General features: G+C 47.0%; 1 protein-coding gene across 2 annotated transcripts; it reads right to left on the reverse strand.

Moving 5' to 3' along the window:
• Nucleotides 1-27,366: 27,366 nt before the first annotated feature.
• LOC137525483 (NACHT, LRR and PYD domains-containing protein 4-like) lies at nucleotides 27,367-46,076 on the reverse strand. Of its 2 annotated transcripts, none has more exons than XM_068246595.1 (3): nucleotides 45,686-46,076; nucleotides 35,993-36,039; nucleotides 27,367-27,573 (listed from the first exon to the last, which is right to left on the reverse strand). In XM_068246595.1, exons 1-2 carry the CDS (start codon nucleotides 45,991-45,993, stop codon nucleotides 35,994-35,996), a joined length of 354 nt encoding a protein of 117 aa, XP_068102696.1. In that variant the 5' UTR covers nucleotides 45,994-46,076; the 3' UTR covers nucleotides 27,367-27,573; nucleotide 35,993. The 2 variants fall into 2 exon arrangements, with proteins under 2 accessions (XP_068102696.1, XP_068102695.1); XM_068246594.1 differs by lacking the exon at nucleotides 27,367-27,573 and adding an exon at nucleotides 34,812-35,515.
• Between the last annotated feature and the right edge of the window lie 26,013 nt (nucleotides 46,077-72,089).

Consider the following 72,089-nt stretch of genomic DNA (forward strand, 5'->3'; position numbering starts at 1 on the left):
TTTTGGTTTATGTAACGCTCCAGCAGTCTTTCAGCACTTTGTTAATGATGTATTTCGTGAGTTCCTAGGTAAATTTATGGTGGTATATCTCAATGATATTTTGATTTTTTTCTTCCTCTTTGTCTGAGCATCGTGACCATGTTAAAAAGTATTAATAAAATTGCAAGAAAACCGATTATATGCCAAGTTGGAAAAATGTTTATTTGAGGTGAATCAAGTCACATTCCTTAGTTATCTAATCTCTGATACAGGTTTGACCATGGACCAAGAAAAGGTCAAAGCTGTATTAGATTGGCCTCAACTGAACAGCCTTAGAGCCTTGCAAAGATTCCTGGGTTTTGCCAATTTCTATAGGAAATCAATAATTTCTCCAGTAAAGTGGCTCCACTTACAGATCTCACTAAAAAAGGGGCTGACTCAGCAAATTGGAATCCTAAGGCCGTTGCGGCTGTTAAAGAACTAAAACAGGCCTTCTGGTCTGCTCCCATTTTGATCCATCCAGATATAGAGAAATCTTTCATTGTGGAAGTTGCTGCATCTGAAGTAGGAGTTGGAGCAGTATTATCTCAGTTTTCTGGTAGTCCGGAGAGACTACATCCATGTGCTTTTTTTTCTCGAAAGTTCTCTCCTGCTGAGAGAAATGATGACATTGGGAACCGAAAATTATTAGCTATAAAACTGGCTCTAGAAGAATGGAGACATTGGTTGGAAGGTGCAGAAAATCCTGTAACAATTTACACAGATCATAAGAATTTTGAGTATATTGAAAACGCCAAGCGGTTGAATTCACGGCAAGCCTGTTGGGCATTGTTTTTCTCTAGGTTTAATTTCCACTATACCTATAAACCTGGGTATAAAAAACATTTAGGCCAGATGTTTTTTGAAAGAAAGTAACAATATGGATCCTTAATCCATAATACCCAAGAAGTGTATTATTTCTGCTTGTAAATTGTCTCCTGACCTTTCCAACCAGTTGCTCAGTGTCCAAGATCAGGCACCCAAGAAGAAACCTCCTGAGAAACTGTTTGTTCCTGATAAATTGCGTGAGCAAGTATTCAAACAATTTCATGCACATAAGTCCATGGGTCATCCTGGGGTTAAAAAAAACTATTGAGCTCCTCAGAAGAGATTTTTGGTGGCCTTCTCTTAGTAAAGATTTGTACATTTTTGTGAAATAATGTTCTGTCTGTGCCTGAAGTAAAGTGGCACGTACGGCACCTCAGGGTATACTACCGTCTTTGCCTGTTCCTGAAAAGCTGTGGTCTCCTATATCCATGGATTTTGTGGTTGATCTTCCTGTTTCCCAGGGTAAAACAGTTATTTGGGTAGTGGTGGACAGATTTAGCAAAATGTCCCATTTTGTGCCTCTTCCTAAGCTACCCTCAGCTAAGGAATTGGCTCAGAATGCATGGTGTTTCTGAAAACATTGTCTCTGACAGAGGAGTACAATTTGTCTCTCAGTTTTGGCGTGCTTTTTGTGATAAATTGGGGGTCTCCATGTCATTTTCTTCTGGGTTTCATCCTGAATCTAATGGACACACTGAGAGAATGAATCAGTCATTGGCACAGTATTTGAGAGGTTTTGTTTCAGATTGTCAGGAAGAATGGGTTCAGTTTTTACCATTTGCTGAATTCACTATGAACAATCAGGTTAACAGTTCCATCAAAATGTCTCCTTTTCAGGTTATCTATGGGTATAATCCTAAATGCAATGCACTTTCTGGTATTTCCAATCTTCCTGAGTTGGAAGAGTGGTCCACGAGATGTGACTAAATTTGGAAACAAGTACAGGAAAATATCAGGAATGCTGTAAATACCCAGAAATTGTTCTCTGATATGCATCGAACTGTTGAACAGGAGTTTAGGCCTGGAGATTTAGTTTGGGTTTCTACCCGTCATATTCCGTTACGCCAGCCTTCTGCCAAGTTGGAACCCAGGTTCATTGGTCCATATCCAGTCATAGAAAAAATTAACCGGGTAACTTACAGAGTCAAATTGCCCAGATCCATTCGAGGGGTTAACGCTTTTCATATATCACTCTTGAAGTCTGGTGCTAATTACAAGACTTCAGAACCACCCCCTCCACCCGTGGAAGTTGATGGTGAGCAAGAATTTGAGGTTGAGAAAATTCTTGATTCTTGCATTGTAAGAAAATCTTTGCAATATTTAATTGATTGGAAAGGATAGGGACCAGAAGAGAGATCTTGGGTTCCTGCTAAGCAGGTTTATGCTGATTTGGCTATAAGGGAGTTTTATGAGAAAATAGTCCATGCCTAAGGGAGGGGGGTACTGTCAAACCGCGCCGCATATGGCGGTGGAACGGTGCGCCTCAGCGTGGGTCTTGGCGAAATGAGATTGCGCTCACACCAAGTGCCTTGTCTTGCTGCAGATTTCTGTCTGTCTCTTGACCTTGAGCTTCTTGCAGATCTGATACCTTGTTGCCGACCTGGATTGTACCTGACTATGTTTCTTCTGATCACCTGTTATTGACCCGGCTTGTACCTGACCTTGCATCTTACTGCATATCCTGTTGCCAACCTCGGATTGTTAAATGACCTTGCATGAACGCTGCCTGCCCTGATCCCGGCCTGATTTGACTACGCATCTATACTGTGATTACACGTTCGTCTGGATTGCCTCAGCCCATAGGCCTCAGGTGACTATTCAAGTATACTGTGTCTGCATTCCCTTGCTGTGCTTGGTGAATGCTATGTGCCAGGTTGTATGCTACATCTACCTGCATGGTTGTGTAGTTTGTTGTTAGGCAGGAGTGTACGCAGGTGTTACGGCTGGGTTATAGGTCAGTTATATGAGCATACAGTCTGACCTATAGCAAGTAGTCAGACAAGACTGACACTATCTAACCTATACTGTGTGCACTTACCTATCTAACCTATACTGGGGGCATGCATCTACCTAACCTATACTGAGGGGTATCTATCTATCTAACCTATACTGCGTGCACCTACCTATCTAACCTATATTGAGTGCACCTACCTATCTAATCTATACTGGGGGCATCTGCCTATCTAACCTATACTGCGTCCGCCTACCTATCTAACCTATATTGCATGCACCTACCTATCTAATCTATACTGGGGGCATCTAACTATCTAACCTATAATGAGGGGTACCTATCTATCTAACCTATACTGCGTGCACCTACCTATCTAACCTATACTGGGGGCATCTATCTATGTAACCTATACTGTGGGCACTTACCTTTCTAGCCTGTACGTGGGGCACTTTCCTATCTAGCCTATACTGCTGGCACCTACCTATCTAACCTATACTGGGGTATATACCTATCTAACATATACTGTGGGCACTTACCTACCTAGCCTATACTGTGGGCACCGACCTATCTAACCTATACTATGGGCACTTTCCTATCTAGCCTATATTGCAGGCATTTACCTATCTAACCTATACTGGGGGCAACTATACGGGCTACCTATACTGGGGGCTCCTATACCTGCCTCCACATGGGGGGGGGGCATTTTACGCCCTCGCCCTAAGCGCAATGTAGCCTAGAAACGGCTAGTATCTGGCTCCTACCACATCATGTTTTGGCCACGCCCATTTTTCGCCTGTGTTTTTTGGTGGGTGCCCATTTTATCAGATGGGGACCTCAAGGTATGGACTGCTTGGGGCCACCAAAACCTTAGCTGCCAATTGGCGTGACACAGTCGTTTAGTGGTTAATACTGGCAGGAGATCCCTGGGGAATGTTTATTTATCGAGAGTTCTAAAGCCAGGAGGAAAGATCTCTGGTCTCCAAGAATACTTGGAGGAGGGGGGGGGGTTATAATTCCACATAATAAACAGCCTAGGCTAAGCCTCATTGGGAGGGAGGTGCTACATACCAATATACAGCAATATATAGCTATAGGAAGTGTTTCTGATGCAGACACCAGGATATTTACTGTAAAAGTGGGAAACCCTAATAATTTACCACATTCCATTATATGTCATTACAGGGCCTCTTTTGTCCCCTAAGAACCCCTGACCTACTGTATATAACACCTGAAAACTTTGATATTTACCTACTGACACAGCAGAGACCGCAAATGCATACCTCCAAACTTTGTGAGAGGAGAAAAAGAGACACTTTAAGACACGCCCCTTTCACACCTCTAGCCACGCCTCCAACACAACTCTCGCCATCACAAAGAATTTAGAATCAAAATATGTAGTTTTAACATTCAAACCACACATTCTTTATTTTAACATATGAAAATTAAAAATATATCAATTTAATTGAGGGAATAAAGTTTAGCATCAATTAAACACGTCAGTAAAAAAATACATATATGTACACAGATCTGTACATCAGTCCTGAAAGAGGGACAATTGAGGAAGAAATAGAGACAGAGGGATTTGGTTCCCAAAGAGGGACTGTCAGTGGCGTAGCTGAGGAGCTTGAGGCCTCAGTGCGAGTGTTACACGGGGCCCCAAGCACTCTATAGATATGAAGACCAAAAACCTACCAAGGACAGCTGCAGTGTCAGAGAGGTGTAATCAGGGTAAGGAAACCGTTAGTTAAAGGTAATCTAAAGCCTGAATTAATAAGCTCCTATAGAGCCTTCCCGTTCCTCTCCTCATCCCGTCGTTCTTGCGTTGGCTCCACCATTAGGAGTCCACGACCCATTGGTTAGAGACCGCTCTCTTCCGCTGTGGGTGGGCTTTGGAAGTCTTCGGGAACACTCGTGCTCCTGATCACTTGCCGCTGGTCTCCTCTGCATAGCCGCTACCTATACTGGGGGCAATTATACCGGCTACCTATACTGGGGCCAATTATACCGGCTACCTATACTGGGGAAACCTATACCTGGCTACCTATACTGAGGGCACCTTTACCAGGCTACCTATACCGGGGGCACCTATACCTGACTACCTATACTGAGGGCACCTTTACCAGGCTACCTATACTGGGGAAACCTATACATGGCTACCTATACTGGGGAAATCTATACCTGGCTACCTATACTGGGGGCACCTATACTGGGGCACCTATACCTAGCTACCTATACTGGGGAAACCTATACCTGGCTACCTATACTGAGGGCACCTTTACCAGGCTACCTATACTGGGGAAACCTATACCTGGCTACCTATACTGGGGGTACCTATACCTGGCTACCTATACTGGGGGCACCTATACCTGGCTACCTATACTGGGGAAACCTATACCTGGCTACCTATACTGGGGGAACCTATACTGGGGCACCTATACCTGGCTACCTATACTGGGGAAACCTATACCTGGCTACCTATACTGGGGAAACCTATACCTGGCTACCTATACTGGGGGCACCTATACTGGGGCACCTATACCTGGCTACCTATACTGGGGAAACCTATACCTGGCTACCTATACTGGGGCACCTATACCTGGCTACCTATACTGGGGAAACCTATACCTGGCTACCTATACTGGGGAAACCTATACCTGGCTACCTATACTGGGAAAACCTATACCTGGATACCTATACTGGGCGCACCTATATCTGGCTACCTATACTGGGGCACCTATACCTGGCTAGCTATACTGGGGGTAACTAGACCTGGCTCCACGGGTGGTGCCCTGCAGCAATGAAATGCTAATAAAATGGATTAAGGAATGCCCGTAATGGGCTACGCCACTGAGGACTGTCTCTCCAGGGACAGATGAGAGCTATGCCAATGTTTATAGTATACTGACACTGAGATGAACTCGTGGGAAGTCTGCTGTGTGTGTAAAGGGACCAGACACACATACCGCCGATTACTGAAGCTGAATCTGTACCGTAAGCTTGATGAACGCTGATGGGTGCTGAATACGGGCAGCACTGTAGATGACCCCGGCTCTGTGTCATTTCCCGCACACAGTGTAATCCCCAGAGCTAAATACCTCTGGCCTGGCCCTCTGCCCACTACACATAGTGTGATGATCTTATAAGGACGCGAGTGTGCCTGGAACACATAACACCGTCCACCAGGGGGAAGCTGCTCTCATAATACCGTCTGCAAACGTAATTTTAATGGTGCAGTGTCACAGTGTCCACTGAATGCTGTCTAACACCATAGCTTTCCTCATATAAAGAGCGCCTGTACAAGGGCGTAGCTAGAAATCACTGGGCCCCCTGCGAAACATTGGATGGGGCCTCCACTCCCCCCCCCCCCCCCCCCCCCCCAAAGGAAAAAAAATAACAATAAAATAAAATCAGAAATTGGAAAGGCAAGGCAGGCAGGATATTAAAAAAAGAAAAACAGTCAGGTACAGGCGCCCCCAGTATAGGTTAGCCAAGTATAGATGTCCCCAGTATTGGTAACCAGGTATAGGTGACCCCAGTATAGGTGCCCCCCAGTATAGCTAACCCCAAGTATAGGTAGCCAGGTATAGGTGTTCCCAGTATAGGTAACCAGGTATAGGTGTCTCCAGTATAGGTGCCTCCAGTATAGGTAGCCAGGTACTGGTGGAGTGGTCCTTTAGGATGGATTAAACAGCCTTGACTCCACCCCCTAGTCCCTGAGTTTTGTTGCCATGGAAATGTGGAATTGTATGCTGTATGGAATTGGACAATAAAAGGTGTTGCCAGTTTATTTTGATTAGCCGAATTTGAGCTTACGTACAATTTGTATTGAATATCCATGCCACCCTGCATTATTAGCTCCTGATTGATCATCTCTAGTGGTGATAATAGAGAAATACATGGGAGGATTCTCAAAAATGCAAATATAATCATATCAGTCATATTTCTCCTCTCTTATATATACTTTTTACTAGGGATGCTAAACTCCGAATTCAGAAAAAATCCGGATAGTTGTTATCCGGATTTCATCCTGTTAAATGAAATCACCTGTGCGGGGTGGGCGGGGGGTCAATCTTACCTATCTGACGTCTTCTTAGGTCCATCCCTCGGCGCCTCCCACGATGTGGTCCACGTGTGTCACGTGACTATACACTTCCTCCTTCAACCCGGAAGGAGGAAGTGTTTGTACTCACGTGACGCAAGTGGACCGCATCATGGGAGGCGCCGAGGGATGGACCTAAGAAGACGTCAGATAGGTAAGATTGACCCCCCCGCCCACCCCGCACAGGTGATTTCATTTAACAGGAATAAATCCGGATAACAATTATCCGGATTTCATCCGAATTCGGAGTTGAGCATCCCTACTTTTTACTTCATCTCCACCTCTAAAGGCTCGTACACATGTCTGACTAAAGTTGGCTGAGGAGGCAGATAATGACCACCTCAGCTGATAATCAGGTGTGTGTACAGTGACGCCCAACCTTTAAGCAATCCACCTAGCAGATCAACTCACCCCCAGTGATGGCTGATCGCAGGGCCGGCCTTAGGTTTCACTGCACCCTACGAAACCGGATTTTGGTGCCCCCCATCCTCTTTGCGTACGTACACACATACGCACGCACACACACAGGCCCAAATATAGCACCAACAATTTGCAACGCTCGTTATAGCTGTGGTGCGTCCCTCCCCAAAAAATGCCCTCAGACTCGGTATAGGTAGGTAGGTAGCCAGGTATAGGTGCCCTCAGTATAGGATGTCATGTGTAGGTGCCCTCAGTGTAGGTAGCCAAGCATAGGTAGTATAGTTGCCACTGTAAAGGTAGCTAGTATAGTTACCCCCAGTGTAAGTAGCATAGTTGCCCCCAGTGTAGGTAGTATAGTTGCCCCATATACAGTAGGTATCATAGCTGCCCCCAGTGTAGCTAGTGCAGTTGCCCTCAGTGTAGTACCATAGTTGCCCCCAGGGTAGGTAGTATGCCCCCAGTGTAGTAGCATAGCTGCCCCCAGTGTAGTAGCATAGCTGCCCCCAGTGTAGGTAGTATGCCCCCAGTGTAGGTAGTATGGCCCCAGTGTAGGTAGTGTGCCCCAGTGTAGGTAGTATGCCCCCAGTATGCCCCCAGTGTAGGTAGTATGCCCCCAGTGTAGGTAGTATGCCCCCAGTGTAAGTAGTATGCCCCCAGTGTAGGTAGTTTGCCCTAGTATGCCCCCAGTGTAGGTAGTATGCACCCAGTGTAGGTAGTTTGCCACAGTATGCCCCCAGTGTAGGTAATATGTCCCCAGTGTAGGTAGTTTTCCCTAGTATGCCCCCAGTGTAGGTAGTTTGCCCCTGCATGCCCCCAGTGTAGGTAGTATGCCCCCAGTGTAGGTAGTACACCCCCAGTATGCCTCCAGTGTAGGTAGTTTGCCCCAGTATACCCCCAGTGTAGGTAGTGTGCCCCAGTATGCCCCCAGTGTAGGTAGTTTGCCCCAGTAGGCCCCCAATGTAGGTAGTTTGCCCCAGGCAATCCCCCCCTCCTCCTTCTGCGGCAGCGGGCAGAGCAGAGACTGACTCATCTGACATCTAACTCCAGCGCCGACGTCACTCTTCTCTCCCCGCCTCCGCTCCATCTGTAGTTAGAGCTTGGCTACAAGAACATGGCCGCCGATTGTCCGCATTTGTGGACATCGGCGACCATGTTCTTGTAGTCCTGCTCTAATTACAGACGGAGAGGACGCAGGGAGAGACAGCGGGGCGGCAAGGGGCGACAGGACACATGCACCCCTGAGAGCTGCCGCCCTGAGCGACCACTCAGGTCGCTCATAGCAAAGGCCGCCCTTGCCAATCGCATTGTTCACGCTGCTCCCGCACTCCCTCCACTGCCCTGTAGTGCATCATCAGCTACACAGCTGACACGCCTCTCTGCAGACCGGCCCAGCGATGTTGCCCAAGGAGTTCGGGTCCCAATCCCCAACGGGTTAGATCCATCAAAGGGTTGTATGCACCTTAACTCTTCATTTCAGCCACGTTTGTACAAATAAACTTGACAAGATTAAAAACAACTTTTCTGTGCAGCCTAGTCCTTTTATACATACCCCATACCACACCCTCTATGCCCCTTGACCCTGGCCTTTGCGGCCTTTGCTGGAGTCCAGGTTGGCACAAAGATAAACTTTGCCTCCAGATGTAATAAAGCTTTGAAATTCTTCATCCCTACTCAAAAGGCTTCTTAATGTCCATTGAAAAAATAAAATGGAACTGTAAATGGGAGCTCTGCTTTCTGCTGGTTGTATTAGGTTGGAGTGCCCCCTCCTCTACAATCTAACATGTCAACAATAACAAGCCACACAATAGCATCCTTGTCTGACTCTGCATGTACCTTATTGTACTGACCTCACTAGCAGTCATTCCTTAGGTGACAGCGCCACCTATAGGCAACTTCCCTACAGGACAACATGACATTCCGTTGCTATATACTCTAGTATTTAGGGTACTTTCACACTATGAACTTTGTGCATCCTGAAAGACAGGACTACAAAGCAACCGGGAAGGGGGTGGGGGGCAAATCTGTGCATTATGAGTGTGATACAATGCATGTAGTATATAGAGCTCTGCTTCACCTCAGCTGTAAACACACTTCATGCTGTGCGTCATTCTGATGGAATCTGCCACACCGCACCACCAGTGATGCTCATCTGAGCTAGGATATCCGAGTTACTCGGATATCCTAGCTCTTTTTTCACTATTCGAGCTCGAATACCGAGCTCGAATAGTATTAGCTATCCGGGCTGTGCTATCCGAGCGCACTTGGATAGCAAGCAGCTATCCGGAGATATCCTAGCTATCTGAGCTCGGATAGCGTCACGAGCTCGGATAGCGTCACGCCAGACGTCACCTCGAGTCCTCACAAGCGAATCAGAGGGCTCCCAGCCCTCTGACTGCAGCCAATCACAGAGGGGGAGCCTGGCCAAGCCCCCTCTCTATAAATAGCGGACGCCATCTTGCCTCACTCGTCCTGCTTGCGACTTACTGACTGATAGTACTGAGAGAACTGCTCCAGTGCTTTTTGTCTGTGCAAGTAGTGCATTTCCATTGCTCTAAACTTAGCGTTTTTACACTCCAACACTTGATCTTCAACTGTATTGCTTTGTATTGTAGATAGATTGTATTTCAGGCAGTTTAGTTTGGGTGATTACTAGGGGGACTAGGAAGGGAGAGAGACTGTCACTGGTGCTGCTGCAGGCCTGCAGCCAGCAGTTAGGCCCTGTGCCTAGCCTAGGCAAGGCAGCCTGCCCTGCTCTGTGCTCTAGTCTCTAGTTACCTTACCTGTGCTATCACCTGTCCTACTCTACTCCTGTACTACTACTACTTCTGTGTTAGATAGATTTGTACTATTTTGTAGTTAGCAAGGCCCAGCTTTACTGCTATACCTGTCCTGCTGTATCTGCTCTCTGTAATCTAGTCACACCTGTTGTATTATTTAGCTAGATTCTTCTATTGTTTAGTTAGTAGTACTGTATAGTGTACTGTACTCTAGTCTGTGTATAGGTTCCGTCCGTCATCGCGTTACCTAGGGTCTTTGTGTGCGCAGTGCACGTCTGCACTGTCCGCACCCTCTCGTTAGTGCTACACCCGTCCTATTGTTTATTTATTACTTCTATTGTGTATTCGCTGACTTGTACTGTAGTCTGTGTATAGGGACACCGTCAGTCAGCGTCAGCTAGGGTCTTTGTGTGCGCACTGCGCACTCTCTCGTTAGCGCTACATCGATCTCTGCTGTAGAGTACACCTGTCCGTCACCTCACACACCCACCACCACCAGTCCCACCCCATTAAAGAACCCCACTTGTCCCACCCGCCTTTACATACATAAGTTTTATTTTTCATGTGAATAATATTAAAAACATACAATGTCTGGCACTGGCAGCCGCGGTTTGGGCAGGGGCAGCAAGGGCAGCAAGGGCATCGCCAAGAGAGGAGGTCGTGGGCGTGGCAGCCACGCCACCACCACCATGCGCAGTTCTGCGTCTGCACCAGTGGCTATTCCGCCATTAGCCACTGGCCGTGGACGCCTTGGCCGCCCAACAGCTGGGAGTCACGCTGCAGAGACACAGCAGCAGCAGCAGCAGCGTGTGGCGCAGATGTTCCTCCCACCGCCAGGTCGTAGCCGTCCTATTGAGGAGAAGGACGCAGACGCTGTGGTGGAACTGATGGTGAATGAGCAGGCCACCATTAGCTCTGGAATCGAGTCCTCCACCCCCGCCACCACTCCTGTTCGCAAGAGCAGCAGCAGCCGACCAGCACTGCCTGGGGAGCAGGAGGAGGAGTGCAGTTCTCCAGCCCCAGCGGGCGACATCAGCACCCTGTCACTCAGCACCTTCTTATCCCCAAGCACAGCAGGGTTATGGAATGCTGTTGCGGAAGAATTGGCAGAGGAAGGAATGCTCATGGGCACTTTGGGGGATGATGCTTTGGACAGTCAGACAGTGGTGACTGTCCATCCGCCCATACATGCAGAAGGGAAGTTTGGGGGATCCCAGCAGGACATGTTTGCGGAGGGGGAGGATGATGATGACAGGGTGCAGGACAAAGACTGGTTGCCAGGTCCTGGGAGTGGGGATGTCATCAGCTCTGAGGAGGAGGAGGAGGATGCGTCTGCGGGCCTTGCTAGAAGGATCAGCATCGCAAGCATGGGCAGGATCACAAGTGGGCGTGGTATGCAGGCCACACAGCGTGCTGATCAGGAGACGAGTTCTGCCAGTGCCACCACCAGCCGCACCAAGAAACCCCGCCACCCCCCCCCCCCCCCCCCCCCCCCAACCACCACAGGGATACCAGCGGCAGCAGCACCTTCCAGCCGAAGGGGCAACTTCACCTCCCCAATATGGAATTTTTTCACCCTTCCATATTTGGAGTGCAAGTATGCCACCTGCAACCAGTGCCGCAAGCAGCTCAGCAGAGGGAAGGAGCCCTCTGCGTTTGGCAGAGCCCTCTGGTCAACCACCTTGCAGGGAAACACTTTCACGAGCATGAGGAGTTCGTGAAGTTGAAGGAAGCTGGCAGTAGCAGTGGCAGACCCGCCACCACTGCGAAGCCGCCGGCAGCAGCCACCCGCCCTCCTCCACCTCCTCCAGCAGCACCAGCAGGAGTGCGTCAGCAACGCACTGCTCCTCCTCCCTCTGCAACTCCTGCCGCCGACACTGAGGCCTGTTCTGGCAGCCAGTCCTCAGTAGCCTCCTCTGCTCCCTCCACTGCTTCCCGTGCCAGCAAAAGGCCTCGCCAGACCCTGCTCAGCGACACCTTCCAGGGGGTGGTCAGGGTTCTGCCTCCCAGCAGCCGTCGCGTGCGTCAGCTGAACGGCTTGCTGGCACAGGCCATGTGCTCCCAACTCCTGCCTTATTCCCTTGTGCAGGAGGGGAGCGACATGCGTGCGCTCCTGATGTGTGCAGCCCCCGATTGGCCAATCCCCAGCCGACATTATTTTGCACGCATGGCCATCCCTGCACTTCACCGCTCTGTGATGGCCAATGTCGGGAGAGGGCTGGAGCACGCGGTGGGTCAACGGGTCCACGTCACCATGGACTCGTGGAGCAGCCGGTTTGGGACAGGCCGCTATCTGTCCTTCACCGCGCATTGGGTCAGCTTGGTGGAAGGGAGTGAGGAGGGGGGAGCAGCATCGGCCGGCACTGTCAGAGCAGCAGCAGCACCAACAACGCAGTGGGTGGTGCCACCATGCAGGGTCAGCGGAACAGCAGCAGGTTCCTCTGATCCGCTTCCATCCTCCGGCACACCAGCCCAAACCCCCCGCCTCAGCAGCAGCGTGAAGCCCCGCCACTGCCAAGCGCTGCTGGAATTGGTCAGCCTGGGGAAGACCAAACTGACGGCGAACCACGTCCTGGCCAAACTCCGAGAGCAGGAGAGGAATTGGCTGACCCCCAGAGGCCTCAGTCGGAGAGGTGGTTTCCGACAATGGGGCAAACCTGGTTGCAGCCATCAGCAGGGGAGACCTGACCCACATCCCCTGACTGGCGCACGTCCTGAACCTGGTAGTCCAAAAGTTCCTGCGGACCTACCAGGGGATGGACCGACTCCTTGAGGCGGCAAGGAAGGTTGTGCGTCACTTCCGGCACTCACCTGCAGCCGTGGCGAGCCTGGAAGAGGTGCAGAAGGAGCTGCACCTGCCACAGCACCGGCTCATGCTCGATGTTCCAACTCGCTGGAACTCCACCCTGGCGATGTTGGAACGTCTGGTTGAACAGAGGCAGGCTGTCAGCCAGTACGTTGCACGAGCAACAGTTGCCTCTCTCACTGCAACTGGGTGTGCCGCCACCAACCTCCCGTCCATCATCTCCACGGAGGACTGGGGGCACATGCAGCAGGTGTGCTCAGTCCTGGCACCCTTCCTGCAGGGCACCAACATGGTGAGCAGGGACCATGCAATAGTGTGCGAGTGGGTGCCCATGGTGTGTGTGCTGGACAGGGCCCTGTATGCACTGCTGGAAGAGGGAGCGGCAGCCTTGGACCAGCAGGAGCTGCAGGCAGCTTCACAGGCCACCTCTGAGGAGGAGGGCTCGGAGTTGGTGGAGGTCCCTGACCTTGCTGCTGATGAGGGGGAGCAGCAGAGCGCAGCTGGACTGGTGCGGGGGTGGAGAGAGGATGAGGTGGAGGGGGCAGAGGAAGAGGAGGACAGCACTCTCGGCTCTGGGGAAAGCCGATGATGTGCCAACAGACGTGGCCAGAGGGGGAGGATGATGATGACAGGGTGCAGGACAAAGACTGGTTGCCAGGTCCTGGGAGTGGGGATGTCATCAGCTCTGAGGAGGAGGAGGAGGATGCGTCTGCGGGCCTTGCTAGAAGGATCAGCATCGCAAGCATGGGCAGGATCACAAGTGGGCGTGGTATGCAGGCCACACAGCGTGCTGATCAGGAGACGAGTTCTCCCCAATGGCAGCGCACATGCTGAGGTGCCCAATGGCAGCGCACATGCTGAGGTGCCTGCGCAAGGACCCAAGGGTGATCCAGTTGAAGCAGAGGGAGGACATCTGGATCTGCATGATGCTGGACCCACGTCTGAAGGGGAAGCTCAGCCAGGTCCTGCCTGCAGGAGGAGACCGTGCGCAACAAATGAGGGATTTGCAGCTGTCCCTTGTTGAGCGCTTGGAGGAAGCCTTCCCTCAGACATCCACCCCCACTGTCCAGCCAGCACAGAGGCAGCAGCAGGTGCCTGCATCCACCAGCAGCAAGTGCACATGCACCACAGACCTGCTGTCTTTGACCCAAGAGCTCTACATGAGTGTAGAGCTGCCAAGGACTAGAGAGGAGGTGCCTGCAGCAGCATCCTTCTCCAGTCACAGGCAGCGTGTGACCCGCATGGTGGCTGACTACATGGGGTCCTTCAGCGGGCTTGACAGCGTGGCCCCTGTTGATCCCATGGAGTATTGGGTCAAGCACCTGCCGATCTGGAGCGAGCTTGCGCAGTACGCCCTGGAAGTGCTCTCCTGCCCCCCTTCCAGCGTACTGTCAGAGCATTGCTTCAGTGCAGCCGGTGGAGTCGTCACTGAGAAGCGGTCTCGTCTGTCTCACAAGTCTTTGGACAGACTGACGTTTCTCAAAATAAACCAGGCTTGGGTGGAAGGCGAATTCATGGCCCCTGTTGTCGGCGAGAGGGGGACATGAAGTGACGACTGGCACACACACATACACCTGCTGCTGCTGCTTCTGCTGCTGTATTGCCTCCTGCTGTCTGTGTGTTTCCACTGCCAGGGAACACATTACAAGGTGCTGCTGCCCATGCGCCACCAGCTATTACGCTCAACAATAGCTGCATTAATTTGAAAAAAAAAAATTGTAATTATTTTAGAGGTGTCCGGGTTAAAAACTGTGCTGTCCCAATTGTGTATTGGACACAATGTGGGCTTCACGACCGCTGTCTGGAACCTCATGCTGTGTATTTATGGCCCTGGAACCACCGCTAGGACCCAGGGCCTACTATGTCTCGCTGCCTGCCCTCCTGCCTGCTGCCAAATGCCAGTCTGCCACACACTTATACTCCTCACGCTGCCTGCTGTTATATTTCCTCCTGCTGTCTGTGTCTCCTCTCCACTGCCAGGGAACACATTACAAGGTGCTGCTGCCCATGCGCCACCAGCTATTACGCTCAACAATAGCTGCAATAATTTAAAAACAAACATTTTTTTTTAATTATTTTAGAGGTGTCCGGGTTGAAAACTGTGCTGTCCCAATTGTGTATTGGACACAATGTGGGCTTCACGACCGCTGTCTGGAACCTCATGATGTTCATTTACGGCCCTGGAACCACCGCTAGGAACCAGGGCTTACTATGTCTCGCTGCCTGCACTCCTGCCTGCTGCCAAATGCCAGTCTGCCACACACTTATCCTCCTCACGCTGCCTGCTGTTATATTTCCTCCTGCTGTCTGTGTCTCCTCTCCACTGCCAGGGAACACATTACAAGGTGCTGCTGCCCATGCACCACCAGCTATTACGCTCCACAATAGCTGCAATAATTTAAAAAAAAAATTGTAATTATTTTAGAGGTGTCCGGGTTGAAAACTGTGCTGTCCCAATTGTGTATTGGACACAATGTGGGCTTCACGACCGCTGTCTGGAACCTCATGATGTTCATTTACGGCCCTGGAACCACCGCTAGGACCCAGGGCCTACTATGTCTCGCTGCCTGCCCTCCTGCCTGCTGCCAAATGCCAGTCTGCCACACACTTATCCTCCTCACGCTGCCTGCTGTTATATTTCCTCCTGCTGTCTGTGTCTCCTCTCCACTGCCAGGGAACACATTACAAGGTGCTGCTGCCCATGCGCCACCAGCTATTACGCTCAACAATAGCTGCAATAATTATAAAAAAAATTGTAATTATTTTAGAGGTGTCCGGGTTGAAAACTGTGCTGTCCCAATTGTGTATTGGACACAATGTGGGCTTCACGACCGCTGTCTGGAACCTCATGATGTTCATTTACGGCCCTGGAACCACCGCTAGGAACCAGAGCCTATTATGTCAGTCACATCACACTGCCTGACACACATTACTCCTCCTCCTGTAGCTGCATTGAGCTTCTGCTGTCTGTGTGCTGCTACCACTGCCAGGGAGAACAGAAGAAGAACTATTTTCTGCTGCCACCTGCCCACCCACTCTCCTACCGAGTAACGACCGACTATTACCACACACTACAAATAGCTGCAAGCCTGCAACTACTTCCTCCTCCTGCTGATGTCTGTGTTTTACCACCGCCAGGGTACACAGAAAAAGGCGCTGTGGCTTGCAATGTGCCACTACCTACCTATTATGCCATCAACACAAATATAACTATGGTGTTATTAAAATAAAATATTTCCACAAATGAAGTAAAAAAAATATTACAAAAGAAAGGAAAACAAAGACACATAATATAATGATAGAGAAGAAGAGGAAGAAGAAGAAGATGAAGAAGAAGAAGATATAGAAGAAGAAGATATAGAAGAAGATGAATAAGATATTGAAGAAGACGATATAGAAGATGAAGAAGATGAAGAAGATATAGAAGAAGAAGATATAGAAGAAGAATAAGAAGATGAAGAGGAAGAAGATATAGAAGAAGAAGATATAGAAGAAGATGAAGAAGATATAGAAGAAGAAGATATAGAAGAAGAAGAAGAAGATATAGAAGAAGAAGATATAGAAGAAGAAGAAGAAGAAGATATAGAAGAAGAAGAAGAAGAAGATATAGAGGAAGAAGATATAGAAGATGAAGATATAGAAGATGAAGAAGATGAAGAAGAAGAAGATGAAGAAGAAGAAGATATAGAAGAAGAAGATATAGAAGAAGATGAAGAAGATATAGAAGAAGAAGATATAGAAGAAGAAGATGAAGAAGAAGATATAGAAGAAGAAGATATAGAAGAAGAAGAAGATAGAGAAGAAGAAGATAGAGAAGAAGAAGATAGAGAAGAAGAAGAAAGAGAAGAAGAAGATAGAGAAGAAGAAGATAGAGAAGAAGAAGAAGAAGATATAGAAGAAGAAGATATAGAAGAAGAAGAGGAAGAAGAAGATATAGAAGAAGAAGAAGATATAGAAGAAGAAGAAGATATAGAAGAAGAAGATATAGAAGAAGAAGATATAGAAGAAGAAGATATAGAAGAAGAAGAAGATATAGAAGAAGAAGATATAGAAGAAGAAGATATAGAAGAAGAAGAGGAAGACGACGTAAATGAAGACTTCCAACTTACAACCATTTTGGACACACCTTCTCATGCAAACACTTTTCATGAAGTTAATTTACTATTTTTGATACATTTTTTATAACTACTACATCACCATCTACTCACTTGATGTTTTTCTTCATAAAAAAAGTTGGTTTCATGCATCATTGACCTCCAATACAAGTTTTACAAGCTATTTAAGGCCAGCTCGAATATTTTACTCGAATACAGACTCGGATAGTGACGTCGGATATCCGAGGTCGAATCGGATATTCGATTACATCGGATATTGAACTTCGAGTGAATTCGGATAGTTTACTATCCGAATTCGACCAAACTCGAATAGGATAATGAGGTATCCGAGCAACACTACGAACCACTAACGCACGGGTGTAAACATACCGTTACAATATAATACACTGACCACGTGGGGGACACAGGAACAGACATTGGTTGTCCCTGCCCCCCCCCCCCCCATGTGGTCAGTGTAATGATTGGCTATTCCCATGTCACCTGCTTGTGTTCCCCTGTGTGGTCAGTGTAATGATTGGCTATTCCCATGTCACCTGCTTGTGTTCCCCTGTGTGGTCAGTGTAATGATTGGCTGTTTCTGTGTCCCCCTACATGTCTGGTGTAATAATTGGCTGTTCCTTTTCCCCCGAGCGGCCGTTATGTCACACCGCAAAGCACCACTGTGAACGGGGCCTTAAAGTGACCCAGAGACATTGTAAATGAAAGATTTTTACTTACCCAGGGCTTCCTCCAGCCCCATAAGCACGGATGTGTCCTTCGCCATCCTCCCGTGTGCCTCCATTAAGCTGCAGTCAGCTCCGGTATTCCAGGCAGTCGGGCCCAGTCTGACTCAGTGACGTCAGCCTGGGTCTTCTGCACTTGCGCAGAAGGTCCGCGCATGCGCAGAAGGCCCCCTGCTGACATCGCTGGGCCGAATACCGGAACTGATTGCAGCTTAACGGAGGCACTCAGGAAGATGGCAAGGGATGCATCCATGCTTATGGGGCTGGAGGAAGCCCCGGGTAAGTAAAAAATCTTTAATAACCATAAACTCTGGAACACTTTAAAGTGAACCCAAGGAGAGAGTTATATGGAGCCCTCATATTTATTGTGGAAAGGAGACCTTACTCAGGTCTCTGAAGGGAACTGTAGTGTTTGTCCTTTGTACAATGCTGCCATCTGGTGGTCTTTTGAATTAGTATTTTGGTATTCTCTGAAATACAGTACATTGAATTGTTTCATTTTTAATCAAATACAGAGTACTGGATTGATTGGCCCATATGCAATTCACTTATTCACCTGAGTTATCTCCTAGGAGATCATTTTTATTTCCTCTTTAAACATTTTACAACTAAAAAAGAACCAAAACGTTGGTGAAAAAGTTCTATTACATTTATTTTGAGCACTTTGTTGCTTGCTGGTGGCTTAAAAGACATTTTATGAAAAGTTGTGAAAAAAATCATCTAGGAGAAAACTCAGGAGAAAAAGTGGTACAATTTTCCCAGCGATTGACCGTCCTTTCGCTCAGGCCCCAATTAGATTGGATGAATCATTGATCATTCAGGAAATTGTACTGTTACCCCCCTCCTCAGGTCTCCCCCTGCTTCAGTATGTCCTCCCCGAGCCTCCTGTGAAGTTTTGCCATCTTACCTCTCCCATCACATGGTCCCTCTGCGCTGCCATCTTCCTGTCTTCATCCATTCATCCTCGCTGGTTAGGATGGATGGATAAAGACAGGAGCAGGGAGGGACCATGCGCTGGGACAGGTGATATGACCTTACTGGAAAAACATCACAGGGACCCCAGGCAGGACATATTGAAGCAGGGGAAGACCTGGGGGGGCCAGCAGCACTTGGCAGCCCTGGGTTAACTGTCTCCTTTGCCTCAATGGGATCGGCGTCCCTGATTATGCGAGTTAAAGGGAACCAGAGACGAAGCACCCTTGTGTATTTTACCATATATATCAGTAAGAACATTAGAGAAAACACCTACCCTTCTCTCCGTTTCATCCTCACTGCTAAAAGTGTCTGTTAACAGCTGTGATAAGAATCCCGGACTGAGCATTCAGTCTGGCTTTGCCGGGAATAATTATAGCTGAGTCATTATAGCAGAGCCACAAGGGGGCAGGCTTGGGCTTGAAAAGACACCAGAGAAGACAGACTCAGCTGTAATCTTTCCGTAGCAAAGCTAGACTGAGTGCTCAGTCGGGGATTCTTATCAGAGGTGATAACAGTCAGATTAAACAGAGAACAATGAAACAAAGAGCAGATTAGGTGAATTATAAGGTAAAATACATGAGGGTGCTTCATCTCTGGTTCTCTTTAAGCCCCTCTGCTGGCTTCAAGGCCAATCTCCTAGAGGGGTCCCAACCCTGCCACCCTTTAGAGTGATAATTCCAATAGTGCACATGCACTAACCTTCACGAATCGGACTGCACATGCGCAGCAGCAGCATACTGTATATTGATGGGCATTGGGAAGCACTTATTGTCATTGCACTACTAGCCTTGCTGCTCAGATTAAACACTGCCCAATGTTCAGGGAAATAAGATGCTTCATGATTCTCATCTGAGCTGAGATTCTGTATAAGGTTGTCATTTAAAGTATACCTAAAGTGACAAGTGACGTGATGAGATAAACATATACACACATGGAACCAGCCCTACTAAGAAATGATGTGCCGTCCCTTTTTTGTTTTCCAGTATAGGAAGAGTTAAAATACCAGTACTTGAGTTGTTATCTATGCATAAGAGCTTCTCTGAGCTTGTGGACTAAATTAGTCAGTCAGTCCAGTTTTCTGAAGAGTGTAAACAGCCAAGAAACTGTGAGAGACAGCTTGAGGAAGAGGCCTGCAACGGGTCGGGTACCTGTGGGTTACCTGAAATGCGGGTTGGGTTTGGGTAACTGCTTTCATTTTGGGTCAGGTACAGGTTGGATTGTGGGTAGGGCGATGTGGGTGTGGGAAGAGTAGCTATCCAGCCATGCAGGCAGGTGACCGCTCCCTGCTATCCGCTCTTCATGGCTGCATTCAACAGCCGGAAAGTGGGTTGCGGTTTTGGAGGCTCGCGGGATAGGTGGTGGTAGCAATTACCTCAGAAAGCAGATTACGGGTCGGATGTGGGTCGAAAAAAGTAGCATGCAGGCCTCTAGCTTGAGATAAGGTTTTACTACAAGAAATTTGAAAGGGTCATTAGCTCTGCTTGTTTTACAGCTTAAAGAGACTCCGTAACAAAAATTGCATCCTGTTTTTTATCATCCTACAAGTTCAAAAAGCTATTCTAATGTGTTCTGGCTTACTGCAGCACTTATTACTATCACAGTCTCTGTAATAAATCAATTTATCTTTCCCCTGTCAGACTTGTCAGCCTGTGTCTGGAAGGCTGCCAAGTTCTTCAGTGTTGTGGTTCTGCTATGAACTCCCCCTTCCAGGCCCCTGTATGCACACTGCCTGTGTGTTATTTAGGATTAGAGCAGCTTCTCTCTTCTCTCTTATCTTTTACAAGCTGGATAAATCGTCCTCTGAGCTGGCTGGGCTTTCACATACTGAAGAATTACAGATAAGGGCAAAGCTGTTTGCAGGAAGAAACAAGCAGCCTGAAACTTCAGTGCATGAGAACTGCGGGGGGAAAGAAACACACAAATGATCTCTTGAGATTCAAAAGGAAGGCTGTATACAGCCTGCTTGTGTATGGATGTATTGGACATACTGTACATCAACCTACTTCCTGTTTTGGTGGCCATTTTGTTTGTTTATAAACAAACTTTTTAAAACTGTTTTTAACCACTTTTAATGCGGCGAGGAGCGGCGAAATTGTGTCAGAGGGTAATAGGAGATGTCCCCTAAGGCACTAGTATGTTTACTTTTGTGCGATTTTAACAATACAGATTCCCTTTAAGAAGCAGAATGGGTTTATAAACGACAACTTAGACAGTCTGATGCAATGTTATAAATAAAGCTGTATAAAAAATATGAAACTCTTTTCTTTGCTACTAATTTGTATTTCTTAGCTGTACTACAGTACAATTTATTATCTCATAAGTTTATTTTCACTTCAAGTTCCCTTTAAACATTTTATTTGACATGTAGTTACTGGGTCATCAGATCCAATAATGTTGTTAGCATTACACTGCTGAATTTTATGAATTATGCATACAATTGTTTTTCTCCAAAGTCTATTTTCAGTTAATGAATCATTATCTCCAAAGTCTATTTTCAATTCAGGTTCACTCCAACTACCCTATTGTAACGTCTTCTACTTGTATAGCTGTAGTTCACTTGTGGAAGGGCAAGATCCAAGCTCCTTCCACAATATAACATTTTTCCATCATCATATTGTGAGCAATGCATGCAAATCACCCCCCCTCCCCCGGTGTGCAGCAGACTTTACCTCCAAACCATGTGCAGCCAACTTTACCCCCATAAAATGTTGAAGCCATCCATTCCAACTGCCCACCTCTCATTACAAGTGTGGTCACCTACATAGTATATGCAGTAATCCTCCCCCATAGCATGTGCAGACACACCACTCACCACAGACCTCCACTCCCTCTTGATCCGCCCACCTTGCAGCGATGTACAGTAGAAAAGCAGTGTCTCCAGTCCTGGGTACGATCTGTCCTCCTTTGCTGCAGTCACCTGGACTCTCACTGCCTCCATCCTGCTTCCAAGTCTTCCTTCTTATTGCTTGATGTCACATCAGGAATCGTTTATTTCGCCAAGCATGACTGGGTCATGCCCGGAATTGGGTTTGGCACAGTACATTTGGCTCAGAAGGGACATCAATCCATAGCATAGAGCAACAGGAACAGAAAATTTACACTTACACACAGAGGCGCTCCTAGAGACCAGCTGACCAGCTAATTGCCTAAAGCGCCAGATTTATTGCAGGCGCTTTGAGGGAAGAAAAAGTTTATTTTTCCTGTCCTTAGAGACTGAAAAATTAGGGAACGGAGATAAAAAGTTCTAACAAAAGTCTTTGCTGCTCAGCCTCAAATAAGGAATCTACAAACCTTTTGTCTACAACACTTTGTAGGCATTCCCTAATGTTAGTGTTATCTCCAGATCTAGAGTGTCTGTGTGACTGCTGAAGGCTCCCGCCCCTCCCTGTGTCAAAGAGGAAAAGTAAACACAGCAGAAGAGCATGTCTGTTGGAGCCTTGGAGGAGGTAATAACAAGGCATGCAAGACATGCCAGGAGTGCAGAGCTCCAGCTAGAGAAAATCAATCCCCAGACAGTTACGTTACTGGGCACTGACTTTGCAGCACTAGGGACATTTGTATTTCCTCACCAGACCCTATCACCTGAATGTGATGGCTTCCAGACTGATAAGGTACCGTGTGAATAGCAGGACTACTAGCTAAATGAAAAGCTTTAGTCACTGATTGAGCACACAAAAGGTTAAATTCTGGCTGCAGCTCAGGGGGGGAGGGGGAAGCACAGCGGGACAGCAGGTCATCAGGATGTGAATAGAGTGACTTGCTGTATAAGATGCTGATCAGGCTGCCTATTCTTTGACCAAATCATAGACTGCAGTGCACACTCGGGAACTACAGGTACCAGCATGTCCTACTGTGATTATGTATGTGTCATGTATGAAATTATAGTTCATCTTCACAAAGAAATGCTGGTAATTGTAGATCTCCCAGTGGTTTATAAGGTTCTTACAAAGGTACAATAATGGATAATTGTTCATATACAAGTGATAATTAAGTTTTTTTTTTATAGCACTGACATCTCCTGCAGCACTTTACAGAGTACATAGTCATGTCACTGACTGTCCTCAGAGGAGCTCACAATCTAATCCTACCATAGCCATAGTCTAATGTCCTACCATATTATGTATTTATATAGCAGTGACATCTTCTGCAGCACATTACAGAGTACATAGTCATGTCACTGACTGTCCTCAGAGGAGCTCACAGTGTAATCCTACCATAGCCATAGTCTAATGTCCTACCATATTATGTATTTATATAGCAGTGACATCTTCTGCAGCACATTACAGAGTACATAGTCATGTCACTGACTGTGCTCAGAGGAGCTCACAGTCTAATCCTACCATAGTCATAGTTAATGTCCTACCATATTATTATTATGTATTTATATAGCACTGATATCTTCTGCAGCACATCAGAGAGTACATAGTCATGCCACTGACTGTCCTCAGAGGAGCTCACACTCTAATCCTACCATAGTCATAGTGTAATGTCCTACCATATTATTATTATTAGTATTATTATTATTATTATTATTATGTGTGTATATAGCACTGACATATTCTGCAGCACTTTACAGAGTACATAGTCATGTCACAGACTGTCCTCAGAGGAGCTCACACTCTAATCCTACCATAGTCATAGTCTAATGTCCTACTATATTATTATTATGTATTTATATAGCACTGACATCTTCCATAGCACATTACAGAGTACATAGCCATGTCACTGACTGTCCTCAGAGGAGCCAACACTCTAATCCTGCCATAGTCATAGTCTAATGTCCTACTATATTATTATTATTAATTTATATAGCAGTGACATCTTCTGCAGCACATTACACAGTACATAGTCATGTCACTGACTGTCCTCAGAGGAGCTCACAATCTAATCCCACCATAGTTAAAGTCTAATATTCTCAATATAGGATTGTTTTGGGGGAAACCAGTTGACTTGTTAGTGTGTTTTAGGGATGTTGGGGAATATGAAGTGCCTAAATGAATTCCTGGGGAAGATAGTAACTCCATGCATATTTTGCCCTAACCAATGTTCAAACCTAGGACTCAGCCCGTGGGGTCTGTGGCATGCAGAGCAGGGCGGCAGCTGAATTACGATTATTTTCCAGTGAAACGCAGCCGCATCACGATTACTTTCATAGGGAGGCACCACAAGGGGAAGGATGGGGGAGCGTGTTGGGACACCATGGGGGGGGGGGGGCACCACAGGTTTTCTCGCCTGGAGTGCCAAGATGGCTAGAAGCGCCCCTGCACATGTCAGTAGAAGACGGTTACAATTACAATTACACATGTCAGTAGCAGACGGTTACATTTGCTTTTCAATTGCATTTACATTGTACATTACATTTGCGTTTACAGTTTGCATACTAGAGCAGCAGTTGGCTCTGTCCGTGACAGCTCTATATGTCGTGGGGGTGCACTGGTGGGGAGTATGTGGAGGGAGTTCAGGAGGCTGACGGCTGAGGGAAAGAAGGAATTACTATGCCTAGCCGTCTTTGTGGAGATGGCCCGAAGCCTTCGTCCCAGTGGCATCGGGCTAAAGTAGCAGTGGCCCGGGTGAGAGGGGTCGTTAGCGATCTTCAGGGCCCTCGATCTCAGTCTTTTGTTGTGTAGGAGGGCAAGTGAGGGGAGAGGTCTCCCAATGACCCTCTCTGCCACCCTGATGACCCTCTGAAGTGAGTGCCTGTCGCTGGCGGTTGCGCCAGCGTACCAGACCAGGATGGATGAGCAGAGGATCGACTCTATGGTAGCGGAGTAGAAATTGGTCAGAATCTCTTGAGTCATGCCAAACTTCCTCAGCTGGTGGAAGAAGTACAGTCTCTGCTGGGCTTTTCTCTGTATTGCGGTGATGTTGGGCCTCCAGGTGAGGTCACTGGAGATTGTGGTGCCCAGGAGGCGAGCGCAGGGTACTCTTGCCACCTCCGTACCATCGATGTGAATTGGGGGTGGGGTGGAAGCGGACCTTCTGAAGTCGACAATTAGCTCGACGGTTTTTGCAGTGTTAAGCACCAGCCTGTTCTCCTTGCACCAGAGGGAGATTCTCTCCACCTGCTGACAGTACCCCTGGATATTGTCCTTGGTGACAAGTCTAATAATAGTAGTATCATCGGCGAACTTGATGACCTTAACTGAGTCTGCTCTGGATCTGCATTTGTTTGCAGGGCCGGCGCTACCATTAAGGCAAAGGAGGCAGCTGCCCCAGGGCCCCAGAGCTTGTAGGGGCCCCCAGTGGCTACAAGAGGAAAAAAATTTTTCAAAATCGGCCTTATAGTTTTTGAGAAAATCGATTTTAAAGTTTCAAATGAAAAAAAAAAAAAAAAAACACATTTAAAAACCTGCCGACTTTAATGGTTAATAGCAAATCCACCTTAAATGCTAGAAACCCCTAAATTTGCAGGGTATGTTAAGGAGATCATTAGGAATAAGAGGAAAAAACTATTTTTCAAAAAGACCTTATAGTTTTTGAGAAAATCGATTTTAAAGTTTTGAAGAAAAAAAAGTATACTTTTAAATGCGGTAAATGTCACTTTTAGTAGCAAACCTAACGGTAGTGTAATTTTACATGCATCAAACGAAAGCGCAATAAATTTCCTGACGGGGTTTCCAGGGGGTCTATCAACAGCCGCAGCGCTTTGGCCAGGGATTGCTATACAGCCGCAATATGGCTGTATGAAGATCCCTGGCATGTTTTCCTATTTTCCCAATTTTTTTTTATTTTATGTTTAGAGTGTGAGAATTTTAAAAAAAAATTGTGGGGTTCCCCCTCCTGAAACTTTTTAACCCCTTGTCCCCCATGCAGGCTGGAATAGCCAGAATGTGGAGCTCCGACCGATTGGGGCTTCACACCCTGACTATACCAGCTGCAAAAAAGGTCTCTTAATGCCGATTTTTGTTCCGGGGTATATGTTGGGGGGGCCCCCCAGGTTTATTTTGCCCTGGGGCCCCATTGTTGCTTAAACCGGCCCTGTTTGTTTGTGTAAAGGGAGAACAGCAGTGGAGACAGGACACATCCTTGGGGTGCACCTGTGTTTGTTTCCCGGGTCTCGATCTGCTCGAGTGAGGCTGTAGCCTGGGAGATGGAGAGCGTTCTCAGGTATGTCCCCATGTAGCCATGTTTCCGTGAAACAGAGGACTGGAGTTGTCTTGCTGATGTCTCTCCTGTCACAGAGGAGGCGAAGTTCATCCAGCTTGTTAGGAAGGGACCGCACATTTGCCAGGAGGACTGAGGGGATGGCTGATCGTAGACCTTTCCTCTTAAGCCTCACACGGGCTCCTGCCTGACAGCCTCTTCGCCGCTGGCCTCCCCAGAGGTCCAGGACCGGATCCAGGATCTGTCGTATGTGATTCCAGACTAGTTTGGACAGGAGCCTGGCTGCAGGGGGAGAGGGGTCACGTGGTTCCCACTGCAGGAGCTGCTCCCTGGTGTACGTGGTGCGCAAGGCAGTGAGTGGGCCATGGACCTTGGTGTGGGGGCGAGAGTTGGTGGATCGCCAGGGAGGGGTGGTAGAGCATGGCATCGCAGTGGAGGCCTTCCGTATACCTCTCCTGAGCGTGCACAGGTGGGACAGCGTCCAGCATAAGTATGAAGAAGTTCAGTGTGGACACTGCAGAGGATCAGCGGTAACAGCACAGCTCAGGGATATGCGGGCAGCAGATACCCCGAAAAGCAAGCTACTAGTTAGAAGTTCAGGGGTATGCAAGAAAAACAGCAGGTACATCAAGGGGACTGCAAGCAGCAGGTACCAGGTTAGCAAGCTAGGTTCAGCTGGCATCAAAGCAACAAAGTTCAGCAGTCAGCACTGAGTTCAGCAAAGTACCCGGTTAGCAGGCTAGACACAAGGTTCAGCAAAGTACCAGGTTAGCAGCTAGGTTCAAGCTGGCCAGACACAAAGTTCAGCAGTCAGCACTGAGTTCAGCAAAAGTTCAAATCCAGAGTACACACAGTTCAGGGGAATGCAGCAGCAGTAGGCTGGGCAAATGTAGAAAACCAGGATGGAGGCAGAGTCAGGGCAGGGAGCTGTGGTGGTGCATTGGGCACGGGAGGAGATAAGATACCAAGACCACCGCTCCTCTGCTGCACATCTCTGCATGGGTGAGAAGAAAAGGGAGTGTAGGAATGTAACTCCAATGACTGAGGGAAGAAAAAAGGCGAGGTTCTCCTCCTTTCCAAGCTCAAAACAGCCAGAAACAAAGCTTTGTTATGATTGTTGGACCTGGATTACATTCTTGTTCTGAGAAATAATCTCTATTCCAGAAAGAGGAGTGGGAGGCACAAGGGAAGAACCAGGCAAGAGGATAAATTCATTGGTGTGAAGTTTTCGAAAATGGTATAGACCAGAAGATATCTTGAAGAGGGAAGGCTACTGCTCCTTTCTGCAGTGTCTCACCATATCCTGTGGTCACCACATGGTTGAAGACAGTTTTGCCCCACTCTAGGGCAAATATACATGTACTGTTAAAAAAAATGCAAGAAGTTTTGAATCAGGATGATACCAGGATGATGTTAAAAAAATGAAATGGACTCTTTGCAAACACCTCAGATCTAATGGAGAAAAAATAATGTTCAGGATGCAGATTAAACACGCATAAGAGAAGACAATCGTAATAAAGGCACAAAGAGTCTAGACTACTAACATTTTTTAAAATGTATTTTAATTTCTAACAGTAAAAATGAAAACCGGAATGTTCTAAATTTGTTGATTTGGCATGAAAGGTCGATACAAACACAAAGGTTTTCTCATAGCTGCTCATCAAGGCGTGAGGTGTGGTCCAGTGTTGGCTGCTGGTAGTGACAGTCTGTGTCGGAGGCTACAAGGTAACAGGTCCCTGGTTTTATTGAATGACATCCCTGTGAGATGAGACAAAACACAGAGGTTAATCCATACCTCCCAACTTTTTGAGATCAGAAAGAGGGACACTTAAGCCACACCCCTGCCAAACATCTAGCCATGACCCTGACATGTTATTTTATAATTCAAACCACTCTGGTCCTTTCTATCCTGGTTAATTTTCCTTCATATTAACATTTGAAAATAAGAAATACTGTATATCAATTTAAAAAATAGACACAAGGTTGCCACTCTGCAGTCTGCTTACTTTTGCATACAATCTTCAGGTTTAAAGAGAACCCGAGGTGTGTTTAAAGAATGTTATCTGCATACAGAGGCTGGATCTGCCTATACAGCCCAGCCTCTGTTGCTATTCCAAACCCCACTAAGGTCCCCCTGCACTCTGCAATCCCTCATAAATCACAGCCGTGCTGTGAGGCTGTGTTTACATCTGTAGTGTCAGTCTCAGCTGCTCCCCCGCCTCCTGCAGAGCTCCTGTCCCTGCCCCCGTCCCTTCCCTCCAATCAGCAGGGAGGGAAGGGATGCAGGCGGGGACTGGAGTTCTGCAGGAGGCGGGGAGAGCAGCAGACTGACACTATAGAGATAAACACAGCCAGCTCTGACAAGCTGTTTGTCAGCAGCGTGGCTGTGATTTATGAGGGATTGCAGAGTGCAGGGGGACCTTAGGGGCAGGGTCGGACTGGGACCCTGGGGGCCCACCAGAGAAATTTCAACCTGGGGCCCACACATCCCATTACTGCGGTGAAAAAAGGAACATGACCATGCATCGGAAGGTGGGCGTGGTCATGATGTATCATGGACAGGGCCAAATGTACATGAACTTAGCAGCATTGTAATTAAGAAACACTGCTACCCAGTAAAACTTTGCATAAAGTCCCCCTTTAATATAATGTCCCAGTTGCCATACATATGACATGGATTAGATTGTGAGCTCCTCTGAGGACAGTCAGTGACACGACTGTCAATTAATCTAAGTCAATAAATCTAAGAATCTAAGGCCTCCTTTCCACGGACTGCTGATAGGCAGTGAAATGCCTCTCAAACTCTCTCAACTGCTTACTGCTGCCTGGTAACTGCTTGTTGCTGCATGATAACTGCTTACTTCTGTCTGGTAACTGCTTGCCAGGGGCGGCGCCAGGGGGGTGCTTGGGGGTGCTCGAGCACCCCCTAGAATTGTCCAAGCACCCCCAAAGCACCCCCTGGAGTGAACTGACTTCAGGCGTCTAAAAGACGCCAAGTCAGTTCACACACCGGCAGCACGGAGCAGCAGGCAGGGCTACGGTAAGATGGCCGCCCGAAGCCCTGTTCTGCAGACTTCGGGCGGCCATTTTCCCGTAGCCCTGCTCTCTGCATGCAGGCAGGAAGTCTCGTGGTGACGTCGGGAAGGAAGAGGATCGTGGGCGCGCGGGCGCTGCGCGCCACAATGAGGTCGGGACTCGGGACAGGAGGTCGGGAAAGAAGGTCTTCTGGCTGTAGGTGAGTAAATGGGTTTTTCTTTTCTTTTTCAGGTGATGCGGATTGTGCATATTGGGGTCATATCTGCTACGGATTGTGCATATTGGGGTCATATCTGCTACGGATTGTGCATATTGGGGTCATATCTGCTACGGATTGTGCATATTGGGGTCATTTCTGCTACGGATTGTGCATATTGGGGTCATATCTGCTACGGATTGTGCATATTGGGGTCATATCTGCTACGGATTGTGCATATTGGGGTCATATCTGCTACGGATTGTGCATATTGGGGCGATATCTGCTACCGATTGTGCATATTGGGGTCATTTCTGCTACCGATTGTGCATATTGGGGTCATTTCTGCTACCGATTGTGCATATTGGGGTCATTTCTGCTACCGATTGTGCATATTGGGGTCATATCTGCTACCGATTGTGCATATTGGGGTCATATCTGCTACCGATTGTGCATATTGGGGTCATTTCTGCTACGGATTGTGCATATTGGGGTCATATCTGCTACCGATTGTGCATATTGGGGCCATATCTGCTACCGATTGTGCATATTGGGACCATATCTGCCACCGATTGTGCATATTGGGACCATATCTGCCACCGATTGTGCATATTGGGACCATATCTGCTACCGATTGTGCATATTGGGACCATGTCTGCTACCGATTGTGCATATTGGGACCATGTCTGCTACCGATTGTGCATATTGGGACCATGTCTGCTACCGATTGTGCATATTGGGGCCATGTCTGCTACCGATTGTGCATATTGGGGCCATGTCTGCTACCGATTGTGCATATTGGGGCCATGTCTGCTACCGATTGTGCATATTGGGGCCATGTCTGATAACGATTGTGCATATTGGGGCCATGTCTGATAACGATTGTGCATATTGGGGCCATGTCTGATAACGATTGTGCATATTGGGGCCATGTCTGATAACGATTGTGCATATTGGGGCCATGTCTGATAACGATTGTGCATATTGGGGCCATGTCTGATAACGATTGTGCATATTGGGGCCATGTCTGATAACGATTGTGCATATTGGGGTCATTGGACGTGTTTTTTGTTAAAATCTGCTCACATTACGTGTATTTTCTTGAGAAAACCTGCACAATTATGTGAATTTTCTGGGAAAAGGGTCACCAAAACTTGGGCCCTCTGTCTTTGCGTTGCACTTTTAAAGGGAACCCGAGGTGAGAATAATATTGAGGCTGCCATATTTATCTCCCTTTAAGCAATACCAGTTGCCTGGCTGCCGTGCTGGTCCTCTGCCTCTTATTCTTTTAACCATAGACCCTGAACAAGCATGCAGCAGGTCAGGGGTTTCTGACAATATTGTCAGAACTGACAAGATTAGCTGCATGGCTTGTTTCTGGTGTAATTCAGTTCACTACTACAGCCAAATAGATCAGCAGGGCTGCCAGGCAACTAGTATTGTTTAAAAGGAAATAAATATGGCAGCCACCATATCACTCTCACCCTGGGTTCACTTTAAATTACAGTTAGCCCCGCCCTCATCCGGTCATGACCACGCCCATTTTTTCGCCGCGGCGCGCTTCGCGCACCGCAGCTTGTAGCCACACCCCGCAGGTCGTCAGCTCCCCCGGAAATTGGTCTAGCACCTGCATAGCACCCCCTAAAAAAAATTCCTGGAGCCGCCACTGCTGCTTGCTGAGCACACAGCTCAACAGTTCGTGGAAAGGAGGCCTCAGTCAATCTAAAATCAATTACCTGGTGGGTGGCCTAATATCAATTACCTGGTGGATGGGTGACCTAATATCAATTACCTGGAGGGTGGGTGGCCTAATATCAATTACCTGGAGGGTGGGTGGCCTAATATCAATTACCTGGAGGGTGGGTGGCCTAATATCAATTACCAGGTGGGTGGGCTAATATCAATTACCTGGAGGGTGGGCTAATATCAATTAACCCGGTGGGTGGGCTAATATCAATTACCCGGAGGGTGGGCTAATGTCAATTACCTGGAGGGTGGGTGGGCTAATGTCAATAACCCGGTGGGTGGGCTAATATCAATTACCCGGAGGGTGGGTGGCCTAATATCAATTACCTGGAGGGCGGGTGGCCTAATATCAATTACCTGGAGGGTGGGCTAATATCAATTACCTGGAGGGTGGGCTAATATCAATTACCTGGTGGGTGGGCTAATATCAATAACCTGGTGGGTGGGCTAATGTCAATTACCTGGAGGGTGGGTGGGCTAATATCAATAACCCGGTGGGTGGGCTAATATCAATTACCCGGAGGGTGGGTGGCCTAATATCAATTACCTGGAGGGCGGGTGGCCTAATATCAATTACCTGGAGGGTGGGCTAATATCAATTACCTGGAGGGTGGGCTAATATCAATTACCTGGAGGGTGGGCTAATATCAATTACCTGGAGGGTGGGCTAATATCAATTACCTGGAGGGTGGGCTAATATCAATTACCTGGAGGGTGGGCTAATATCAATTACCTGGAGGGTGGGCTCACACAAGCCTAAGTAAGGCAGGGTGGGTGATCTAATAAGTGAGCTTACACTTTGAAACGTCTTATGTACATAGGCAAAAGAGGTTAGTATGTTAGTATTAGGCAGAGTAAAGAGGGAAGGTTAGTGTCAAGGTGGCCATTAACGATACAATTCTCCAGATGATCGACCATCTGATTCGATCGTAATATCGATCGGAAACAATCATTCAAGATCACTAACAGAAGTAATGATGCTAACCAATTTGATCAGACCAATGAAATTGATCCAGAAAATGAATCTATTCCATTAAGCTGATCAAATTGATAGAAGCTTTCATTCCGTTAGTGGGACCGAACAATCAAAAGATATTGCGATTAGGTGATCGTCTGGAGAATTGTATCACTAATGATCATTAGCAGAGGAGAGAAAAATAAATGCAATGCAGGTAGGTAATCCACACAAATAGATGTGTTAAATGGATAGGACTTGCTGCAATTCAGTGACAATAACTGCACAAAATAATCATACATAAAAAGTGCAAATGCTATAATCATACACCAGGAATACAATAAACTGCATAGCATGAAAGTGCAAACAATACATTGTTGTAAACTAAAAAGAAAATACAAAAAGAGGGATGAATAGTGTGAGAATTCTCCAGACAGGAAAGAGTGGAGATAGGGAGTTGTGTGAACTACAATAGAGAGAAGAGCTGACAGCTATTTCAGGCTCAGCTCAGTGCTGGGACAGGAGAGTGTGGGCACGGAGGGGAGGGGGGAAGGGTAGTGTCTGCAGCACTGACAGGCAGGAGGTAGCCAGAGGGTGAGATAAAAGAATACCTGCTGGCAATGGCATTCCGTGGAGGAGGCAGATCAGCTGGACCAAAGACATGTCTGTGCTGGCTGATTCAAATTAGCCGCGCTGTTGCAGCTTTCTCCTCACTGCTGTGCACGTGGGGGGCAGGGCCTCTTCCAGTAACCAGAGTGACTCTCGTCTCTGGCTGTATTCCCATCTCTGTCTGCTGTAGAGCGGAGGGGTGGAGCCACGCCCACTTGCTGTGTTTTCTCTGTTCAGCCGGAACTATAAACTAATTGCCGGCTGGAGACAGAGAGCGCAGGGAGGCGGAAGGTTAAGTAGTCCCTTTGCCTGCCTGCGTCTCTGCAACAATCTACTGGGGGGTGATTTTACTTATTAAAATGGGCCAGCCAGGGCTGCATTAAAGAAGATATTAAAAAGCATGTAGCCAGAAAAGGCGCCCCGTCTATGGGCCCCATAGTTATCCCTACGCCACTGGCCCTGGGGCCCACTGGAGATGTGGAGGCGGGACCCACCGACCAAAACATCGGCACTTCTCTGGGTCAGTACAACGCTGCTTAGGGGGGTTTGGGATAGCAACAGAGGCTGGGCTGTATAGGCAGATCCAGCCTCTGTATGCAGATAATATTTTTCAAACGCACCTCAGGTTCTCTTTAAGAAGGGTACATTAGTTGACATAGTTACACTACAATCTATGTTACTGCAAGGCCCTAATGACACTTTCTCTTAAGGGGCTATGGCGGCCATAGCCCCTTAAGAGAAAGTGTCATTAGGGCCTTGCTCTATAACATAGATTGTAGTGTAACTATTTCAACTAATGTACCCTTCTTAAACTTGAAGATTGTATACAAATGTAAGCAGACTGCAGAGTGGCGCAGTGGAAGTATGCTGAGCCCATAACCCAAAGGTTGATGGATCGAAACCAACCTTTGCTAGGCTTGATTTCATTTTTTCACCTCGCTTTATTGCATGGGCAAAACGGTTTCCATAGCCCTGTAAGAGAAAGTGTAATAAGGGCCCTGCCGTAACATAGATATTACAGTAGCTAAGACTACTCCTGGGCCTTTCTTGTAGTGAACTGTGACACCACACTTAAAAAACAATACAAAACAAAAAAAGAGCAAACAGAGAAGCTTCCCCATATTGGAGCATTGGATTTGGTAAAGTCTTAAGACAATGGGCCTGATTCACAAAGCGGTGATAACTCAGTTATCACGCCTAAAAGACTTTAGGCGTGATAACCTTTGCACCACCTAGTTATCACCGATTTGTGCTGCTCTTCGTGCAAAGCTCCCGCGCGCAAAGTTTTGAGCGCGCAACCGCGCACGCGTGCGCGCAAAGTCCCATAGGGCTTAATGGACGCTGCGCACGAAGCGGGGGCGTTGCGCGCGCAAAACTTTGCACACGGAAAATTCGCGCGAGTTTCTTCTTATCATGCCTAAACTGAGTTTAGGCGTGATAAAGGGCTTTTCACTTGCGCACAAACACTTTGCACCGCTTTGTGAATCAGGCCCTATGTGTTGTAAGACACAAGTAAGCTTTAGGTTAGCAGGAATGGTTGCATGGCCAACATATTACGCAGTGCTGGCCAATAATTAGGGATACATACAGTGTTAACCAATATTACACTTAATGGGAAATTTGCGCCTGTTTCTCTGACATCACACTTTGCAGTCGTGGCTGGAGAGTGCTTACTGATAAAATCAAGTCTGATTCCAGCTGAAGACAGTTCCTTTCTTTAGTTTTTATAAACATGTCACTGACTTCATTGTAGATTCTAAAGCCCTGATCTAACTAGGTCACAGGATAAGAATTGTTTGTACGAACATGGTGAACCACTGATCATGGTTGCCTTTTGGTTGTGCCTTGGAATCAGGTCCAACCAGGAATATAATTATGCATTTTGTAAATGTTTCCAAATATACTATATATATAAATTGTTCTCCATTACCTTGCAGCCTTCCACGTTGTTGGGGCAATCACGAGTCACCAACAGCACGTACGAGCCCCTCCTGCCGCACGATATGGCAAATAGCCAGCCAGAGAAAGGAAGGAACACTCCTGGAGACCCTGCTGCTCTCCTATTTCCCTCACTTTTCCTTATCTTCCCTCAACCACCCTGGCAGACACTTTTTAATTTTTCATATTCCTCCCCCCAGGGGAGGACTGGGACCTTTTGGCCAGGGGGGGAAACACAAACTAGAGGCCCGTTATCATGGCAGCATCAGCCAGTAACCAGTATGCCAGTAGTCACCATGCACTGGACCAGCCCTAAATCACTTTTCCCTTTGATCTCCCCCACCAGCCCACACTTCCTTTTTATCTCCCCAGAGTGTACCACCTGGCCAGACACAACGTACCACTGATGGTACACGCACCATAGGTTGAAAAGCACTGGTCTAGACTACTGGTGCATTTTTTTAATGTATTTTCATGTCAATGTGCAAAAGAAAACTGGAATGTCTTCAATCAATGTTAGAGTCAAAATCATTTTTATTCACCATGTATGACAAGGTTGTGCTTGGCTGTGGCACATACAGGGAACATACAGCACTACAATGTGTTGATTTGGGATGAGGGGTATCACAGCCACAGTGGTTCACTCATAGCTGATCATGGAGTAGTAAGGTATAATCCATGTTAGCTGCTCATGGAGGAGTGAAGCATGGTCCATGTTAGCTGCTCATGGAGGAGTAAGGTATGGTCCATGTTAGCTGGTCATGGAGGAGTGTGGTATGGTCCATAGATATTAGCTGGTCATGGAGGAGTAAGGTATGGTCCATGTTAGCTGGTCATGGAGGAGTAAGGTTGGTCCATGTTATCTGCTCATGGAGGAGTGAGATTTGGTCCATGTTAGCTGCTAATGGAGGAGTGATAGTTGGTCCATGTTAGCTGCTGATGGAGGAGTAAAGTATGGTCCATGTTAGCTGCTCATGGAGGAGTTTGGTATGGTCCATGTTAGGTGCTCATGGAGGAGTGAAGCATGGTCCATGTTAGCTGCTCATGGAGGAGTGTGGTATGGTCCATGTTAGCTGGTCATGGAGGAGTGAGGTTTGGTCCGTGTTAGCTGCTCATGGAGGAAACCTCAATAAGCTTGGTCCAGTGTTGGCTGTTGGTAGTGTTGGACCCTCAGTTGGAGGCTACAAGGTAACAGGTCCCCGGTTTACTGACTGACATCCCTGTGAGATGAGACAAAACACAGAGGTTACTCCACAACTGAAACTGCTAAAAACAAGACAAGACACAGAACGTTTACTGTATATCACGCTTTTCTCCTGCTGGACTCAAAGCACAAGAGCTGGAGCCACTAGGGCAGTGATGGCTAACCTTGGCACTCCAGCTGTGACAAAACTACAAATCCCATCATGCCTCTGCCTCCCCGAGTTATGCTTAGAGCTGTCATAGTATTGCAATGCCTTGTGGGACTTGTAGTTCCACCACAGCTGGAGTGCCAAGGTTAGCCATCACTGCACTAGGGGCACACTCTATTGGTAGTAGCAGTGAGTCTTGCCCAAGGTCTCCACATTAAATAGATGCAGCTTACTGAACAGGAAGAGCCAAGACTCAAACCCTGGTCTCCTATGTCAGAGACAGAACCCTTAACCAGTACTCTATTCAGCCACCAACAATGCCAATGCTCTACAATAGCTACTCACATCAACGGAGGCCAATTGGTGGATAGCCGTTCTTCTGGAGATCGTCACTGGGAAATGAGAGATGAGAGAAAGTTATTTATCCAAATGCAAAGTAATAATATAAACAACACTTGATAACAGAAGAGAGAAAAAAAAATGCTACAGATTTATTTCCAGACTTCAAAGCACAGCTCAGCCTTTCACACAGTTATGCCCCGTTACTTAATTTACAGCATCAGCAGTAAGAGTGCACACACACATCCAATTTTGATTGGTCAATCACTGATTTTACCACCTCCATGTAGTTTGAGGGCCAATAGATCTTGTACTGTGGACAGATGGTGTAGGTAAGCTCTCATACTACATGGAAGTGGTAAAAATGGCCCATCATTGGCCAATCGAACTTGGATGTGTATACGCACCTTAGCACACCGTTATTCAATTCCCTTTTTCTCCTGAATTTTGTCCCAGGAGATTTTTTTTAACCTTTTCTTTAACCACCTCAGGACCACAGGCTTTACACACCTAAAGACCAGACCATTTTTGCCTAAATTGGCCACTGCAGCTTCAAGGCCAAGCTGCAGGGCCACACAACTCAGCACACAAGTGATTCCCCCCCCCCCTCTTTTCTCCCCACTAACAGAGGTCTTTGTTGGTGGGGTCTGATGGCCCCTGTAGTGTTTATTTTTTTTTTTTAAATAAATATTTGTTTCTTTATTTTTGTTTTATTTTTTATTATTTATTTATATATATTTTTTCAAACCCCTCCCTCACTGCAGCCAGCCAATACTGGCAATCAGCTGTCATAGGCTTCTGCCTAGTTGGGCCGAAAGGTTCGCCTGCGAACGGTTCCATGCGAACTTCAGTGGTTCGCGTTCGCGTCCCGCAGGCGAACCTTTGCGGAAGTTCGGTTCGCCCCATAATGCACATGGAGGGTCAACTTTGACCCTCTACATCACAGTCAGCAGGCCCAGTGTAGCCAATTAGGCTACACTAGCCCCTGGAGCCCCACCCCCCCCTTATATAAGGCAGGCAGCGGCGGCCATTACGGTCACTCGTGTGCTGCCTGCGTTAGTGAGAGTAGGGCGAGCTGCTGCAGACTGTCTCTCAGGGAAAGATTAGTTAGGCTTAACTTGTTCCTGTCTGGCTGCATACCTGTTCTGTGAACCCACCACTGCATACCTGTGCTGTGAACCCACCACTGCATACCTGTGCTGTGAACCCACCACTGCATACCTGTGCTGTGAACCCACCACTGCATACCTGTGCTGTGAACCCACCACTGCATACCTGTTCAGTGAACCCACCACTGCATACCTGTTCTGTGAACCTGCCACTGCATACCTGTTCTGTTCAGTGGACCCACCACTGTATACCTGTTCATTGAACCCACCACTGCATACCTGTGCTGTGAACCCACCACTGCATACCTGTTCTGTGAACCCACCACTGCATACCTGTTCAGTGAACCCGCCACTGCATACCTGTTCTGTTCAGTGGACCCGCCACTGCATACCTGTTCTGTTCAGTGGACCCGCCACTGTATACCTGTTCAGTGAACCCGCCACTGCATACCTGTCACAGAGAAGAGAAGTCGCCTAAGTCACAAAAGTGTTAAGTACCTCACCTTTATCAAAATGAATGAGGCATGGATCCCGGAGGGCTGCTGCCCGCCCCAAGACTAAGTCAGTCCCCGCACACACAGCATCTCTGCCTGCACGCCGTGTGACTGGCTGCCTGGCCTGCCCCAAGAAGACTAAGTCGCTCCCAGTCCCTCCACACAGCATGTCTGCCTGCAGGCCGCTTGACTACCTTCTCCGCCACCACCAACAGGGTCCGGAACTCCAGGCGGATTGCTGAATTTTTTAGGCCGCTGCTAGCAGCGGCCGCTGTAATAATTTTTCTGGTGCGTGTACATGACTGCCTAATTTTTCTGGCTGCACTGCGGGCAGCTGCAACAACAAAAGAAAAGGCATGTACATGCGCCCATTCCCCTTCGTGATCATTACCTTGCCGTGGTGAAGGGGCTTGCGTATCACAATGAAGCAATGACCGGCGCCTAGATGAGTGTCTCGGGGGGCACACCCACGATAATAAGGTCGTTGCCTCATTGTGGTCAGACCAAATTTGATCAGCTGGACAGTCACTGTTCTGTCATTCAGCTACATCAGCCAGGCGACCATATGGGCTGTAAAGCCACCAAAACCTGCACTCTCGCCATGGTGCGCACCAGTCCAGCACGGCCGTCACTACACAAACAGCTGTTTGCGCTGCGTTACACGGTGAGTTTGGTGTGTCAGTGTGAAGCAGTACCTTAATTACACTACCTGATTGATGTATACACATGCAATATGTTTGAAAGCACTTTAGGCCTGTCATTTAGCATTCAATGTGATTTCTGCCCTTAAAACGCTGCTTTGCGTCAAATCCAGATTTTTTCCGGGGACTTTTGGCATGTATCCCACTCCGCCATCCCCCCCTCCAGGTGTTAGACCCCTTGAAACATCTTTTCCATCACTTTTGTGGCCAGCATAATTATTTTTTTTTTCAAAGTTCGCATCCCCATTGAAGTCTATTGCGGTTCGCGAACTTTAACGCGAACCGAACCTTCCGCGGAAGTTCGCGAACCAGGTTCGCGAACCTAAAATCGGAGGTTCGGCCCAACTCTACTGATCACTCTCTAGTGTCCCAGGGGGACAGCTGTGTCACAGAGCTGTTCCCAGTACAGCGCTGCTGCAGATCGCAGTGCTGTACACAGTCATTAGACAGTCTCCGAGCGGAGATGCGTGCGCAGCCTGTGCAAAATCTCTCGCAGTAGCCGGACCCAGGACTTGATGCCAATTGGCATTAGGCGGTCCTGGGGCTGCCGCTGCGGTCACGCCCATTTGCGTGACGCGGTCGTTAGGTAGTTAAAATAACTTTTCAGCACTTTACTCTGGATGCCCCAGAGCAGTGATGGCTAACCTTGGCACTCCAGCTGTGACAAAACTACAAATCCCATCATGCCTCCCCGAGTTACAGTGGGATGTGAAAGTTTGGGCAACCTTGTTAATCGTCATGATTTTCCTGTATAAATCATTGGTTGTTATGATAAAAAATGTCAGTTATATATATCATATTGGAGACACACATAGCGATATTTGAGAAGTGAAATGAAGTTTATTGGATTTACAGAACGCGCGCAATAATTGTTTAAATAAAATTAGGCAGGTGCATAAATTTGGGAACTTTTGTCACGTTATTGATTCCAAAACCTTTAGAACTAATTATTGGAACTCAACTTGGCTTGGTAAGCTCAGTGACCCCTGACCTACATACACAGGTGTATCCAATTATAAGAAAGAGTATTTAAGGGGGTCAATTGTAAGTTTCCCTCCTCTTTTAATTTTTCTGAAGAGTAGCAACATGGGGGTCTCAAAACAACTCTGAAAAGACCTGAGGACAAAGATTGTTCACCATCATGGTTTAGGGGAAGGATACAGAAAGCTGTCTCAGAGATTTTCAGCTGTCTGTTTCCACAGTTAGGAACATATTGAGGAAATGAAAGACCACAGGCTCAGTTCAAGTTAAGGCTCGAAAGTGGCAGACCAAGAAAAATCTTGGATAGGCAGAAGCAACCAATGGTAAGAACAGTCAGAGTCATCCCACAGACCAGCACCAAAGACCTACAACATCATCTTGCTGCAGGTGGAGTCACTGTGCATAGTTCAACCATTCGGCGCACTTTACACAAGGGGATGAATAAGGTGCTGTGGACTGATGAAACTAAAATTGAGTTATTTGGGCATAACAAGGGGCATTATGCATAGAGGAAAAACAACACAGCATTCCAAGAAAAACACCTGCTACCTACAGTAAAATATGGTGGTGGTTCCATCATGCTGTGGGGCTGCGTGGCCAGTGCAGGGACTGGGAATCTTGTCAAAGTTGAGGGACGCATGGATTCCACTCAGTATCAGTAGATTCTGGAGACCAATGTCCAGGAATCAGTGACAAAGCTGAAGCTGTGCGGGGGCTGGATCTTTCAACAAGACAACAATCCTAAACACTACTCAAAATCCACTAAGGCATTCATGCAGAGGAACAAGTACAACGTTCTGGAATGGCCATCTCAGTCCCCAGACCTGAATATAATTGAAAATCTGTGGTGTGAGTTAAAGAGAGCTGTCCATGCTCGGAAGCCATCAAACCTGAAGGAACTAGAGATGTTTTGTAAAGAGGAATGATCCAAAATACCTTCAACCATGATCCAGACTCTCATTGAAACCTACAGGAAGCATTTAGAGGCTGTAATTTCTGCAAAAAGAGAATCTACTAAATTTTGATTTCATTTCTTTTTTTGTGGTGCCCAAATTTATGTACCTGCCTAATATTATTTAAGCAATTATTGTGCACTTTCTGTAAATCCAATAAAATTAATTTCACTTCTCAAATATCATTGTATGTGTCTCCTATAAGATACATTTTTTATCGTAACAACCAACGATTTATACAGGAAAATCATGACGATTAACAAGGTTGGCCAAACTTTCTTATTTCACTGTATGCTTAGAGCTGTCAGAGTATTGCAATGCCTTATGGGACTTGTAGTTTCACCACAGCTGGAGTGCCAAGGTTAGCCATCACTGCCCTAGAGCCTTCCCGTTCTTCGCTCCGCCCTGTCGTTCCACCAATGTCCCTTATTGAATTTACACACCTACAGAACTCCTCGGCGGGCTTCGGATGTTCTCATGTCCCTGACAGCTTCCAAACAGGGGTGCATCCGTACTGCACATATGCACGCCCGTACTTGTGCGCACACCGTACAGAACTGCTCAAAGGGACGAGAGTGCTTCTGAAGCCTGCTTGAGGAGTGCCAAGGACTCCAACTCCGTATTCAACCTGCAGGTGGAATAACTTCAATGAGCGATAGAGGTGGAACAACGGGACATAGTGAGGACCGGGAAGGCTCTCTGTCTATGAAAATAAGGTAGTAAGTTTGGAAGTGGCACTCCTTGTTGTATGTGTTGGTTGGGTGCATAACCAGGGTGCAAAGCAAACACTCAGTAAAATAAATAAAATCTAAGGTTGGTTAGCACACCATAAGAGGTTGCAGAAGTACTTATTCCTCATTGCATGAGTCAACACTAATATTTGCAATTGCTTTGGGCCCATGGAGGGCAGTGATGCTTGGATGGAGGTCGTGATCACGACTTTCCATGATTCCACGACCATTTTTCAGCTATCCGCCACGGGTATTCGTCGCCGTGGATCAATTTTCATTCACTAAAATCCGCTTCGGCAGACCGTGAATGAACGCATTCATGCTCGTGAAAACGACGCAGAACTCGTGGTTAGGTCATGAATAGCGGAAGTGACTTCCCTGGGCCAATCAGAGGCCCCCAGCCAGGCCCTAGCAACCAATCACAGGAGGGGAGGCTATGCCCTCCCCTCCTGCATATAAAGCGGCGGCCATGATGGAAAAGCTCCATCCTTGCTAGACTCTGGTACTGAGAGGATCATCTCCAGGCCATTGTTCCTTCAGCAAGCGCATTTTCTGTGTCAAAACCCAGCGTTTTTACTTCTAACAGTGCTCTTATATTGTACTTGTCAGTTGTATTTAGTTAGCTAGCCAGTGAGTCATTGCTGTAGTCAGTGTAGTCAGACTGTACTGGTGATTAGTGTGTTTAGTGCAGGCAGGCAGGTTCAGAGTGCTCATTTGTATTCAGCTAGCCAGTCATAGACTTCAGCTACTACTTACAGACAGTCACACTGCCACTGCCAGTCATTCAGTAAGTTTTGTGAGTGACATTGTGTACTGTGCTCACTGCTCACTGGTTTTATTCATCTCATTTGGCAGTGATAACCTTCAGTTACGTTGTACTGTGCTCACTGCTCAATGGTATTAATAAACTCACTACCCAGTGATACCCTTCATTTAGGTTGTACTGTGCTCACTGCTCACAGGTATTAATCATCTCATTACCCAGTGATACCCTTCACTTAGGTTGTACTGTGCTCACTGCTCACTGGTATTAATCATCTCATTACCCAGCGATACCCGTCACTTAGGATGTAATGTACTCACTGCTCATTGGTATTATTCATCTCATTACCCAGTGATACCCTTCACTTACATTGTACTGTACTCACTGCTCACTAGTATTAATCATCTCATTAGCCAGTGATACCCTTCAGTTACGTTGTACTCTGCTCACTGCTCACTGGTATTAATCATCTCATTACTATAAGTGATATCTTTGTTGAGGAGATGATGGGGCCTGATGTGGAGGAGGAAGTTGGGCTCGGGCCAGCATCCCTAGTTTATGTTGAGGACGATGAGGGGTCTGTGTCTGGGGATGTTGGGGTGGCAGAGGTGGTGGTGGGGGGGGCACAGGAGAAGAGTTCTATGATGATGTTCGGGAGTCGGGACCATTTGTATGTGAAAACATGTTGGATCTTGTGTTTAGGTACTAAAATCTGCGCTCCCACTGCCCGGGTCCACTGACGCATCTAATTTTTTGTACAGCACTATTACACTGTGGTACCACCAGTGAGCTGCCATGGTCCTTCTATGCTGCCGAACTGACCGTCCGCTTTGTCCTCCTGACTCAGTCGCTACTACACTCTGCGTTCACACTGCCCGGGTCACCGGACGCATTTAATGTTTGGGGCAGCACTATTACACTGTGCTACTACCAGTGAGCTACCATGGTCCTTCTGTGCTGCCGCACTGACCAGCCGCTTTGTCCGCCTGACTCAGTCGCTACTAAAGTCTGCGTTCACACTGCCCAGGTCCACTGACAACTCTGCTGTTATGTCATTGCTAATCGCTGCAAAAAAAACCCCCAAAATTTACAAAAACCTCTCTGGGTCTTTTTGGCGTCAGCCACTCATCCTCCTCCAGTGGTGCCATCACCGCCAAGTGCCATTGGGACTCACCTTCACCTCTGTGATTGCTTAACGTGTATTTCCCTGCTTCAAACCACTTATTATTACCAATTAATGGCCCCATTTAAAGTGTTGATTTCACTGTAAAATCCATTTTCTCAAAAAAACATTTTGGGAATTTTTTATGTTGAAGTTGTAGGCCCTTATCACCTTGATAATCCATGCAATTTGGGGGATTGTAGCATGTGTGGGGGCTTTGCTATTAACGTTAAAAGAAAATCCGGATCCGGCCGTGGTTTCGGCTGTGGTTGCCTTATTCACGACCGAAAATCGGTGTCGTGGACGCGTATCATAATACGGAACCAATCACGGCGGAGGCGGGTTTTTGTTTTTTTTAACAATGGCCGTGGTTGCCGAATTCGTGGATCGAGACATCCGAGCATCACTAATGGAGGGTACCCTTCACTTTCTGCACATTCTGATGAAGTGGACCCTCCGTGGCCCCAAAGCAATCGTCAATCTTTGTGTTAACTCATGCAATGAGGAATACTTTTGCGATCTACTTATGGTGTGCTGCCACAGGCAGCAAAACCACCCTAAAACATCATCCAACCTCCACCATATTTCACAGTAGGTACTGTGTTCTTTTCTCATAGGCCTCATTCCATTTTCGGTAAACAGTACAATGATGCACTTTACCAAACAGCTCTATCTTGGTCTCATCTGTCCACAAGACGTTTTCCCAGAAGGATTTTGGATTACTCAAGTACATTTTGGCAAACTGTAGTTTTTTGATGTCTTTGTGTCACCATTTGATATCTATATATGCTTGTTCAGGGTCCATGGCTAAAAGTATTAGAGGCAGAGGATCAGCAGGACAGCCAGGCAACTGGAATTGATTAAAACAGAGGTGCCCACACTTTTTCGGCTTGTGAGCTACTTTAAAAAATTAGCAAGTCAAAATGATCTTCCTAAGTACAATTTTAGGAGCACACTTGTGTATATACAGAATGGAAAATGTAGTGGGGTCGTGATCTACCATGAAGTCCTTCGCGTTCTACCTAATCGGCACCCCTGGCTTAAAAGGAAATAAATATGGAAGCCTCCATATCCCTCTTGCTTCAGTTGTCCTTTAAAAACAGGCACTAGCCTTGTAAACAACTTCAGCTGAGAAATGCTTTTTGTGAGATTGTGAGGCATGGCATGAATATTATCTGCATTCACAGTTCAACTTGGCTATACTTGTTATACAGGTGAAACTCAAAGAATTAGAATATTGCGCTACAGACCATTTATTTTAGTAATTCAACCTTAAAGGGACTCTGAGCACTTCTCATGGGCATGCCTTTAAGACAGACGACTTCCAACAAAGTCGTGCTATGACCCCTCTGGAGGAGCCTCTTGCAATGGCCATTCGTGTCACTTCCTCTTCCAGCTTCATTCAGTGATGCACTTCCCTAACAGAGAAGACAGGCGATTCAGGCATCAAATGAAAGAGGAGAGCACAAGCTACAGAAAGGTATGCAGTACTGGTCGGAGTCTTAAAGGCATGCCTATGAGAGGTGCTCGGAGTCCCATTAAAGGTGAAACTAATAAATGAAAGACTTTTCAAGCCTTTATTTTCTATAATTTTGAGGATTATGGCTTACAGTTTATGAGAAACCCAAAATCAAAATCTCCGACCATTAGAATATTGTGAAAATGTACAATATTCCATGCTCAAAGTGTCAGACTCTAATCAGCTAATTAAAGGACAACTGTAGCAAGAGGGCTATGGAGGCTGCCATATTTATCTCCTTTTAAGCAATACCAGTTGCCTGGCAGCCCTGCTGATCCTCTGCCTCTAACACTTATGCTGAATACACACGTTGAGATTTACCGTTCGATTCCCGGGATCGAACTGATCGAATTGATTATTTCCAACATGCTCGATTTGGATTTCGATCGTTTCTGCCGTCAATTTGGCATACTTTGGCATTACTTGGCATTTTGCATTTGGCATTACTGAAACAAATGAACTTTTGAATGATAGTCTAAATTTTTGAGTTTCACCTGTACATTTAATCAACATAAAAGGAGTTACATTTTAATAAATCAACATAAAAGGAGTTAACACTCTGATGTCTAGCCTACTTTATATTGCCAGTTTGCCACATTCAAGATTACAGATGAACCCCACTCAGGGATACATTTGGTCAGGTGCCCCAGTACAATCTAGATTCCAGCGTGTGTACTCAACTTAAAGTGCACCTTAACTGACAAAAAAAAAGAGTTTCACTTACTTGGGGCTTCTACCAGCCCTCTGCAGCCACCCTGTGCCCACGCCGTCACTGAACGATCTTCCGGTTCCTTGCAGCTATCTAGTTTTGTTATTTTGCGCGGCCCTGGTCTGCGTGCCTCTTGGGAGCTCTATGCGCATGCACAGTATGAAAAAATCTCTACTGCGCATGCGGACGGCTGGAAGACAGTCCCGGCCTGGGACTGGAGGAACACTAACTGACGGCTCAGGCACAGGGCGGCTGCGGGGGGTTGGTAGAATCTCCGGGTAAGTGAAACTTTTTTTTTGTCAGTGTAGGTTCACTTTAACACTGTAAAACCTGTAGTCTCAGAACCCGTATCCTGAACTGACTGCATTAGTGGCCGGTGTGCAGTGAGTCTCAGTGAGTACCAGTGTACTAAGAGTTAATCACCTCTGCTAATATTAACCAAGGTCCATAACAACAATGGTGACAAGTTCCCCAATTGCCATGGCGCCAAAACCACCCAGAAGTGCATTTGTCTGGAGCAGAAATGTGTAAGGTGCTTGTAGCTAGCTGAAACCAGGTCCCACCGTGTACTACTCACTGAAACTTCCGAGCCACGTCCACCATCTCTATGGCCTCCAGCACTTTGTAGGTGACATGTGGGGCTTCCTCCGTGGTGTAGCGGCTGATGAGAAGGTTTGCGATATCTATGCGGTCCTTCTTCTCCACTTCTGAGCGTCTGAATGACGCCCCGAATTCTTTAGCTAGAGCTTCTTCACACAGATGGTTTCTGAACTCCTTAAATTCATCGTCCACCAGTTCTTTGAGGGCACAAAGGACGAGTGTCTTGACACTTTTGCATTGGACTCTCGCTGTCTCTGCTTCGATCATAACGACATCCTGAGCCATCGTTGCTTCTAGGCCCCCCTCCCTCCTACGTCTAACCAGTACACGTCCTCTGCTAGGAGATTTTTGTGTAAACTGTCTCCTGTGTATGTGAAGGGCTGCAGCCAAAGGAGGAAGTTTCCGCCCATTGAAAGCATAACAAGCTGCATATTTGTAATGTTATACCTAGTTTCACTTTAAATACAGCTCTGTGTAGTGCAAGTAAAATGAGTTGCTGAACAGCTACTACACACCAAAAAGAAACATCATTATCTATATATGTTACGGCCAGAACCCGAAGTCTGGCCACTTCGGGTTCTGGCCGGTCAAATCTAGAAGTGGCCGGCTGATGCGGCCAATGTTCAAAATGAAGCTTCCCTGCGGGCTTTGGCCGGCCAGAACGCGTTCTGGCTAAGTGTGGCCGGCCATGTCCTGAAGTCCCCTCACCTCTCCCCCGCTGCCTGCACTTCTCAGACCTCACAACAGGACGACCCGGACCGGAGAGGCAGAGCAGCGCGCACACGCGACACGCAAGACGCATACACTTCCATGCTGAAGTGACGTCATTGCTCACTTCCGCATGTGAAGTGTATGGGTCAGGGCGGGTAGCGTGCGCGCTGCTCTTCACCTCTCTGCACCTCTCTGCCGCTCTGGTCCCCTGATCTGAGGTCAGCAAATAGCACAGGCTGCCCCCCACCCCCCATCCCACAAGCATGCGCACAGCAAATCCCTCCAGCCATGCAAAGCACCCTGAAAATCCTCCACCACCCCCCCCCCCCCACAGCCATGCAAAACTACCGCAGCCATGCACAGTGCCCAGCAAAGCCCCCCAGCCATGAAAAACGCCCAGCAACCCCCCCCCCCCCCAGTCATGCAAAGCGCCCAGCAAATCCCTCCCCCCCAGCCGTGCAAAGCACCCAGCAAAGCCCCCCAGCCATGAAAAACGCCCAGCAACCCCCCCCACCCAGTCATGCAAAGCGCCCAGCAAATCCCTCCCCCCCAGCCGTGCAAAGCACCCAGCAAATCCCCCCAGCCATGCAAATTGCCCAGCAAAGCCCCTCCAGCCACGCATAGCGCCCAGCAAAGCACCCCCAGCCATGCATCCCCCCTCATCTGTGACTAATTGCCACTGTAATTTGATCTCTCCCCTGTGTCACCTGACTGCCACAGCAGAGCAGCTAATTTAAAAGCACAGGATGTTAACAATATGTCAGCTCCCAAGAAAGCAGGATGTAAACACACTGCAGATTTATTGCAGGATTTGTAACAGCTGTAACTAAGTTACAGTAAATGCTTTTCTTTAATAAAAAAAATTATTATGCTGTATATTTAAGAGCAGAGAGGAAGTTCCGAGTGCCATTCATGATGCAGGACAGGACCCGAGATGCTCTGGGATTTGTGCGTTTTGGATTTTGGCCGACTGACTTTGGCCATTTCTAGAACTGGCCGGCCAATGTCAGAAATTCCCAGCATTTTGGACTTTGGCCGACGTTCTAGAATTGGCCGATTTCTGGTTTTGGCCGTAACATATATATAAAATCGGATGTATATGTGTATGTATGTGTGTGTATGTGCTGCGATCACATGTAACCGCCTTGACCGATTTGAACGAAACTTGGTATACAGATCCCTTACTACCTGGGATGATATGTTCTGGGGGTCTTGCATCCCCCCCCCCCCGCACACTTGGGCGGAGCTACAAACAGCCAATCAGATTTCACCCATTCATGTCAATGGAAAACATGTAAAAGACTGTCATTCTTACAGTAATCAAGCACAGTTTGTCACTTGGTGACCGAGGTTACAAATCCAGGAAAACTGGGCAGAGCATAAAACAGCCAATCAAATTTCAGCCATTCATTTTAAATTAAAAAATGTAAACTGCAGCCATTCTTACACTGCTAATCGCAGGGCTCTCAAACTTGGCACACTTGGTCACTGTGTGAATGATATTAGGATTCAGGGAAGTGGGTGGAGACTACAACAGCCAATGAAAATTCACCTAATTATTTTCAAAGGGGAATATTTAAACTGCTGCCATTAAAGAAAACCTGTACTGAAAAACGTCCCCCTGGGGGTACTCACCTCAGTAGGGGGAAGCCTCCGGACCCTATCGAGGTTCCCCCCCCCCCGTCCTCCTGTGTACCACGGCGGTCTCGCTGCAGCCCCCGGAATGCACAGGCGACAAATCCGACAGCCTGTGCAATATTTACCTTTTCAGGCTCCAGCGGGGGCGCTGTTGCGGCTCTTCTGACGGAGATATGCGAAAATAGCCAATCTCTGTCGGGTCCGCAGTAGAGCGGCCCGACGGAGATCGGCTATTTTAACTTATTACTGCATGCTGCATTTTTTCCTCTGTTTTTCTGTTGATTGTATTCAGCGAAAATCGGAATTGCAAATCGGAATCGGAAACGGAATCAGAATCGCAAAACTGATTTGCAGTGTGCAGGGAGCATTAAAGAAAATCTGTAATGAAAGAAACTCCCCTGGTGGGTACTCACCTCGGGTGGGGGAAGCCTCCATATCCTATTGAGGCTTCCCCCGTCCTCCTCGGTCCCACGGCGGCAGAGAAAATCCTCCCGGAGCGGCGGCGATGTAAATATTTACCTTTTGGCTCCAGCGCAGGCGCAGTATACTCTCTGCCCACGGAGATAGGCGGAAATAGCCGATTTCCGTCGGGCCGCTCTACTGCGCAGGCGCAAGTCTCCTGCGCAGTAGAGCGGACCCGAAGCAAATCAGTTTTGCGATTCTGATTCCGTTTCCGATTTGCAATTCTGATTTTCCCTGAATACAATCAGCAGAAAAACAGAGGAAAAAACGCAGCATGCAGTAACGATTAAGAATCGTAAAAACCAATCGGATGTAAAAACCAATTAAAAATCGGAATCGCATGCAGTGTGCAGGGAGCCACTGTTTATGGCAGAGGCTTCAAACTTGCTACAGTCGGTCATTGCGTGACTGGGGTCCAAATTCACTAATGGGGTGGGGCCACAAACAGCCAATCAGATTTCCTTGGTGGATAAACTGCTTCCATTCACACATTTTTGATGCCAAGAATCTGAAAGCTCACAAACTTGGTCAATGAGTGACTGGGTGTCAAGGTTATAAAAGTGGGTGGAGCCAAAGACAAATGTCACTGGGAAAATATAAACTGCAGCCATTACACTGTTAATGGCAAGGCTCTCAAACTTTGCGCATGTGGTCACTGCGTGACTGGGATTAATATTTAAGAAAATGGGTGGAGCCTACAACAGCCAATCAAAATTCACCTATTGATTTTCTTGGGAAATATTTAAATTACTGTCATTCTTACACTGTTAATAGCAGATGCCCCAAACCTGGTACAGTTGGTCACTGAGTGTCTGGGGTTCAAATTCAGAAAGGGGGCGGAGCCACAATCAATCAGATTTATTTAATTTCAATGAGAACATACAAATTATTGATATTAAGGACCCCAAAGTCCTAAGTCATAAATAACAAATAAATAAATTTAAACTAATTTTTTTACATGGGAAAATATAAAGTCCAACCATTCTTACACTGTTAATGGCAGGGTTCTCAAACTTGACACAGTTGGCCACTAGGTGACTGGAGTTAATTGTCAGAAATGTGGGTGGAGCCTATAACAGCCAATCAAAATTCATCTATTGATTTTCAAGGGGAAAATTTACATTGCTACCATTCTTACACTGTTAATGGCAGGGGCTTCAAACCTGATACAATCAGTTACTGGGTGATTGGGGTCCACATTAACTAAAGGGGGTGGAGCCACAAACAGCCAATCAGATTTGTTAGATTGATTTCAGCCATTCTGTTTTTGGCAGAGTTCTCGATCTTGACACAGTTGGTCACTGGATGACTGCAATAAATATTCAGGAAAGTGGGTGGAGCCTACAACACAACAGCCAATCAAAATTCACCTATTGATTTTCAAGGGGAATATTTACATTGCTGCCATGCTTTCACTCTTAATGGCAGAGGTCTCAAATCTGGTACAGTCAGTCACTGGGAGACTGGGGTTTAAATTCTGAAAAGTGGGCGGGCCACAAGCAGCCAATCAGATTTGTTTTATTTCAATGGCAAAATGCAACTTATTGATGCCAAAGACCCCAAAGCTCATAAATTTGGTCATTGAGTGACTGTATGTCAAGGTTAGAAATAGTGGGTGGAGCCAAATACAAATAACTTTTTACATGAGAAAATATAAACTGCAGCCATTCTTACACAATTAATGGTAGAGTTCTCAAACTTGACACTGTTGGTCACTGGATGAGTGGTATTAATATTCAGAAAAGTAGGTGGAGCCTACAACAGCCAATCAAAATGCACCTATTGATTTTAAATGGGAATATTGAAACTGCTGCTAAAGGGGCGAAGCCACAAACAGCCAATCAGATTTATTTGCTGGATACTGCTTCCATTCACACAATTCTAAAGCCAGGAATTGGAAAGCTCACAAACTTGGTCATTGAGTGACTGTGTGTCAAGGTTACAAACACTGGGTGGGTCACAAAAAACTGGGTGGAGTCAAAAACAGATTTCCCTGGGAAAATGTAAACTGCAGCCCTTCTTCACTGTTGATGGCATGGTTCTTAAACTTTGCACAGTTGGTCACTGTGTGACTGGGATTAATATTCAGATAAGTGGGTGGAGCCTAAAAAAGTTAATCAAAATTTGCCTGTTGATTTCCAAGGGGAATATTCAAATTGTTGCCATTCTTGCACTGTTAATGGCAAAAGCCTCAAACCTGGTACAGTTGGTCAATGGGTCAATGGGGTTCAAATTCAGAAAAGGGGGCGGAGCCACAAACAGCCAATCAGATTTGTTTAACTTCACTGGGAAAATATAAATTATTGATGCCAAGGACCCCAAAGCTCACAAACTTGGTCACTGAGTGACTATTGTCAAGGTTTCAAAAAGTAGGCAGAGACAAAAACAAATGTCACTGGGAAAATGTAAACTGCAGCTCTTCTTATACTGTTCAATGGCAGGGTTCTCAAAATTTGCCCTGACGATCACTGGGAGACTGAAATTAATATTCTGGGAAGTAGGTGGAGCCCATAAGAGCCAATCAAAATCCACCTGTTGATTTTTAAGGGTAATATTTAAATTGCCATTTTTACACTGTGTATAGCTGATGCCTCAAACCTGCTACAGTTGGTCATTGGGTGACTGGGGTTCAAATGCTGGAGAGGAGTGAAGCCACAAACAGCCAATCAGATTTGTTTAATTTTTATGGAAATATACAAATTATTGATGCCAAAGACCCCAAAGTTCACAAACTTGGTCATTGAGTGTTTATACGGTAGGGTTAGAAAAAGTGGGCGGAGCCAAACACCAGCCAAATACATACCCGGGCAACGCCGGGCAATCAGCTAGTAATTTATAAATCAGCTTGATGCACGGTGGTGTTTAATACTATAATTATTAATGAAAAAACAATTATTAACTGGTCAATTATTCGTCTACGGCCGCGCAGCCGCAGTCTACTGTAGATAGATGAACAAATAGTCCATGACCGGCAGCGGGGAACCTTATGATCGTAGGAGGAGGGCGCTGGCACTAGAGATGGCCTGAACCTCTGATTTTAGGTTCGCGAACCGGGTTCACGAACCTCCCGCGAAAGTTCGGTTCACGCAAACTTTCGCGAACCACAATAGACTTCAATGGGGAGGCGAACTTTGAAAACTATAAAAATTTATGCTGACCACAAAAGTGATGGAAAAGATGTTACAAGGGGTCTAACACCTGGAGGGGGGCATGGCAGAGTGGGATACACACCAAAAGTCCCGGTGAAAAATCTGGATTGGACGCAAAGCAGCGTTTTAAGGGCAGAAATCACATTGAATGCTAAATTGCAGGCATAAAGTGCTTTAAAACATCTTGCATGTGTATACATCACTCATGGAGTATAATTAGAGTACTGCTTCACACTGACACACCAAACTCACTGTGTAATTGTAACGATCGGTGTCAGCACACAGAGAGAATCTGATTATTGGTGATCTGCAGTATCACCAAGAATACATATATATACCTGATTATTGATGATCTACAGAATCACCAATAATACAGATATAGTACTAACCTCTGGACACCTGTATATATCGTGAGTGTTTGGTGCAACAGTATTTACTTTGAGTAATCCACCTGATGAGCAGGTGGTCCTTGGCAGTGTGAGCAACACTGCTCTTTTGAGAAGCATGAGAACCTTCCAGCAGCCTGAGATCTTTCCAAGGGTGGAGTCTCAAGCTGAAGGTAGGAAGGACCAGTGAGTGAGTGACACCTGAGGGTGGAAGTCACTAGCTGATCTGGAGACTATCTCCTAAAGGAGAGAGATAGCTCTCAAGGTCGGGCAAGCCAGGTCGGCAACACACAGACAGACAAAGTACAAAGACAGAAGGCTGATTCGATATCCAAGGCAGGCAGGGTTGGCAACGGATGATCAGATATGCGAGGTACCGAATCAGCGAGGGGAGAGGTAGTCAGGAAAGCAATAGGTCATAACAGATATCAAACAATGCCTAGTCTTGGGTGTGAGGTCCGTGGTCTCTACACCCTGGAACTAGTCTGATGTATAACAGAATGATACACAAGTTCCCTAATCTTGGGTGTGAGGTCCATGGTCTCTACACCCTGGAACTAGTCTGATGTATAACAGAATGATACACAAGTTCTCTAATCTTGGGTGTGAGGTCCGTGGTCTCAACACCCTGGAACTAGTCTGAAGAATAACAGAATGATAACACAGTAGTAATCTGGCTCAGTGTGAATTCCCAGGTCCTCCTGGTTCAAACACACTGTTGGATCTGACTAAGGTCTGAGTGCTTCCACGTAGTGTTCGCAATGGCAGACAACTTGCGACTGCCCAGCAGTAACTATATATAGAGTAGCGCCCTCTGGCGCCACCCCTAAGTGATAGACCAATAGCCACTTGCTCTGAGGTCAGCTGACCAGCCTGGTCAGCTGATCCCCCCTTGGCCGTCATAAAAGTTCTGACTCTCAGCGCGCTTCCTGAATCTGTGTGAACTAACAGACCCAGCCACACCAGACGCATGCTGCTGCGTACAAACCGCCGCGCTGGACGTGGAATTAGCCGCCTTGCTGTCAGCGCACGCGGCGGCTTTTCCGCGTTCTCTCACAGTACCCCTCCCCCCTGAGGAGTGGACTCCGGATACTTCCCACCAGGCTTTCCAGGATGCAAGTTATGGAATTCCTTCTTTAATTCCTCTGCGTGCATACGACAGTCTGGCATCCAAGTTCTTTCCTCTATGCCATACCCCTTCGGCCCAGTTCACATTAGCGGTCGCCGTCCGGAATCGCCGTGTCGGAGCCGGACCGCATGCGGAACGGACGGAACGGACGCACGGCATAGCAATGAAAGTCTATGCGTCCGTTCACATGCGTCCGTTTCGTCCGGACCGGAGCCGGACCGGATCCGGCAGGGCCGGGCCGAGGCATAGGCTGAAGAGGCTCCAGCCTCAGGGCGCAGTGTAGGAGGGGGCGCACAATTCATTCAGCTGTCATTCCTAATTGTGTATGAAGCAGAAAGAAATAAGAAAAGGGGATACATAGCAGTGACTGCAAGCCAGATAACTAGATATTAAGGTGTTGGGGAGGTTGTGGGCCCTGTGGCCCTCTTAGTCTAAAAGGAATCAGTATGTGACGGCTGGGGTGGCAGGGATGGAGGGGCGCACTTTGGTGTCTCAGCCTTGGGTGCTGGAGGACCTTGTCCCTGCTCTGGGATCCGGACTCCGGCATAAGATCAAACATGCGCTATTTTTTGGTCCGGCTCCTCCGGCAGACGTATCCGGAGCGGAGCCGGACTGTTGCATCCGGCCAATACAAACCAATGAGAACCGGAGAGCGCACAACACACTGGCTATAAAAACCGGACGTTCTACCTAGTGTTGGGCGAACACCTAGATGTTCGGGTTCGCGAACGTTCGTCGAACATCGCCGCGATGTTCGGGTGTTCGACCCGAACTCCGAACATAATGGAAGTCAATGGGGACCCGAACTTTCGTGCTTTGTAAAGCTTCCTTACATGCTACATACCCCAAATTTGCAGGGTATGTGCACCTTGGGAGTGGGTACAAGAGGAAAAAAAATTAGCAAAAAGAGCTTATAGTTTTTGAGAAAATCGATTTTAACGTTTCAAAGGGAAAACTGTCTTTTAAATGCGGGAAATGTCTGTTTTCTTTGCACAGGTAACATGCTTTTTGTCGGCATGCAGTCATAAATGTAATACATATAAGAGGTTCCAGGAAAAGGGACCGGTAACGCTAACCCAGCAGCAGCACACGTGATGGAACAGGAGGAGGGTGGCGCAGGAGGAGAAGGCCGCGCTTTGAGACACAACAACTCAGGCCTTGCATGAGGACAAGAAGCGTGCGGATAGCAATTTGCATTTTGTCGCCATGCAGTCATAAATGTAATACAGATGAGAGGTTCAATAAACAGGGACTGGAAACGCTAACCCATCACAGATGTTCATTGTTCATGTTACTTGTTTGGGGTCCGGGAGTGTTGCGTAGTCGTTTCCAATCCAGGATTGATTCATTTTAATTTGAGTCAGACGGTCTGCATTTTCTGTGGAGAGGCGGATACGCCGCCGATCTGTGACGATGCCTCCGGCAGCACTGAAACAGCGTTCCGACATAACGCTGGCTGCCGGGCAAGCCAGCACCTCTATTGCATACATTGCCAGTTTGTGCCAGGTGTCTAGCTTCGATACCCAATAGTTGAAGGGTGCAGATGGATTGTTCAACACAGCTATGCCATCTGACATGTAGTCCTTGACCATCTTCTCCAGGCGATCGGTGTTGGAGGTGGATCTGCACGCTTGCTGTTCTGTGTGCTGCTGCATGGGTGTCAGAAAATGTTCCCACTCCAAGGACACTGCCGATACCATTCGCTTTTGGGCACTAGCTGCGGCTTGTGTTGTTTGCTGCCCTCCTGGTCGTCCTGGGTTTGCGGAAGTCAGTCTGTCGGCGTACAACTGGCTAGAGGAGGGGGAGGATGTCAATCTCCTCTCTAAAGTCTCCACAAGGGCCTGCTGGTATTCTTCCATTTTGACCTGTCTGGCTCTTTCTTCAAGCAGTTTTGGAACATTGTGTTGGTACCGTGGATCCAGAAGGGTATAAACCCAGTAATTGGTGTTGTCCAGAATGCGCACAATGCGTGGGTCGCGTTCAATGCAGTCCTAGGCCGAAGAGGTCATAGCCTAGGGTCACAAAAACCTGTTTATTTGGGCAATTTCAATGGTGGCGAGTCTGACGTACATAAATCGCAGCAATGGCCGTTAGCAACGTCTGAATCTCACAAAATGTCTCATGCAGGTAGAAGAAATATTGTTAGACTTGGGCTCCAAAGATGGGTTCCCTACATCTCTGCAAACCAGAGTTACAGGGCTCCAAATTTGGTAAAATCCCCCATAGGCTTTCATTGGGCCTCCTATTTACAGTTCCAAAATCTCACATCTTTTCAAAGGGCAATTACTCAGCAGTGGCAAATTTTCTAGCATTGTAGGGACCCTTAGGGGGAACATGACTGGTGAGTTTCGGGCCCCTAGGCCGAAGAGGTCATAGCCTAGGGTCACAAAAACCTGTTTATTTGGGCTATTTCAATGGTAGTGATGGTGACGTACATAAATCTCAGCCATGGCCGTTAGCAACGTCTGAATCTCACGAAATGTCTCATGCAGGTAGAAGACATATTGTTAGACTTGGATTCCAAAGATGGGGTCCCTACATCTCTGCAAACCAGAGTTACAGGGGTCCAAAATTGGTAAAATCCCCCATAGGCTTTCATTGCCTCCCTATTTCACTTTCCAAAATCTCACATCTTTTCAAAGGGCAATGGCTCAGCAGTGGCAAATTTTCTAGCATTGTAGGGACCCTTAGGGGGAACATGACTGGTGAGTTTCGGGCCCCTAGGCCAAAGAGGTCATAGCCTAGGGTCACAAAAACCTGTTTATTTGGACTATTTCAATGGTAGTGATGGTGACGTACATAAATCTCAGCCATGGCCGTTAGCAACGTCTGAATCTCACGAAATGTCTCATGCAGGTAGAAGACATATTGTTAGACTTGGATTCCAAAGATGGGGTCCCTACATCTCTGCAAACCAGAGTTACAGGGGTCCAAAATTGGTAAAATCCCCCATAGGATTTCATTGCCTCCCTATTTCACTTTCCAAAATCTCACATCTTTTCAAAGGGGAATGGCTCAGCAGTGGCAAATTTTCTAGCATTGTAGGGACCCTTAGGGGGAACATGACTGGTGAGTTTTGCCACTGCTGAGCCATTGTCCTTTGAAATGGTGTGAGATTTTGGAACGGTAAATAGGAGGCCCAATGAAAGCCTATGGGGGATTTTACCAATTTTGGACCCCTGTAACTCTGGTTTGCAGAGATGTAGGGACCCCATCTTTGGAATCCAAGTCTAACAATATGTCTTCTACCTGCATGAGACATTTCGTGAAATTCAGACGTTGCTAACGGCCATGGCTGAGATTTATGTACGTCACCATCACTACCTTTGAAATAGCCCAAATAAACAGGTTTTTGTGACCCTAGGCTATGACCTCTTCGGCCTAGGGGCCCGAAACTCACCAGTCATGTTCCCCCTAAGGGTCCCTACAATGCTAGAAAATTTGCCACTGCTGAGCCATTGCCCTTTGAAAAGATGTGAGATTTTGGAAAGTGAAATAGGGAGGCAATGAAAGCCTATGGGGGATTTTACCAATTTTGGACCCCTGTAACTCTGGTTTGCAGAGATGTAGGGACCCCATCTTTGGAATCCAAGTCTAACAATATGTCTTCTACCTGCATGAGACATTTCGTGAGATTCAGACGTTGCTAACGGCCATGGCTGAGATTTATGTACGTCACCATCACTACCATTGAAATAGCCCAAATAAACAGGTTTTTGTGACCCTAGGCTATGACCTCTTCGGCCTAGGGGCCCGAAACTCACCAGTCATGTTCCCCCTAAGGGTCCCTACAATGCTAGAAAATTTGCCACTGCTGAGCAATTGCCCTTTGAAAAGATGTGAGATTTTGGAATTGTAAATAGGAGGCCCAATGAAAGCCTATGGGGGATTTTACCAAATTTGGACCCCTGTAACTCTGGTTTGCAGAGATGTAGGGAACCCATCTTTGGAGCCCAAGTCTAACAATATTTCTTCTACCTGCATGAGACATTTCATGAGATTCAGACGTTGCTAACGGCCATTGCTGCGATTTATGTACGTCAGACTCGCCACCATTGAAATTGCCCAAATAAACAGGTTTTTGTGACCCTAGGCTATGACCTCTTCGGCCTAGGACTGCATTGAACGCGACCCACGCATTGTGCGCATTCTGGACAACACCAATTACTGGGTTTATACCCTTCTGGATCCACGGTACAAACACAATGTTTTAAAACTGCTTGAAGAAAGAGCCAGACAGGTCAAAATGGAAGAATACCAGCAGGCCCTTGTGGAGACTTTAGAGAGGAGATTGACATCCTCCCCCTCCTCTAGCCAGTTGTACGCCGACAGACTGACTTCCGCAAACCCAGGACGACCAGGAGGGCAGCAAACAACACAAGCCGCAGCTAGTGCCCAAAAGCGAATGGTATCGGCAGTGTCCTTGGAGTGGGAACATTTTCTGACACCCATGCAGCAGCACACAGAACAGCAAGCGTGCAGATCCACCTCCAACACCGATCGCCTGGAGAAGATGGTCAAGGACTACATGTCAGATGGCATAGCTGTGTTGAACAATCCATCTGCACCCTTCAACTATTGGGTATTGAAGCTAGACACCTGGCACAAACTGGCAATGTACACAATAGAGGTGCTGGCTTGCCCGGCAGCCAGCGTTATGTCGGAATGCTGTTTCAGTGCTGCCGGAGGCATCGTCACAGATCGGCGGCATATCCGCCTCTCCACAGAAAATGCAGACCGTCTGACTCAAATTAAAATGAATCAATCCTGGATTGGAAACGACTACGCAACACTCCCGGACCCCAACCAAGTAACATGAACAATGAACATCTGTGATGGGTTAGCGTTTCCGGTCCCTGTTTATTGAACCTCTCATCTGTATTACATTTATGACTGCATGGCGACAAAATGCAAATTGCTATCTGCACGCTTCTTGTCCTCATGCAAGGCCTGGGTTGTTGTGTCTCAAAGCGTGACCTTCTCCTCCTGCGCCACCCTCCTCCTGTTCCATCACGTGTGCTGCTGCTTGGTTAGCGTTACCGGTCCCTTTTCTTGGAACCTCTTATATGTATTACATTTATGACTGCATGCCGACAAAAAGCATGTTACTGTAAGAATTGGACGGTTTGAAAATCCATTCTTAGAGCACATGTTTCAGACAAAGGACGTCACTCCCTGCTTAACTGACCGAAGGCGGAGATAAAGTTCAAATCTGCATCCTTTCAGCCAATGACACTGAGCCTCCTCCTCAAAGGGATGTGATGTAGGGTGAGGGGGTGGAGTCAAGAGGTATATAGAGTCTTTGACCATGTGGTGAGGGGTCTTTTTGCTGGAATCTGCTGGGGTGAGAGGCGGCTTCTTGGATCTGCTGGTGGGGCTGTGGTAAGATGTAAATGGGTCAGTGTAATGTGGGCTGTAAGGAGGAGATTTAGTGGGAAGCTGCACTAATGTTATATATTAATGTAGGCATTGTGGGCATTGTTTCCTAAGCTTTATGTGTTCATATGGTTGGATTTCTCTGTACATGCTGTTTTCTGTAGTTCATCAGTATCTGTACCTGTATCGCAAATACCACTTACAATATAAACTTTATTTATACTGTTGTTGATGTGTATTTCTTTGCCAAACGACCACCTAGAACTTACGAGAAATTGGTATTGTTGTCTTTATTAATATCCCATTGTTGAGGCAATATTTTCAGCAATATCGTATTTCTTACATAAATGGTGAGCCAGGTAGGAGGTGTGTTATGATTTGGCGGGAAGGCATATTAATAACTGTATAATGTTGCATGTTGGATTTGTGATTTAGGTTTGATGTTGAGGTTATCCTGCAGACAGATTTTGGGAGAAACTGTGTAAGCAGCCATGTTGTGACTTGTGAGGTAGCCAAGTGAGTTTCAGTGTAAACTCTGCCTATTGTTGTGTGCAGAGATCAAAGTGTTTGCATTGAATAGACTGGCCATTTTGTTGTTTGAGGGTAAACAAAATGGAGACCTCTGTGCAATTGTTGCTTTTGAAACAAACTAAAGTAAAGAACCAGGAAGGTATTGTGAATATATTGCAAAGCTCTGTAGATCCGTGGAAGCATGCCCAGATGTATGTGTATGATCTGATAAATAATAAGAAGCTGAAGAAAAAGGAGGGAAAAGCTATGCTTATTTTTGCAGCCCAATGGATAGCAGAGCAATACAGGGGTGTTGTTGAACAAAAATCAAACCTAGAAAATGAGGTTCAGAGGCTGAAAGACAGTGTGAAAGACTTGCAAAGTGCAATCTCCATTTTAACAATTGCTGCTGAAGAGGCCAATGTGGTTGCCATTACTCAGCAACAAATTATTGAGGAAAATAAAAGATTGCTTCGTCAGAATGCAGGTCTGACTGAGCAGTTGAAGGATGCACAATGCAAGTTGGAAACATTGTCTGTGTCCTCCAGTAGTGAAGCAGTTAATCAGTGTCCAAGTGAAAGTGATGCTGGTTATAGTGGTTCTTCTGAATGCAGTGGTTCTTCAGTTATTGAGTTGCCAGAGAGTACGCAGGAGGCGCATTCTCTGGAAAGACCCATTCAGGGGAACAGGACTTTAGAGAGTCCAAGAGATGATTTGAAAAGGAACCCTTTCAAATCGTCAGTGCAGCACAAGAGAAATTTCAATAAGGTGTTTGCTGTGCAGCCTGTAAGGGACAGCGCTGTACATATAGTGAATAAGCCCCAGAGAAGGCATGAGACCCGGCGATGCTTTAAATGTGGGGAGCAGGGCCACATAAAACAGTTTTGCCCATCACTTGGGAGAGACAGACAGAATTATTTCAGTGATAATAAATTCCTTACCAGGAGGAGAGAAACGGAGGTGTACTCTTCTAGGTGGGGGAACGGGCAGAGGAGCCAGGATAGAGCCTGGGTTCCTTACAAAGTTCTCAGATCACAGACTGAGAAATTACAAGCTGAGGTAAGTTGGCTTCGAGGGAAATTTGCTCAGGAGGTTACTGAAATAAAGCAGGAGATACTGGAATGTAGAACAATGAGGGACATTCCAGAACACAGTCTTCCTAGGAGGAACTTTGTCAAATGTTAATAATGGTTTTTCAGTTTCTATTTCGTAGGAAACCGAAGAGCAAAAGAAGATCCCAGCTGTGTTTTGCTGTTTGTCTGTCTATGTATGCGTTTATGTATGAAGAGGATCCTAACATATTTTTGGAGTTAGGAGTAAGCCTCTTAATTTAACTGATCATTTTATCTACAGTCAAAAAAAAAGTCAAATGCTAAATTACTGTTGTAGTTTCAGGTGCTGACTGTAGCCATGGAAATCTGAATGGGTTGCCTTTGTTACTTTACTATAGTAGAGGGTTTTGTGAATGGCCTGAAGGCATGGCAGGTGAGATTGAATTTTTGTTTTTTCACCTCTTGTAAGGATCCATGCACAAAGTTGCGGGCCATTGAAATGTTTTTGAATATAGCGTTTTACAAAGGCAACAATTTATTTCGGGAAAACCAGATTTAAAATGCCTTAAAATTTGTAATGTAAGGTCAATTATGTTAATGGACAAATGGTAAGGCCTTGTTCAATCTGGAGTTTTTGTTTCTGGTTATGAGCTTTGTTTCAGGTACTTTGCATATACCTGAGATTTCAAAACACACAACAGTTTTGATTCATTTCTTTTAAATTGAGTTTTGTATGTAGTCAAGTGGGGGATGTTTGCTCTAGTACAGATATTTTTGTTGCATAAAGCACAATGGAAACTGTTTCTATTGTTAATGTAAATGCCCAAATAATTAAGTGTACAGATACAATATGCAGACCATATCTAAGCTAAGATTTAGCCAGAATTGTTGAACAGATTCAGCAGAAGTTGAAAGCCCCATGTGCTCTCTTTATGAGTGTTGTCACCCTTAAGATTTTTTTTGTAAATGCAGTCAAAGGTCCATAAGATTGTATAACTGTGTGTTGGGATTAAACTGTGTTTGTCTACCTTTTACAGAGATTGTTTCCAGTGAGAGTGTTACAGTCCAGATATCAAAGTTGGTTATGTTTTTATAATGTTTCTATGTGTTGCAAGTTTACAGAGTCACAATTGGAGATGATGCTGATGTACAGAGACATGGGTGACCCTAGTGATTGGCTCAGTTTGCAGTACTGTTGTACTTAATGGATAATATAGTTCACGCATTTGCTTTTGAAGCTATAAAATCATAATGAGGTTCCATTGCTGTGCTTTGTCTGCTAACCTGTCTGTTTCAGAATCACGGAGTGTGGAGCTCTTTGGAAAATGTCCCAGCATCTGTGGCATGTGAGGTGCTGTGTGCCACACGACTGAGTGTGGGAGCCTCATGAGTCCATCCTGGCTTGGTAAGTAGCATGCTTGAGTGCTGCCAGAGTGTGACGTGGTACTGTCAGTGCGGGCTGAGTAACTGGAGAGGCAGGTGTAACTTGCCGTGGATGTCTAAGTTCAAAGCTCAGCAACCGCGAAACACCACTGTGAACCAGTGTGAGCTGGGAGAGGGACTCGGCAGTGGAAGCCACACAGAGCTGGAGTGTGACCACCCAGAGTGGTGAGTGATCAGAGAGCTGAGACTGTGAGCTGGGCAGATAATGGCAGATGTTTGCATTATAGGCGTGGCCTGATCTTGGAGTAGTAGTGGACAGAGCATGTGCTAGTCTGCAAAAGGGTAAACTTGGAAAATGTTATGGGTCCCATGCAGTGTCTTGATATATCATTGTCATTTTCAATCAGAAGTCCTATCAAAGCTGCTTAAAGTAAATAATGGGGTAGGACTTGTGATTCTGTGAACTGTGTTGTTTTGTGTTCTGTTATGTTGCGCAAATGTAGGTTACCCAAGAATCCAGTGTGCTGGAACCCTGAGCCGGATGTGCTATCTGCAGACGTCTTGATAACTTCTGGGACTGTGCAAGAGACTGAATGCATTGCCACTGGAGTCGTTATGAACTTTTACATCTGCAATTTGGAAATTATTTGCATAAAAGGAGAACTTTATGGACTGTTAAATTTTGGTGAAGGTTCTCTCATTAATTTCGATCACCTTCAAGTGGGGGATTGTAAGAATTGGACGGTTTGAAAATCCATTCTTAGAGCACATGTTTCAGACAAAGGACGTCACTCCCTGCTTAACTGACCGAAGGCGGAGATAAAGTTCAAATCTGCATCCTTTCAGCCAATGAAACTGTGCCTTCTCCTCAAAGGGATGTGATGTAGGGTGAGGGGGTGGAGTCAAGAGGTATATAGAGTCTTTGACCATGTGGTGAGGGGTCTTTTTGCTGGAATCTGCTGGGGTGAGAGGTGGCTTCTTGGATCTGCTGGTGGGGCTGTGGTAAGATGTAAATGGGTCAGTGTAATGTGGGCTGTAAGGAGGAGATTTAGTGGGAAGCTGCACTAATGTTATATATTAATGTAGGCATTGTGGGCATTGTTTCCTAAGCTTTATGTGTTCATATGGTTGGATTTCTCTGTACATGCTGTTTTCTGTAGTTCATCAGTATCTGTACCTGTATCGCAAATACCACTTACAATATAAACTTTATTTATACTGTTGTTGATGTGTATTTCTTTGCCAAACGACCACCTAGAACTTACGAGAAATTGGTATTGTTGTCTTTATTAATATCCCATTGTTGAGGCAATATTTTCAGCAATATCGTATTTCTTACATTACCTGTGCAAAGAAAACAGACATTTCCCGCATTTAAAAGACAGTTTTCCCTTTGAAATTTTAAAATCGATTTTCTCAAAAACTATAAGCTCTTTTTGCTAAAAAAATTTTCCTCTTGTACCCACTACCAAGGTGCACATACCCTGTAAATTTGGGGTATGTAGCATATAAGGAGGCTTTACAAAGCACAAAAGTTCGGGTCCCCGTTGACTTCCATTATGTTCGGAGTTCGGCTCGAACACCCGAACATCGCAGCCATGTTCGGCCCGAACCCGAACATCTAGATGTTCGCCCAACACTACACGTGACCCGTTCGGCCAATCACAGCGCTAGCCGAACGTTCGGGTAACGTTCGGCCATGCGCTCTTAGTTCGGCCATATGGCCGAACAGTTTGGCCGAACACCATCAGGTGTTCGGCCGAACTCGAACATCACCCGAACAGGGTGATGTTCTGCAGAACCCGAACAGTGGCGAACACTGTTCGCCCAACACTAGTTCTACCCCACTTCCTATGTTTTTTCTAGTGGCCATTTTGGATGGGGACCACATGGGCCCAGCGTTCACAGAGTGGAGCAGCAGGGATTTCATGCTGGAGCTCTTTGGCAGCAACATGTCTGATGATATGTCTGATAACGAGGAGGTGAGGCCTTCTCCCCACATAGTAGTAGGTGAACAACAGGAAGGAGAGAATTCCCAGGTACGAGTAAAAAATGACTGGATCCATGGTCCCAACTGCAGTCTCTGTATCCACGGATGGTCTCCACACGTCCACCTGTCTCCAACAATGACCCCAGAGCTTCTGCTGACCTCCCAGACCCCCAGGTATTTACAGGTTGTTATCTCTTTAAGAAACCGGATCCGGACCACAACCGTGTTCATACCGCACGGAAAACGAATGCAAACGGACCGGATCCGGACCTGATCCGGATAGGAACCGTACGGATTAGGTCCGGTGCGGTCTGGACATCCGTTCCGGTTTTTACAAAACCGCAAGTGTGAACGGGGCCTTCCAGTGAACCAAATACTGCACGGAGTTCTGCACAAGCCGTGAGTCCAGAATCTTTTCAATTTCATACTCAGGTTGGTCATCAATCAACACAGGGGGGGGGGGGGGGGGGGAGCGGAATCCACATGCACTGCCGGCTTGAGCAAGGACACATGAAATGATCTCACACCTCGCATGCTGGTAGGGAGATCAATGGCATAAGTGACATTATTGATCTTTCTGGTCACTGGAAAGGGAGTAGGGACCCACAAATCTGGGACCCAACTTGGGTGACAGTTGCTTTAGAGCCAAATGTCGTGTGGACACCCAGACCAAGTCTCCTGGAAGAAATTCCCATTCTATGGAACGTTTCTTGTCAGCCTGTTTCTTCTGGTTCTGAAAAGCCCTCCCCAGATTTCTTTTAACCATTCCCCAGATCTTTTTTAAAGACTGTGCCAATTCTCCAGGGCTGGAAACGGATTAGAAGCCACTGGCAATGGGGTGAACTTAGGTGATTTTCCCGTCACCACGTGAAATGGGGAAAATCCTGAAGAGGAACTTTTCAGGTTGTTGTGTGCAAATTCTGCAAACTGCAAAAATTTGACCCAGTCGGTTTGTGCATCTGCAACATAACATCTCAGAAACTGTTCCAGGGACTGATTGACTCTTTCGGTCTGGCCATTGGTCTGTGGGTGGTAGCCTGATGAAAAAGAAAGCTCCATGTCTAACTGATGGCAGAATGCTCTCCAAAACTTGGATACAAATTGGACTCCCCGATATGACACTATATTTTCCGGAATGCCATGCAACCGGAAAATGTGCTGGATGAAGAGATCAGCCAATTCCTGGGCCGAGGGGAGTCCTTTCAGGGGGACAAAATGGGCCATCTTACTGAATCGATTGACTACCACCCAAATGACCATCATGCCCTCAGACCTGGGGAGTTCGCCCACAAAATCCATGGACAAATGGGTCCACAGCTCATTCGGAACTGGCAAAGGCTGCAATGTTCCAACAGGTGCCTGACGGGAGGGTTTGCTCCTAGCACATACTGCACATTCTCTTACATACTCCTTACAGTCTGATGCCAATGACGGCCACCAAGCACATCTAGCAATGAGATCCTGAGTTCTGGTGGCCCCAGGATGCCCAGCATTCTTGTGGGAATGAAACAGCTGCAACAGTTGTAGGCAAAAAGGCAACGGTACAAACATGACCCCCTCAGGCTTCCCCTCTGGAACATCTTGTTGGAACGGACTTAAAGTGACAGTCCAGTCTTTCCAGGTCTCAGTGGCTGCCAGGACCACTTTCTGAGGGACAATGGTCTCTAGGTCTGAGGGCTGTGCTGTCTCGGGCTCAAAACACCTGGATAAGGCATCAGCCTTAATGTTCTTACTACCTGGGGTATACGTGATTACAAATCTGAATCTTGAGAAAAATAACGACCACCGGGCCTGTCGGGGGCTAAGTCTCTTAGCGCCCTCAATGTACTCCAATTTCTTGTGGTCAGTGTAAACAGTAATGGTATGTTCTGCCCCTTCTAGCCAATGTCGCCATTCCTCAAAAGCCAATTTGATGGCTAGAAGTTCCCTATTCCCTATATCGTAGTTTTTCTCTGCGGGTGAAAACCTACGGGAGAAATAGGCACAAGGATGCAGTTTTCGCTGCAAACCGGAACGCTGAGACAGCACAGGCCCTACCCCTACCTCTGAGGCATCTACCTCCACAATAAAGGGAAAGGTGACGTCAACATGTCTCAGTATGGGTGCAGAACAGAACAATTTCTTCAGAGTGGAGAAATCAGCATGGGCCTCTGGGGACCAGTGGTGAGTATCTGCCCCTTTCTTGGTGAGACTGGTGAGAGGTGAAATCACCGTAGAGTACCCCTTAATGAACCTCCTGTAGTAGTTGGCAAACCCCAGGAACCTCTGGAGAGCTTTCAGTCCTACAGGTTGAGGCCACTCCAAGACAGCTGAAAACTTTTCAGGGTCCATAGAGAGGCCAGAGGTCGAGATTATGTACCCCAGAAAGGTGACAGAGGTCACTTCGAAAATGCACTTTTCCAACTTAGCATACAGCATATTTTGTCTTAACTTCCGTAACACAAACCCAACATGTTTCCTGTGTTCTGAGAGGTTGGATGAGAAAATTAGTATGTCGTCTAAGTACACTAAGACGAATTTGCCCAATACCTCTCTGAAGACCTTGTTAATCAGCTCTTGGAAGACGGCCGGGGCGTTACACAACCCGAAGGGCATCACTAGGTACTCGTAATGCCCGTCAGGTGTGTTAAAGGCCGTCTTCCATTCATCACCGTCTCTGATAGCACAAGGTTGTATGCAGGGTCGGACTGGGACACTGGGGGCCCACCACAGAAATTTCAACCTGGGGCCCACACATCTCATGATTGCGGTGAAAAAAGGGCGTGACCATGCACCGGAAGGTGGGCGTGGTCATGATGTATTATGGACTGGGACAAATGTACTTGATCTTAGCAGCATTGTAATTCGGAGACACTGCTGCCCAGCAAAACTTTGCATAGAGTCCCCTCCTTCAATATAAAGTAATGTCCTACTTTGCAGAGATTGCGACTACAGAGGTTGCAGAGGTTGCGACCGCATCGGGGCCCTTGGGCCAAAGGGGCCCCGAAGGGCCCTCCCTCAACTACAGTATTACCTCTCTATTGGTCCTTTGCTCATAATAATCACTTCTGTAGATACTTTGAACAGTGGTAATCATTAACAAGCTATTTCCCATCCCCTTCTTGCACCTCTGACACTGTAGTTGCCATTGGCAGGTTTTGGTGCGTCGTATCAATTGTTTTGTATACAGTGCTTGGGGGGCCCCATTGTAAAATTTGCATCGAGGCCCCCAGCTCCTTAGCTATGCCACTGCTCTCAGCATGAGTGATTACAGCACTGAGAAGAGAATTTTTGTGCTGCAGGCAGCAATTGGAGCTCTGTCAGACAAGGAGGGGGGGGGGGGTGGGCCCACCAGAGACCTGGAGGCAGGGCCCACCGAGGGAAAAAACTGTACTACTGTGGCCCAGTCCGACCCTGGTTGTATGCACCCCTTGAATCCAGCTTCGAGAAAATCTTAGCATTGGTGACTTGGGTAAACAAATCGTCTATTAAGGGCAGAGGCTAACGATTTTTTACTGTGATTTTGTTTAAGCCCCGATAATCAATGCATGGACGGAGGCCTCCATCCTTCTTTTTCACAAAAAAAGAATCCTGCCCCTGCTGGTGACCGAGAGGGACGAATAAAGCCTTTAGCTAAATTTTCTCGGATATATTCTTGCATAGCTAATTTCTCTGGCCCAGATAAATTATAGAGATGACCTCTAGGGGGCATACAACCAGACCTGAGATCAATGGGACAATCAAAAGGACGATGCGGAGGAAGTTTATCTGCTGACTTGGGACAAAACACATCCGCAAATTCTGAATACTGGTCTGGCAACCCCTCCATGTGAATCTTGGTTTTACCCAATGTTACCTTCGCTAGACAATGATGATAACAATGGGTAGACCAGCTCGTTAGCTGACCTGAAGCCCAATTGATCTGAGGAGAGTGAAGTTGTAACCATGGCATACCAAGAATGATCGTGGAGGTTGTCATCCGCAAGACCAGAGCCTGTAGATTCTCTCTATGTAACACCCTCACCGTAAGCCTTAACTCTGGGGTTTGAGACAGAGGGTGTTTACTTTGCAGAGGAGAGTCATCCACTGCAGTGACCAGAATCTGTTGTTTCAACGGGGAAATAGGAATCCCCAATTTCTTAGCAAATTCGTAATCCATAAAATTGGCTGCTAAGCCAGAGTCAATGAAGGCCTCAGTGGTCTCTGTTTGATCCTTCCAGGATATCGTACAAGGGAGGAGCAAACGTTTATCGTCTAGAGGTAAAGACTGCGCGCCTAGGGTATTACCTCCAACTACACCTAGGCGGCAGCGTTTCCCGATTTCTTGGGACAATTCTGTACTGTGTGACCCTCCTCTGCACAGTATAGACAGAGCTGCTCTGTCTTTCTGTGACTCAGCTCCACCCGGGACAATTTTGACCGACCAATCTGCATTGGTTCTGGTGGAGGTGAAACGGCTGGAGGTGAGGTGTAGGAAACATATCTCACATTGTTCTTTCCCCGAGTCTGTCTTTGGTAACGTAGGCGATGATCAACCCTGACTGGTAATGAAATGGCCTCATCAATGGACTTCGGCTCAGGATGACCCAACATTAGATCAGAGACTGCATCTGACAACCCTGACAAAAAGCAGTCCAGAAGTGCAAATGGGTCCCATCTAGCTGAAACTGCCCATCTCCTGAACTCAGCTGCATAATCTTCTACCGGACCCTTGCCCTGCCGCAGAGTCTTGAGCTTCCGCTCCGCGGTAAAGGCAATGTCCGGATCATCATAAATTATAGCCATAGCTTTAAAAAATTCCTCAACTGAGGCTAGGGCCTCATTCCCTGGTTGAAGACCATATGCCCAGGTCTGGGAATCCCCTGACAACAGAGTCTTAATGAACGTAATTCTCTGTGCCACGGTTCCCGAAGAATTAGGCCTCAACTCAAAGTAGGATAACACTCGATTTCTAAAATTCTGGAAGTCAGATCTGTGACCAGAAAACCTTTCGGGTACAGGCATACGTAATTCTGTACTTGGAGGAGATCGCACTGTATTTACAGCCGTCTGAAAGACTTGTACAGACCCAGACAAAGCGTTGATCTGGGTCTGATGACTGTCCAGCACTCGGATGTAATTCTCCACCGAAGTGGTGAGTGCATCAAGACGGCTGTGGAGTGCGTCCATTTGGTTTTGGTCTGCCGTTCTGTAATGATCGGTGTCAGCACACAGAGAGAATCTGATTATTGGTGATCTGCAGTATCACCAAGAATACAGATATATACCTGATTATTGATGATCTGCAGAATCACCAATAATACAGATATAGTACTAACCTCTGGACATCTGTATATATCATGAGTGTTTGGTGCAACAGTATTTACTTTGAGTAATCCACCTGATGAGCAGGTGGTCCTTGGCAGTGTGAGCAACACTGCTCTTTTGAGAAGCATGAGAACCTTCCAGCAGCCTGAGATCTTTCCAAGGGTGGAGTCTCAGGCTGAAGGTAGGAAGGACCAGTGAGTGAGTGACACCTGAAGGTGGAAGTCACTAGCTGATCTGGAGACTATCTTCTAAAGGAGAGAGATAGCTCTCGAGGTCGGGCAAGCCAGGTCGGCAACACACAGACAGACAAAGTACAAAGACAGAAAGCTGATTCGATATCCAAGGCAGGCAGGGTTGGCAACGGATGATCAGATATGCGAGGTACCGAATCAGCGAGCGGAGAGGTAGTCAGGAAAGCAATAGGTCATAACAGATATCAAACAATGCCTAGTCTTGGGTGTGAGGTCCGTGGTCTCTACACCCTGGAACTAGTCTGATGTATAACAGAATGATACACAAGTTCCCTAATCTTGGGTGTGAGGTCCGTGGTCTCTACACCCTGGAACTAGTCTGATGTATAACAGAATGATGCACAAGTTCCCTAATCTTGGGTGTGAGGTCCGTGGTCTCTACACCGTGGAACTAGTCTGAAGTATAACAGAATGATACACAAGTTCCCTAATCTTGGGTGTGAGGTCCTTGGTCTCAACACCCTGGAACTAGTCTGAAGAATAACAGAATGATACACAAGTTCCCTAATCTTGGGTGTGAGGTCCGTGATCTCAACACACTGGAACTAGTCTGAAGTATAACACAATAATAACACAGTAGTAATCTGGCTCAGTGTGAATTCCCAGGTCCTCCTGGTTCAAACACACTGTTGGATCTGACTAAGGTCTGAGTGCTTCCACGTAGTGTTCGCAAAGGCAGACAACTTGCGACTGCCCAGCAGTAACTATATATAGAGTAGCGCCCTCTGGCGCCACCCCTAAGTGATAGACCAATAGCCACTTGCTCGGAGGTCAGCTGACCAGCCCGGTCAGCTGATCCCCCCCTTGGCCGCCATAAAAGTTCTGCCTCTCGCGCATGTATTCCTGAATCTGTGTGAACTAACAGACCCAGCCACACCAGACGCATGCTGCTGCGTACAAACCGCCGCACTGCACACGGAACCAGCCGCCTTGCTATCAGTACACGCGGTGGCTTTTCCGCGTTCTCTCACAGTACCAGACACATGCTTCTGCGTGCAAACCGCCACGCTGGACACGGAATTAGCCGCCTTGCTGTCAGCACACGGGGCAGCTTTTCCGTGTTCTCTCACAGTAATGCACCGCAAACATCTGTTTGCGTTGAGACAGCCATGCTGGACTGGTGCGCACCATGCAAGAGTGCTCTTCCTCACTCAGTGATGTCAGGTAATGTCTCACTGCCTTATCAACTTTCGATGGTTCTTTCTTTACCATTGTTAAAGCTTACATCTATTTTCTTAAATACTTGTTCTGCTTGCTGTTCAGTACCTGCTCGAGAATATTTTATGGAGGGCAAGTCTGCCATTGCTAGTGACCACGGGTAATGGCCGGGGAATCCTGGTTTGATTCCAGTCCGCAGTAAGAGCCTAATAAACGGCCACCATCACCACACATCCAAGGAAGGCAGCAGGCATGGCATGCGTGTCCCGAGGTAGTGACCTAAAATAACAATACAGGACTCAGGAGGCCTTTCGAGCCCCTGCTGTATATGTGAGATGAATCAACTTTAAATCCTTTAACGAGAATCTGTTATGGAGGGCAAGTCTGCCATCCATTCAAGTGAAAGTTATGCACTGACTGCCAGATATAATACAATGTGCAGTCAAAGATGCAGTGAAAGGTATGCAGTGACTGCAAACAGCTGTCTAAGATGGCGTGGCACCGTTGTACCTGGCATGCAGCATAGGCCCTGGGGAGCTGGGGCTGTGTAGCTGGAGAGGAGATCACCGCACCAGTAGAGTTGAACTGCCACTCAGCCAAGCAGGAGGAGGAGGATGACAGCGAAGAGGATGTAGCAGGAGGAGAGGAGGTGGCAGGAGGCCTGCCTGCAAGCCGTGGAGGCGTCACAAGTTGGTCCGCTGCACAGCCATGTACTCCCTGCTTGCCATCGGTCACCAGGTTGACCCAATGGGCTGTGTAAGTTATGTACCTGCCCTGACCGTGCTTGGCAGACCAGGCATCCATGGTCTGGTGGACCCTTGACCCAACGCTGTGTGCCAGAGATAACACCACTTGCCTCTCAACTTCACAGTACAGTTTGGGTAACGCCTTTTCAGAGAAATAATTGCGGCCTAGTATTGTCAGGATTGATGTAGTTACCTCTGCAGTGGGGAGCGGTGCGGCCGCCGCTCCCACGTTTGACATCACCGCGGATCTCCCCGCGTCATCTCAGGCATTCCCTTCCGGTAGAACAGGTCTCTCCAGAGTGCATCAAAGCAGGGCAGCGCACACGCGCACCAGGAGACAGGACCTTTATGCTTTGAGGAGGCGGCTCAGCTGACCTGCCGGTCAGCTGACAGCAATGGGTTGGCTCTCCCCGCCGATTGGCTGAAGTCCGCAGGGCGGAAGTTTTGGAATGTGCTGTTGTATTTAAGGCCTGAGTGATCAGTGTCTCATTGTCTGCTGTTGTTGAAACTTTGCGGTTAAGCTCTCAGACCTTAGTCAGTTCCCAGTGTGTTTGATCTGGCAGGACCCTGGGGATTCACACATAGCTAGGAATACTATTGATAGCTGTAAAAGTAATATTCATTATTGTATTGATTATCTGTGTATGACTCTTTGCCTGATACTCTTGACTCCGCCGTCTGCCTCTTGATTCTGTACTCTGCCTATCTGATTGTTGCCGACCTCGGCCCGACCTCGACTCTGATATTGCCTCCTGATTTTGCACCTTCGCTCATCTGATCTGTTGCCGAACTTTTGCCTGGTTCTCACTAGTGATGTTGCGAACCTCCGATTTGCAAACTTCCGCGGAAGGTTCGGTTCGCGGAAAAGTTCGCGAACCGCAATAGACTTCAATGGGGAGGCGAACTTTGAAAAATAGAAATACCTGGAGGGGGGCATGGCGGAGTGGGAAACACGCCAAAAGTCCCGGGGAAAAATCTGGATTTCACACAAAGCAGCGTTTTAAGGGCAGAAATCACATTGAATGCTAAATTGCAGGCCTAAAGTGCTTTCAAACATCTTGCATGTGTATGCATCAATCAGGGAGTGTAATTAGAGTACTGCTTTACACTGACACACCAAACTCACTATTTTACGCACCACAAACAGCTGTTTG

The sequence above is a fragment of the Hyperolius riggenbachi genome, chromosome 7 (assembly GCF_040937935.1).
Source record: "Hyperolius riggenbachi isolate aHypRig1 chromosome 7, aHypRig1.pri, whole genome shotgun sequence".
Classification (NCBI taxonomy): Eukaryota; Metazoa; Chordata; class Amphibia; order Anura; family Hyperoliidae; genus Hyperolius; species Hyperolius riggenbachi.

What these genes read in the sequence shown, in the direction of transcription:
- LOC137525483 (XM_068246595.1), bottom strand. Translation starts at nt 45,993, where the DNA reads ATGGCTCAGGATGTCGTTATGATCGAAGCAGAGACAGCGAGAGTCCAA. An exon ending in GACGTGGCTCGGAAGTTTCA is followed by an intron (nt 36,040 to 45,685) that starts GTGAGTAGTACA and finishes CTCATTTCCCAG; the next exon opens with TGACGATCTCCAGAAGAACG.